The sequence below is a fragment of the Microtus oregoni genome, unplaced genomic scaffold (genome assembly GCF_018167655.1).
Source record: "Microtus oregoni isolate MIOR12 unplaced genomic scaffold, Mior012 000023F_ref0000262, whole genome shotgun sequence".
Taxonomy (NCBI): domain Eukaryota; kingdom Metazoa; phylum Chordata; class Mammalia; order Rodentia; family Cricetidae; genus Microtus; species Microtus oregoni.
Window position 1 is genome coordinate 14096499 of NW_024543082.1, and position 72089 is coordinate 14168587.

The 72089-nt window shown below is 39.3% G+C and overlaps 1 protein-coding gene across 3 annotated transcripts; it reads right to left on the reverse strand.

Annotated features, from left to right (window-relative positions):
- Window positions 1-1093: 1093 nt before the first annotated feature.
- On the reverse strand, window positions 1094-59180 carry Ift57 (intraflagellar transport 57). Of its 3 annotated transcripts, none has more exons than XM_041673045.1 (11): window positions 58832-59180; window positions 56403-56565; window positions 55519-55637; window positions 52518-52608; window positions 46609-46677; window positions 32148-32270; window positions 7230-7301; window positions 6157-6288; window positions 4425-4487; window positions 2756-2822; window positions 1094-1457 (listed from the first exon to the last, which is right to left on the reverse strand). In XM_041673045.1, the coding sequence occupies exons 1-11, from the start codon at window positions 59041-59043 to the stop codon at window positions 1279-1281; spliced, it is 1290 nt and encodes a 429-aa protein (XP_041528979.1). In that variant the 5' UTR covers window positions 59044-59180; the 3' UTR covers window positions 1094-1278. The 3 variants fall into 3 exon arrangements, with proteins under 3 accessions (XP_041528979.1, XP_041528980.1, XP_041528981.1); XM_041673047.1 differs by having other exon boundaries at window positions 1299-1457; window positions 2802-2822; XM_041673046.1 differs by lacking the exon at window positions 6157-6288.
- Between the last annotated feature and the right edge of the window lie 12909 nt (window positions 59181-72089).

Consider the following 72089-nt stretch of genomic DNA (forward strand, 5'->3'; position numbering starts at 1 on the left):
TTCAAAAAACAAAGAACAAACAAACAAACAAACAACAAAACAAAACAAAAACCCCAAAACCAAAAAAAAGATGATCTTGAACTTTTAAAGTTTTCTTTCCTTCCTTCCTTCCTTCCTTCCTTCCTCCCTCCCTCCCTCCCTCCCTCTCTTCCTTCCTTTTCCTTCTTCCTTCTTTCCCTCCTTTCTTTCTGTGCGTCCATGTGTGCAGCCACGTGGACCATGGTGTTCGTGTGGAGGTTAGAGGACAACTTTTGGAACCTGAGAATAAAACTCCAGTTAGCAGGCTTGGCAGCAATGCCTTTACTTACTGAGTCATCTTGCAGGTCTATGAGTTTGAACTTGTGCTTCCCTCTTGAGTGCTACATTGTAGGTGTGAGTCACCGACTGGTTCATATAATGCTAAGGATCAAACCCAGGGCTCTGTGCCTCATAGATGAGAACTCTTGTAAACTGAGCTACGGCCCGCCCCCAGCCCCTAAAAGCTGCTCTTCAATATTGCTTATTGGCCGATTTATAAATTCTGGCCTAGAAAATTGCTGAGAAAGTTTCCTAAAAAAATAGTGTTGGTACCAGATGCTGATCACGAAGCTCATTATGGTGGGTTCCACAGAACGCTGCTTAGCATAGCTGACTCTACACAAAACGGCAGGATGTAGACACAGGCACACTCATCTTCTCTTTAGTCCAGAAGCTCAGTCAAATATGGTGGAACAATTACTTACTCAAAGAAAAGTAATAGGTTGTACATGTCAACATGGACACTGGCTTTATTTTTTGGCTTTGTTTATTTTCAAGTTAAGAAGGTGATAATGAAACTGTAGAGCTGTGGCAAGGGAAGTTCGGCTCCCTATGAAGAATTTCACCACCTCGTCTCAGCTCCTCTAATAGATAAGTACTAGTGGGCACTGTGGAAGGAGACCAGCTCTGGAGGTCACCAGACGTGCCAGGCCTGTGCCAGCAGTCTAGGACATGAGAGCAGCAGCATACATACGACACACGGTTATACACACAAGGAATGGGAAGATAATGAGCCACACGAGCAGGAGAAGGACACGGGCCATGACAGTGAAAGCGACTCTGAACCGGAGAATTTTTAAGTACTTTATTTTAAATACTATAGTCATTGTAAAGGCTTTAGCCATCATAATCACCATGATACAATACCTGTGCAAAAATACCCACTGAACATGCTTGAGAGGTATAAATTGGAAATCCATGCAACATTAAAAAAAATCATTTCATATAAAAAACAATCAGAAGCATGAAAGCCCGCATGTTTTAATAGAAGCCTATCGCTGACTCTGGGGTAGCAGCCGCATGCATGTCTCGAGTCATATTGCTCTTCTCCTTCAGCTTGGACTGCAGCAGCGTGTGCTCCACAACACCGATCCTAATGTCCATCTGAACAGTCTCTTGCTTCAGTTTGGTGAGGCTTTGCTTAATCTTCACCAAAGGAGCTGGGGATAAAAACAGCACAGAATAAAAATGTTCACTTGGAGTATCAGTTTGTTAGAGAATTGCCTGACATTTTCCCCACTTTGTCTCAAGCCAGAAATAGGGTTAAAAACGCAGCCAGTGACTCGCTGACATTCACACAGATTTGCACTGGTATTTTAAACACCTGAGGCTTTTAGAATGGGAACTGGTTCAATATTTGATGTACTGAGGCTGAATTTTCTAACTTTTTCTAGAAAAAGAAGTGCTAAGTGGATATTTAAGGAGGTGTTCAACATGGTTTTTCTACAGGAGCAGGGAACAGAATAGTTAGGGGGGAAGAAAGATACAGTTGAGATACAAACAACGAGCCAGTTGAAAACACTGCCAGAAAATCCCCACATCTTGCCTGATTCCCAGCCTGCCTGCGGAGCATCAGGACCCTAGACAAACTTTCTGACATAAAAAGTCTGGGGCAATGGCCACTGGCCTGGGTCAAACTAAACAGTCTGTAAAGGAGGATAATTACGGAGAGATTAATTCTTCTCTATTTGAGCCCTGCTCTGTCAGGACTTCCAAGAAGGAGGGGGAAACCTCTAGGGTCATCCCATCATTATCCTGGTGTCCTTTGGGATAATCTTAAGGTTTTTTGTGCATAAAATGATGAAAACAAAGTAATATATTTTAAAACTCTGTTAGAAGAAAGCAATACTTGAATATTTCCCACTTGATCTTTGAGTCATTAGCTTGAATCAATAAAATCTAAATTAGAGTGAAAATATTTTTTCTCAGTTGATTGATAAGGAACTTAGTATTTTGAGCATCAGACATCATTTTTGTGCCACGCATCTCTCTTAAAACAAGTAAAAGCCGGGCGGTGGTGGCGCACGCCTTTAATCCCAGCACTCGGGAGGCAGAGGCAGGCGGATCTCTGTGAGTTCGAGACCAGCCTGGTCTACAAGAGCTAGTTCCAGGACAGGCTCCAAAACCACAGAGAAACCCTGTCTCAAAAAACCAAAAAAAAAAAAAAAAAAAAAAAAAAAAAAAAAAAAAAAAAACAAGTAAAAATGGACTATTTTAGATCTGCGTGTGCGTGTGTGCAGGGGTGCATGTGCACACATGTGCACGGGTGCGTGGGGGTCAGAGAACAGATTTCAGGAGTTGGCTCTCTCCTCCCATCGTGGCGCCTGAGACAGAACGGAGGCTGCAGGCTAAGTGGAGCGGCGCTGCTCACACACAGAGACGCCAGCACTGGCACTACTGTGCAAAGGCCTCCTGGAAAGCGCTTCCTGAGTCCAGCCCCGGAGGAGAGTGTACTCACTGCCATCTGTCATGCTGCTGCCCTTCTCTTCCATTTCTTGCTTTACCTTTTCTAATTCTTCTGTAACCTTTTATTGAAAGAAAAAAAAAAACAAGTCCTGTGAATGCTAAATTTTAATGAACCTTGAAATTTTTTGAACGCCGTATTGAGGAAAATCAATTTAGATCTAAGGAAATAAAACATTAAGACTATTCAATAAAGACAATGTATGCAGATACACAAAGCTTTTCCTTTTTAAAGAACGGCTTATAAAACACCCGCAAATTACTTTCACATTAGCTTCTGCATGCTGCGATATTATAGAATGAAAATCAAGTTGTTTGCAGTACGAAGCCCCCAAACTGTGCAATTATCACTAGCATTTACCATGCCGCTCTCCAAAAGGTGCTTACTAGTAAATACAATGTTACTAGAACCTTGGCTTTCTAGGGTCTTTCTTAACAGTATATCTGTTTATCTGGAGACCATGTCACCTTTACTCGTCTAGACTAGTAAGAAAACGCTTATATCCTATGATGAGATACAAAAATGCTCTATCGCTTTCTCTAAACCAGGAACTCTGAACTCTAAGAGACATGAGTGCTATCATAAAGATTTCAGATTAATCTGCTCTTGGTATCAAGATTACACCATTGCAGCCTCTGCGGGCAAAATTCTATGTCAGCAGTATAATCTCTAAAATTATATAGAAAATATAATCTCTAAATCGTGAGAGGTTGTTTTTACATAATCTAGGGCTAGGCTGTAATTACTGTAACCTAGTCGGCTTTATTTCCATTGTGCCGGTGAGTAAAGTCTTCCCAGGGAATAAAGTGCTCATCCAGGCAAAGCAAATTAATTTCTTCCAGGCACCTGAAACATCACAACTGGGGACAACTACCGACTCCAGAGGACTAAGTGGTCCCTGGACGCCCTTCAAGTGTTCATTTACCCCCCATTAGTGAGCACTTTCTTTCCGAGGAATGTTTTATTTGCTTAGAAACACAACGGGACTAGAGTCTAAATATTTCTAATGGTATATTTTGAAATAAATATTTCTGAAACACTCTTCATAAGAGAAACTTAATTTCTACACCAGAACTTTGGAAAATCGTGCTGCCTTGTTACTATAGACAGTCTCACATCTCAGTCTCACACTGGCTCCTGACAACGTTGTCTTTCCTTTTGACTCCCATCATCTCCCGTGTAAAATGAGAATATATATCAGCTCCCTCTTCTCTGCTAAGACCAAGGAAGAAATGCAGGCACGCTGCAAATATTTTAGAAGTCCCTCAGGTGTAGACAGAGCTATCCTCTGGACCACACACTGCTAACAGTAATGGCCAACAATGCGCTGTCCACTAAGAGTCAGCTTAACACTGGCTGCAGACTCCTCCCTCGTGCTTTCCCCACTCTTCTATTATTAATTACTATGTTAAATAAAGATTAGGAAGGTTATCAATGCACTAATAATAAGAGCAAGTTTAATGATTAATTTAATTCAACAACTTTAGACGCCTTAAAAGAACAAGAGAAGGATAATTGGTTCACTCGTTAGTGAACTCCTAAAGCTGATGGCTGGACGTTGGGAGAGGGGTTCACTGCAATCAGCAGCATTCAGTCAGGGGAGGGCTCGGCTGCCTGGGGCCCAGCTGACAGGTGAGCAGTGCATCAACGTGCTGGTGTGTACCTCAGACAGGAGGCGGGTCCTCTCCGTTACTCCACCATTTCCCTGCTGGTAGCGCTCTCTTGCCTGAGGAGGAGAACACTGTGTTTAGTGACAAATCCCGAGCAGGAGTAGATTACTTAAATATGACCTCTGTGTGTGTGTGTGGTTTCTGCACGGCATTTTATGGCACCCCCTTATTTGTGAACACATTTGTGAAAGTGACATTTAACTGTAGCCATTTCATGTCCTTATTAATAGGCGCCATGCATTTAAGTGAAGCACTATAAAATGACGAACTACTGCAGGCACCTTTCCATGCAACCCGCATGGCACAGTCGACAATAAAAACTGTCCTCCACCCTTCCTAAACACTCTGGGAGGGTGACTCTCGGTCAATCTAATTGGTGTGCTATGCAAGAGAAAATTAGTTCTAGAAAAAAAAATCAATCAAAGTAGAGTATGAAGTTCAGCAATTAATAAGGATTAATAAAGTGGATGACGGTGCAGCCAACTAGAATATGTTCTCAGGAACTAATCTAGCAATCAATTATTCAATATTAGTGTTAGATACCCAGTGCCTTTAACCAGAGGACATTTTTAAAGTAAAAATGCTCATGAATTCATGTGTATATGGGAATAATAGATTCAAAGAGAATATAATAAAAAGTGTAAATTATTTTTGACTTGGTCTTTGGGAACTTCTGAAGACACGAGTTATCTCAAACTTATTTTCATTATTTTTCTACAGTAATTCTTTAAAATGATCACCCACTGACAATTTCATAAGTGTATATACAATGTATTCTGATCATTTTTTTACCTTCATTGCCTTCTCCCAGTCCCCACCCTGCTGAACCCCTATTTGCATGTATTCTTACTAGACTAGCTTAGCATCAGGACATACGGGATTGTTCTTATACATTCCCAAAGAAAGCTATCGGATTTCCACAGATGTTTGCAGAAACTAGGGGTTTGGGATTTTATCTTTTGAACAAAATTCTAAAACGTTGAAAGAATGGAAAACGGGTTTCATTTGATTAATTAAATTGTTGTCTCTTGCTGGGCGGTGGTGGTGCATGCCTTTAATCCCAGCACTTGGGAGGCAGACACTGGCGGATCTCTGTGAGTTCAAGGCCAATCTAGGCTACAAAGTAAGTTCCAGGACAGTCTTCAGAGCTACATAGAGAAACCCTGTTTTGAAAAATCAAACAAACAAGTAAATAAAATTGTCTCTGACTTCATCTTGCTTTCATGTTCCTTAGTATGTAGCTGACCGCCATTGTGCAAGGGCTGTTCCTTCCCTCTGACACCTGCAATGCATACTATTCTTTCTCTTGCTTTCACAGTGAATTAGCGACAGACTTCGAAATGAAACATAGCATCTGACTCTCTCTCTCTCTCTTAGTTCTAAGTCATGATCACCAGCAGCAAACCTGTATTTATCTAAATAAAATGAAGTAGTATGTTTAGGGACTCCTCGGGGAATAATCCTTTCTATCACATATGAAATGGAGAGTTCTCCCACCCCACATCCCCTTAGCTTCAAGTGGGCAGAATGCATATATTTCTGTTGATGAAGAATTTTAAAAATTATATATTCTTTGATCCCTTCATGCTTGTTTAAAATGTATTTAGATCATATTTACCTCAAGCTCTCCCCCTTTCTCGTTTCACAATTTATAAACAAAATACGTTGTTTTAGGGATTAGGGTCATGATTTTGAATAAATCATTGAAAAGCATTTTTAAGTTACCTCACTCAGCTGGGCCTGGGCCCCACGATATTCTTGAACCAAGTGCTCAAGTTGATTGTTGAGGTACTTTTCTCGGCTACCAATCTTTTCGAGAGTCCGACTAATTTCATTATGGAGCTTATCCAAAAATCCCTAGAAATTCCATGGGATTTTTTTAGATAAAGGAACAAATACGTTTTACAAAACTCATAAAAACAATTTAACTGTTCTTTAACATACTCCACAAATGATCAATCGTGTGTGCAGAAGACGACAGTTTGAAGCTTCGGCAGCAAACAATGTTTATGATTAGAAACACTTCAATCACACCATTTTTATTTTTTTAAGAAGCCAGATGTGATGGTTCAGTTCTGTAATCCAAACACCCTGGACGTTGAAGCAAGGGAACTGCCCCGGGACCCTGTCTCCAGAAAAGAAGAGCCTGGCAGTGTCAGTTACCTCTTGCCCTCATGGACACCAAAATACCTGAAGCTTATGTCATTATAATAAGTTGCATATAAACTTCAAAATCAAAGTAGCCAAGGGATTATATGGCTTTATGAAGTCACAGTTCAAAGCTGATGTGAATATTACAGCTAGAAGTAGAGTCCCAGATCTGGACCTGGTCTAGCCTGGGATCCACAGCTTTGCACCTGAGCTTGCGTTTTTGTGGCATTCTCTGAAGATCCCACTTGTGCCAGGGCAACAAGCCTGGGAGAGCTACAAGTCCCAGCCATTGTCAGTCTAGGGTGCATGCAATATTGGGAATCAGGAGAAAGACAGATATGTGTCTAAAACATTATTAGATATATATGTGCAACATGTGCTATCTATCCATCTGTCTGTCTGTCTGTGTGTGTGTATAAAATACAAATGGATTACAGGAGCGTACAACCATGACTGACCATAAATAGTTTTTTACATAAGTAGCTTGATTTATTTGGTGTAAGCACTAGGGCCGTGAAGATGTAATGTGGTATATATAATTAATCACCCCCTGAGAGATGAGGATTGTATCTGCTCTCCTTTCAAACTCTACCACAGTAGATCTAGATGAGTAAATAATGTTGGTTTGTCTGAAGTGATTCACTTACCTTGGTTTCCTTCAGAGCTGATTCAATTCCACTTTTGTGCTGGTGCATTTGGTCAACATGGACCCTCCAGTCCTATTAGTACAAGCACACATAGAAACCAAGTGAAAGAGAGCACACGGCCTCCTTTCCCCGGTCTGTGGTGAAGTTCTGCTCTCTCCTCACTACTCGGTCGCTGTCCTATTTCGGGTGGCAGAGTCCTATACACAGTTCGCAATCAAGAATGGAAAGAAGTACGTGGGGGCACTTTCAGAGAAAATGTCCTAAGTAAATGTAAATTATTTTATGTGTTCACATAGTGATATCTGATAATTTGAATATAAATTATTCCTGCACTGCTGGTGGTTAATATTTATGACTACCTATCAAAATGAAAGAAAATCTAATTATTAGCAAAGAAATACTTGCTTAAGCACTAACGATTATGTTTGCCAGAAGCAACTTTCAACTCTTTCCTCAAATATCATGTATCAAAGATTAGTTTGTCTCCTGAAAATGAAAATAAGCTTTTTCTTCAGGAAGACTTCTGAATATCGCCCTTAATAAAGGAAGTCTATACTGATTGCTTGAGCCTAATGCTACAGGCCTTATTATAAATTGATGTCAGCCGTGTAATCCCCTAAAACACTTCAGTTTATATCATTATAAGGAAACACTTTAAATGACTTCAGACATACCAATCAGGAGAGGTAAACTGAAGTAAATGATGGCTATTCTCAATCCCATAAGTCTGTTTGCATAAACTGACAGGCTTGTTTGTGCTAGCCACAGAATTTCCTGAAGAAAAACTTGAGAATAGTTCATTGCACTGACTTTTCCACTTTGAAACACGCCCATAGCAACAGGGTGTACAAATGTTTTGGCACTTCAAGCATACCAAATATCAACTTATATTTAAGCCGCAGGGAACCTCAAAAAGCATCTAATCTCACACTCACAACCTCACAGAATAACAAGTAGAGGCCTGGCTACAGAAGAGGGCACGGTGGAGAACACTTCCATAGCAGTGCAACTTCCTGCTTGACACATACTGCCAGTTCAGGGGTAAGGGGACAAAAACTGTCACCTGACCCTAGTGAGGACTGAAAAACAGCACAAACAAGCACTGTCCTTTCCTGGATCTTTCTGCCTCATTAACAAAACATCTTAAAATACAAAGGCTGGAAAGGTCCTTCAAGGTTATCTCCTTACCCACTTATCAATTAGGTAGCTCAACATTTTCATTTTATGCCTCAAAGACCTCTTTCTCACCCAAGTCTGACTGTGCTATCTGGTAAAGGACAAGGCCCTTCCCACTCAGCAGCCAGCACTGGAGAAGTGGGTGCAGGAGCAGGAGCTGGGAGCTCAGTCAGTTCAGATGACACCTCCACGGAGAAGAATGCACCTGATGAGCAGCATTATTCATTACAACAATGGCAGCGCAAATTAGACTTGAAGGGGGTGGGTCTGGGAGGAGTTTGGGAGAAAGTAAATATAATTAAAACACATTATATGAAATTATCAAAGAACAAACAACAATTTAAAAGAGAAACTATGATCTAACATGTTCCCAAATTATTCATATATCTTGGCTCCAAAAATGCTTTTAGAAGTCTTAATGAATACACAGATTAAATATTTACATGTCTTTCTCTCCACCTATCACTCTATTTCTGTCTTTGTATACAAATAAATGTATACAGAAACACACACACACACATGCACTTTTATCTATCACACACGGTCCTGATTTATTATAATGGAAACATTTAAGATATTTTATGGTCTCATTTTTCTGTTCAGAATTATATGCACAAATATAGTACTGCAAGCATTGCCATTCAAAATGGCTTGAGAGTGGCAACAACACTTGACTCTCCATGTTAATTATGATAACTTACATTGATATAAAACTCTGGAGCTAGAGTTCTTATGGAGCCTAAGAGTATATCTCAATGGGATATACAAGAGAAGAGGAAGGTTAGGATGAATGAGAAACACAAACAAGAAAAACATATCAGTGTAGGCTGGCTCAAGTCTAAAACACAAAATTCTGGAGTGGGAGGTAGAAAGGATTGATCATCAAGAAATCAAACTGAAGAGGTTGAGTAAATTGCTCCAGAGCTTTGTTCTTAACAAGTAAGAAGTGTGGTTTTTTACCACGTGGACAGTGACCTGTTATTAAATGTCGGTTTGAATTTTCAAGTCAAGCCTGGGCTTTGAATAAGGACCCACTAGAAAAACAAGATTCTGAAGACTGGGAGGAGACCAGTAAGGAGGCTGTGCAGTGATCCAGCTAACACAGGTCTGAAAGGAAGAGCGGGATACATCCAAAAGATCTGCGGAGTCGACAGGCAGAGCATCCTTACCTGGGGAAGTGTGAGGATGGGATGGCTGGAATGGAGGTGGGGAGGAAAAAGATAACCTTGCTGGGTTCTAGATTGACAGATAAATGGAATAATGACCAGTGCAACATGTAGCAAGAACAGGACAGAGTGGGGTAGCCAAAAATGGCAAGGAATTGGGTTTGGACTTACTAAATTTCTCTAATTTTTATAGGCAATTAAAGTATAATACTAGTCATGATTTAGAATTATCTTCCAGAAAAATCCAAATAAATATCTGATTAAAATATCCAAGGACACATCTCCTGATGAACACTGCTTTTAACGAAAACAAACAAACCTTTAAAATATTCTTATCTTTTAATCCAGAAACTTTAACTCCAGAAAGTATTCCTACCACAAATTGGAAATACACATAGATTCATGTACATGTTTTCTGTTAAAGCACCAGAAAATAATATTCCTAATTTTGTATAATTCATTCTACCATTTTTAACAATTCACACGGTATAAAATGATTCTTAAAAACTTCAAAGCTAAGCAGAACTCAGCAATACACTGTTCAGAGATACACACAGGTAAAAATACCCAGAAAAACAAGGAAGGAAGCTAAGAACAGTCCACAGACTTGGGGATGGTAGTTACCATGGATGGGGAAGGAAGAGATACAGAGAAATACACAGGTAACTTCAGGGTGCTCCAAACTCAAACCAAAAAGGCTGGTTTTATTTTTGAGATTTGAAACTCTGTATTTTGCATTACATATATATTAAAATGTGTTAAATGCTAAGTTCTTTTTTATTTAATGATCAGCAAAAATGTATGCTTAGTAGCATTCAGATAATAGAAAATACAGTTCCCAAACACTAGGCATTTAAATTATTAAAAGTTAGTATTATATATGTTTAATATATATATGTATAGTATAAATGTGCTTGTATGTTTTTACATTAACACATAGGTTTGAATATAGAACAATTTTTTATAATTATTCTTTATAATTATAGTTTATATATTATATATAATTTATATATATTTTATATTTTATAATTATAGAATAAGTTTTATTTTATTCTTTAATTTTTCTAAGCTTTTTACCAAATTTTATCACATTAATTATCACAGGAAAAATAGAGAAAAATAATCTCTTAGTTGTCTAAGAAGTTCCTGAAAAGGTTTTAAGGTTTTAACATAGTTATAATGGGTAATAAATGTGACTATAACTGTGACATTTTTAAAAAGATGAATATAAAAGGAGAAAGGCATACATTTGAGGGCGGGCAACTGAGATGGTTGAAAGCTTTACAAAGGTTTGTGTGGTAAGAATGAAGGAGTGATGGGTTTTAATGATATGTAAGGACTTGAAGCCTACCTGGATCCTAGAAATAAGTAACTCTAAAAGGAACTATTCAACAGTGCTAGCAATTCAAACATTGGTGGAGGATGCATTAAGTTACAGCCACTTTAATGTAACTTTACATATTTGAAACACAAAGGTTTGGAGAGATAAGTAGATACTGTCATCCTTTCTGATCCATTTCTTCCTTCCCAATACAGTTTAGTGAAACTTGCTGGCTGCTGACTGGAGGAATGGCCTTCCCTGCTCCCCTGGTGGTCTTGGCTGTGTGATTCTTTTTCAGTGGAATGGTGGACTGTATAGAAGTTGGAAGAGCTGTCCATCTAAGAGTGCCTTTGTCCTACCTTTCACTTGAGATAGGGAGGCTGTCTTACTCTGATGCTTTTTTCCCTTTCTTTCTTTTTTATTATTACTTAAAAAAATACCAATCCAAATTCCTACTCCCTCCCCTACTCCCAGTCCCCTCCCTCTCCCTCCACAGACCCTTCCCCCACCCCTCAAACCCTAAGGAAGTACCATGCAACCCACCCTGTGGAAAGTCCAAGGCCCTCCCTACGACATCTAGGTTGAGCAAGGTTTACATCCAAAGAGAACAGGATCCCATGAAGCCGGTATCTGCAGTAGAGACACATCCCAGTGTTCACTATCAGTGGCCCCCCAGTCTTTCCCAGCTGTCAACCCCCTTCAGAGGGGCTTGGTTGTTCCCATGCTCGTTCACTCCCAGTCCAGTTGGAGTTGGTGAGCTCCCATTAGCTCAAGCAAACTGCATCAGTGGATGAGCCCCCCATGGTCTTGAATTCCTTGCTCATACTCTCACTCCTTCCATTCATTTTTAGCCTGAGCTTGGGTCTGAGAAGCATTGGGTGCCACTAGAATTAAGCTGCAGTAAAAGTTTTCTCCAGTCAGGATAATGTGCTGCGGTTATTGTAAGGCACTGTGGTTTAGAGGTTGTTCATTGCAGAGGATAAAACTACATATACACTTTATACTGAGACAAACTAGGTGTCAGTGTTATGTCTAGAAAATGTGTTTCCAAACCTGTGGACTTTTATACATCATATACATCTTTGTGATAAAGCAGACTGCTGAGGAGTTTACAAGGTTGAACTACGGCCTCTTACTGTTATGTGTCCAGTGAGCACTGTGTGCTACTGGAATCTACTGGCCAGTATCCTATGTGCTCTGAGGCATCTGGTGTAGGAGGTCCTTCTGTGTGATGCTTTCATTAATGAAAAAAGAAACTGACTTGGCCTGTTGATAGGGCAGAACATAGGTAGGTGGGGAAGATGGAATTAAATTCTGGATGGAAGAAAGCAGAGTCAGGGAGCTACTATGGAGCCATGGGAGATAGATGCTAGGAATTTTACCCTGTAAACTACTGCCACATGGTGATACACAGATTACTAGAAATGGGTTAAATTAAGATGTAAGAGTTAGCCAATAAGAAGCTAAAGTTAATGGGCCAAGCAGAGATTTAATGAATACGGTTTCTGTGTGGTTATTTTGGGACTAAGTTAGCCGGGAGGCCGGGATGAACAAGTGGGCCCTCCTCCTCCAGGCATCTAAAAGACATTTTAGTGTTCTTCAGACATTTATCCTGTCTGCTGAAGATCAGAGTCTCACCTAATTTTACAAACTTTCTCTCTCATTGGAATGGAGAGCAGTAATGACCCAGCAAATAACTTCCTTAGACTCACTTCTATTCACAGTGTTTATGATTGGGCCTTGGGCATGCTGGGGACTCAACCATTCATCTATAGTCCCAATTCCTTAGGCTTCTTATTTTTCAAAATCACCTCATACAAAATCTCATATAATTCTATCACTCGTGAGGGTAAATAACAAAGGTATTATAACCATATCCTTTCTCCCCACTCTAAATTCTTTGGCATTAAATTAATTTATTACGAATCTCTCCCTTTCAGAAAGTGGAGAGTTGTGAAGAAGTAGCTCTAGCTGGTGATTCACAGTACAGCATACAATCAAAATGGATGCGGTCTGGCTGCGGCTGTTAGGTGACTGAAGGCTACATGGTTCTCTGAGTTGCAGTTCAGCAGAACATCACCTGACTGGTCTCCTTTGTAATCAGAGGTTTAGTTTAGTGTCTTTTTCTTTTTTGGGGGATGGGTGAGTTGTGGTTCCAACTGAATGGCTAAAAGCTTCTCTCTGAAACTATCGGACAAGGGATGCAAGAATAATACCATGAGTTATGGTCATTGTACGTCCGTGCATTAAGTACCATTAACATATAACTTGTAAAATGTCAGCCTCTCCCTTCCATCTTAACTCAGGCATGAGCTTTCGTGCTCATGGACAGACACAGAGTTAAAGTCTGTGTGCTGGGATGTGTTCCAGGCTATTGGAAAACCCATGGCACCACACAGAAGAACCTACTAGTTCATAGGATCTACTGGAAGCTTTTGCTTCTCCCTCAAAGCAGGAAGAGGGCAACCATGTCACCTTTGTAATTCCCTGTATCCCCTTTCTCTTCTGTTCTCACTGTCTGTGTCTTAGATCCACTACTGACAATTACCAGTGAAATATCAATTCAATGAGACTTTGCAGTTGCATTTTAATAAATATCAAAAGAGCATATTAGCTCTTATAGGTTCTATTTTAGATAGTTATTTCATTTTCCCCATTAAGGCTTGGTTTGAGTTCAGAATTCCTCTAGAAGTTTTCATAGTTACTGCAGTGTATGAAGGAAGAAATCCTGCATTCCAGCTCACAGGCTGGGAAACAAACTGAGATTGTTTGATTTTTAGTTTATCATTAATTGAAAAGGAAACCAAATGTGCTTTTCTGTCACAGACAGATTTTCTTTTATATCAAGCAGTCACTTTCATTTTTTTATCCTGCTCCCCAATTTCAGTAAGAAAAACAGAGGTTATGAGAACTCCCTATTCAAACATGTACACTGAATGAAATCATTTTTCTGTTGTTTGGCTAAAGTATGGACACCGGGGAATCTTATTGCTTCTAGTCTGCTCTAGATGAACAAACTAGATAACCCTGCTAGGATTATCTTTAAAACAAAATAAACAAGTTTCAAAGACAGATTACAGTACTTTCCTACAAATAAATGAGCTTTAGTAGACATGTACACGTATGTATACACATGCATATACAAAAATATATAATACATGTATACACATGAATAGACACATACATATCTACATTACATATACAGTTCATACACACACACACACACACACACACACACATATATATATATACACAAACACACCCATAACATATGGGTGCACATGCATTTTGGCTAGTCAGAAGTCTTTCTGCTGCATCTTTGCTTTAGTGTAGATTAAGATCTCTATGGTCTCTCTAACTCTAATGAAGACAACTATAGTGCTAACAAGCATTGCATTTGATAGATGTAAGCATTATGCCAAGAACTGCTGGAATCTCGGTATATATATTTTGTCTAGAGATTCTCCTAAGATGCAGATAGAAAGGCTTAGCTACTTTTAAGTAGAAGCCCCGAGTCACACAGGCAAATTCATCATCTAGGGCAAACCTATGTGGATTTTCATCACATAAATATCCCAATGAAATGCACTAAATGTAAGTCCAAATGTGAAGAGGACAATGGGTAAGCATGACTTTACTCTTATTTGTAACAAAATTTGAATCTTCATAGCCTCTGAAGTCTCAAGTCGTGGGGCTTGATTGCTAGCAGGCATCAGAGGGGGTAGAAGCTTTAAGTGGGGCATGTGAGAGATCTCTGGGCCACTATGTGCAGGCTCTCGAAAAGGGCGGTGGGATCTCAACAACTTCTCTCTCCCAAACTCTACAACAAACGTAAAGCATGATCTGCTGCTGCCCCACAGCAACAAGGCCAGCAGACGCCACCGACTGTTGCCCAAAGGAGCCTTCTCTCTACAAGCTGGCTAGCATGCTTCTGTTAGTAAAGGCAAAGTTAGCACGGTTTTTAATATTTGAAAATTTACAAGAGTTAATCTATATAGTAACTGTCCAAAATGAATTTAAAATGTTCACAGAATCAACAAATATAATTAAAAACATTCTCATTAGGAAATATCTAGACCCAGATGGCTTGAACAGTGAATTTTCCCAAACATTTAATTAAAAAGGAAATAACAATCATGTATAAAGTGTATTGTAGAGTAGGAAAAAATGAAGGGGTGGAAAGTGGGAGGGAGAAAGGAAGGGGAAGGAGGAGGGGGAGAGGAGGGAGCGAGCGAGAAAGAGAGTCAATTTGTTTTATAAGGCCCATATAGCATTACATTAAAACTTGACAAGGGTATGAAAAGCCAAAAGCAACCAACCGAGCAACATCAAGTCACAGATCAATAAATACCATTTGAACCTTTTATAAAAGAGTTATAAATATACTAAACAAAATATTACCAAACCAAACATAGTAATGAAAAAAGATAAAAAGGCAATAACTTAACATGCTCAAAATGAATTTGTATTTGGATTTATTTCAAAATATAAGGTTGATTTCATACTAAAAAAAATCAGTACTTAAAAGGAAGGATGACATCAGCAAGTTAGGAGCAAATTTCTTATTTCAAATTTGAAATTTCAAAAATGTGTCCTTCAACACAAAAGGACCGAAAAAAAAAGTCTGTTATTCAACAAGAATGTGAGGAAGGTTGTTGAAGTTCCGTAGGGATGTGGTAAAGATGTGGTCTTAGAGAGAAAGGGACAGAGTACATATCAGTCACCCTGTTTCCTAGTCTAATATATCCCGAACCAAGAGGAACTTCACACGACAAAACTGGGTTCACAGGGGGTCAATATAATTTCCTACTAATATGGTGGACTCTTGAGACATTTGCTAATTGAGAAACTTGCATTTATCCCTCAAGTGCTAGCACAATTTAGGGAGCAGCTGGGGAACACAAGCTCCTCAACAACCTGGAGAAAAGTTTAGACTATGTGTCTTCTCAAGCTTTTCTACATTGAACCATTCTGGGACGTCAGCACCTTTGACGCTGAGCTAGACTCAGGTACTGGGCAGCAAGTACAACCCCACTAATCTTTGCAAAAGGTGCAGTGCTTGAGAAACAGTAGACACCCAGCCCCTTTAGGTCACTAGTGTGGTCCGGACTATGGGGCGTATAAACACTGATAAACACCTTGTTCCTGCTGCCAGGAACACTATCTACTGAGGATCACCAGAATGGCCTGATCCGCCATTCTGCATGCATACATTAATCTTATAGGTGTCCCATCTTTGCTCTTGAACCTACTGTATCATGCATACCTGAACTTGCCTATACATCCCCTTCCTCTGTGCATCCTTCACAAAGTGATGGCAACCCCAGCTCCACTGATGTGTATCATTATGAGACCACTAGCAACCTGCTCCACCCCAAACAGCTGCATCTTAGCTGGACAGGCAATAGCACAGACTTCTGCAGCTGAGGCATTGCCGACACTTATTACAGCTGAAACATATATACAGTGAGTGTACTACCATGCCTATCTGTGACACACGTCAGTGTACCATATATAACTGATACCATAGGACATGCTGCCAAGAGAAAGCCTTCAGATATAAAAGCCTTCATATGAGTTGACAGGGTCAACAGATCGGATGCACAAATAACATGTATAGTATGAAAAAGAAAGGTTAAATCATGCCTTCAAAGAAACATAGTAACTTTCTAGCTATAGACCCTAGCTAGAAGAGGGAATAGACAAATTGTTTGGAAAAAATTTTTAAAGGATGACTTTAAAGGAAGCTTAAGGAAATATAAGAAATTTGAAAAGCTTGATAAAATAAGGAAAAGAACTTAAATCTGAGCAAGAAATTTAGCAAATATAAAGAGGTCACAATAAAATAAAGTATAATAGGTTGGGGAGATGGCTCAATGGAAAAGTGCTTGCTATGCAAGCATGAGGGTCTGAGTTCGGATCCTCACCCAATGTTGTGCATGTAGGCACTGATCTCTAACTCCAGCGTTGGGGCTGCAGGGGTGGGAGTAGAGACAGGCAGATCACAGGGGCTTGCTGGCAGCCAGGTTAGCTGAAATAATGAACTCCAGGTTTAGAGAAAGTTACTGTCTCATGTATGTTTGCATGTACATATGTACACACACACACACACACATTCACCATGATCAAATGAAATCCATCAAACCAGCAAGATGGCTTAGTGGGTAGAGGTTCCTTTTTATAAGACAAATCTGGTGACCAAAGTTTGATTTCTGGAATTGACTTAAGAGTCGATAGAGAAAACCAACTTCCTAAAGTTGTCCTTTGACCTCTGAATGCACACGGTGGCATGAGTGCTCCTGGTAGTGTGGGCACACACAGCAGCAGTGGTTGCCTAAACAAGAGCTGCACAGAGTCAAGGCAGTCAGCACCCGGACATGGGGAGGGGAGGACAAGGAAGCCTCTACCCCTAGCCAAGCAAGCAGATAGTGACAGTTGATGGCATCTGAAAAAAGGAGAGTCGGTTTTCTTGCGGGGTGTGGTCCACAGCAGGTGGATCGTGCTTCAGTGATTGTCTACAACTGAGTGCATAGAACTCAGCACTGGTTGGACTCAGTGAGTTATTAAGCAAAAAAAAAAAAAAAAAAAAAAAAAAAGAGGGCGTGAAGTTGAAAGGGGCACGTGGTGGGGAGTCCAGAGGTGGAGCAATGCATAAAGAAAATGTGCATAATTACAACAGAATGCTTGGTGGCATGAACAGGAATGGGGTTGGCAGCCGCTGTAATTGTGATGAAACAGAGGACATTATGTTAAGTGGAGTGAGCCATTGCATTAGTCAGCTCCTCATCAATTTGACAAATGACTCAAGAAAAATCAACTTAAGGGAGAAAGCTTTCTTTGGCCTCATGGTTTTAATCCATGGCTGGCTGTTTTTGCTGCCTTCAGACCTGTGGCCAGTACAAGCGCCCACTGGGGACCTCTGAACACAACTCTATGGACATGGAGACAGCTGCTGTACATATATGTAGTGTGTGTTGTAGCTGCTTTGTTTCAGGGGTGTGGGAGTAATCACCATTAGTACTGCTGTTTGTGAAAATTCGTCTTTTCTGGCTATTCTCCTCAATGCAGAGAACCCTCAAGCATGTACACAGTGGCAAAGCCTGGCTTTCAGAATGAGCACAGGTATCCTTACACCCACATATAATCGAAATCAAACTGGAGATCCAGAGTTCTGAAGGTAAAATCCTGTTTGTTAAGCAATAACACCTCTAACTGGCGCAGTGGTTATCTTTACCGAATACCACCTGCCACTGAAGAGCCTTCACGCGCTAACTGAAACTTGTTATTCATGGCGATCCCAGGCTGCACTTCTTTTCTATGATTGAGTACACCTTGCTGAGGGCCTCCAGACATCAGAAAGAAATGCCCAGAGTCGAGATCTCCCAGGGCAAACACTCACAGGTCAAGTTAGCAATAAGAACTGATCTCATGAGATGCTGAGTAACTACTGTGGAGAACTGGTGATTAAGCTTGCCACTCACTCCTGTTTGGGTGCCTGCTGGGATAAATATCAACCAACAGTAACCTAGGGGAGGAAAGCGTTCATTTCATGCTACTCTTCCAGGATTCATCAGAGCCAGAAGTCAGGACAGGAGCCCACACAGGAACTGACGCTGAAACCATGGAGAAAGGCTGCTTACTGAATTATTCTCTCCGGTTTGTGTTCAGATAGCTTTCTTCCACAACCCGGGACAGCCTTCCCAAGAGTGCCACTGCCCACAGAGGGTTGGGCCCTCCCAAATCAACCAACAAGTCAAAACAATTTTCCCTCATTCTGAGATGATGTGGCATCCATAGATCTGGCAGCAGACCAAACTCATCTGGGCCATCCCTTGAGTCCCTCTTCCCAGGGGACTCCATTTGCATCAAGGCTCTAACAACAGTTCCACCCAAGTTAAAGAGTCTGCCAATCAAAACTTAGATCTCAGACCAACATTCAACATCCTTCCAGGAAACAAACAAAAAATAGTTATCTTCTATATTTTCAAAGAACCAAGAAACAGAAATAATTTCTTTGGTATAAAAAAAAAAACAGGCAAAAATAATGAAATAAAAACCATGGGGATAAAATTTTGTTCAAATATTAAGAAATTTCAAATAAAACATAGTAATAGTGAGAATGACTCTAACAGGCTGATTAGGAAAAATGAGTCAAGCCAATAAAAACTACATTTTGTAGGACGTCCATGTGACAAATGGTTTCTGCTCCAATTCATATTTTATATCAAGCAATTCAAGGGAAACATTAAATCATACTTTACAATAATGAAATATTTAGGCAGTCTAGACATTTTAATTATAATCAATATATATTAATTCACTGCTTTCAATCACAGGTGTCTATCTGAGGTCTGTGGGCAGCGAGGCATTAGTCTCTTGCCGCTGCAGTACTAACGGAGCATGCAGTTTTCACTGGTTATTTCTTTGTAATGCCATCACTGCTGATGCTCTTTAGTTACAGCTAATGGTGGTCACTAAAGCAAAACTATTCTGACTTCTATTTTAATTTGTGATACATGGGACCTTTACCTGGTCCCGTTTAAACATTTATCACATTCAAGGTAAACAGAAAGGCAGGCATCAGCAGCCATGCTTAAACAAACAATATCCAGAGCATTAAGCAAGGCAAAGACAGAACAACTTAGGATCTTGTGGTTAATCGGGGAGACTGGCTTTGTCTCCACTCCTTTGCTGTATTATGCTGTATAATTTTAAGCACAATAAACCTTTTCCACCACGTGGTATCTATCCATGATGATATGCAACAAAGCAAATACAAAACCCAAATCAAACAGCTGACCTTGCAAATACAACTTCCAGTGCACAAAATCATATCTTGCTTGAAATAATACAGCAGTCCCAAAGAATAGCTGCTTTGTGCAATCTCTTTTGAAGAATGCTTGCTATAAAAGTCCATCAGCGAGTATTTTCCCTCGTTCTGAGATGATGTGGCAGCTGAGTAATCATGCCGGCTGTTCTAAAAATGTATGTGTGTCTAGTTAATTTAGGCAGTTTATTTTGATAGCATTCACCTCTTTTTGATTATAGCAGGTGTTTCAAGGATAAATTTACTGAAAATGGTATTTTGTTTAAACAACAGCACCATGTACATTTATGGCCCTGTTATATTAAAAAGCATTTATTGTCTGGCGGCAATAGATACAATTACAAACATTTGTGACAGTAATTGGAGCTATTACTCCTGCATGGAGCCTCATGGAGATCAACTTATTGCCACCTGTATTTACATTTGTTGCTATAATTGCTAAAGCTGACTTTTAAAATTGGGTGTCTTATTTTTCTTTAAATTACATGAATATTTTTTAATAGAAGGTCTACCAGAAAAATCTCTAAGAATTATAAATGCAGTTTCTGCACTATGCAAATATCAGACAGAATCCTGTGTTAATAATGATCACGTACATGGATGAAATCCATTCCTGTATTCTAGCCCACAGAATACATTATATCTCTTGGCTTCTGGATGCAAGAATCCTATCACTATTTTCCACCCAAAACAAAAGAATAAGTCTTAAGAAATGCTCCCATTCCCAAACTATAACAATACATAAATATTTAGAAAAGTTAACCTTTGCTAACACCATCTCACGCTGTATACAAATGCTGATAGGCATAAAGCCAAGAAAGCTAGTTTCTCTATTGCTTTGGAATGAGAGACATGCTCTCAGTTCCTCCCAGGTACAGATTTGTCTGCAATAATAAAAAGAAAGAGCCTCCCCCTGTAACTTTCTGCAGGACTTAGCTTCCGATTTGAAGAGACTGAGATCTAATATAGTAATTCTGTAGTCCCTCCAGGTTCATTTAAATGGAATTCTACCTGCTGATTAATGAAGGCCCTCTTCTCCCTCTTAGGTTCTTAGCTCTCATGGTGATGGAGGAGCCCAAAGGCTCAAAACTATTGCAGTGGTTTTATCCTATTACAATGACTCTTCCCAAAAGGTCTCCCGCTGTAGTCACCTAAGGCAACACCTGGGTGCTTTATTTACTTCAAAACAAAATTCAATTGTGTGGAGTTGAAACTTAAAATTTAAGGTTCTTCTGATGACAGTTCAGCAAAGTCAGATGCCGCAGGACAGGAAGGTCTATAAAAACAGTTCAGTGAATCAGAGCTTTAAAATAATTAGAAATATATGTTGTAATACTTCCAAAGCATTCAAAAATAATCACTTCATCTAAATTCCTTGTAATGAATCTGAAGATTTACATAATTACTTGAGACATTTTGGCAAAAGGAAGGAGGTACCTACCCAACTATCTCTTAGAAAAACAAAGCAGGAAACATTTAATTATAATTTGGAAAAAAAATCTATTTAAGACATTAATCAAATTTTTAATTACTATATCCATGGGGCATTGAAGCATATTAGAACATTTGTTCATTCCATTAAATACCTAATATTAAATCATCGTAATGTACAATCTTTTAGAAATAAGAACTGCATAATTGAAGAAAAAAGCCTATGTTAAAATTTAGTTGAAAACTGATTTCACACTTCCTGTTTTTCCTCATTTTTGAGGAATAAGAATAAATATTAGTAGTATTTACTTGGTGTTAAGAAAAAATAATAAGACAGGGCAGCTCCGTTGGCGCAAAGAAATCCAATTAGGTTAGATCAAACCAAATCAAAATGCCCATCATTTTATTAAGTACAGCACTCTCGGGTGACCAAGCGCATGCAAACCCAGAACCATGTGTTTCTCCTCTGGGAGCCCACTTAAATACCCTGTGGGAGAGGTCCTGATCTCTGGCATACTGGGATTTGGAGTCGAGACCAAAGCAACTCCCAGGTCAGAGAGGCTGGGATGGATGCCAGGGGCTGGAGGCTACACTCCAGACTTATCACTTGGTTTCTACTGTAGCAAAGAAAACAAAACACCATTAGAAGTCATTTTCCCTTAGGTCAACTAGTACACAAATAGGCAACGACAATGCCAAGACACACACCAAGCCAGAATTCTAATCCACCCGGTACAGCATCTGGTCCAAGAAACTAAGTCATGGACTTTGTAGTAATTAGCCCCTCCCAGTCCTAGGTCAAGCCCTTCCAATTTGGAACTAGCCTGCAGACAAAGCCATGTCCTCCCTGCGATGGTGAGTATCACTTGTCAATTTGTAAGACTGTGGAATCATCAGGAGGCGGTCATCTGGGTAACTGTGGGTGACTATATTGATCACGTCAATTGAGGTGAGAAGACAAGCTCACAGTAGGTTGTGCCACTCCCTGGCTAGGATCCTTAACTGTGGAAGGGAAGAAAGGGAGCTGAGCAGCAGCCTTCCTTCATCCATCATTCTCTGCTTCTTGGCTGTCAATGAAGTGTGGCCAGCAACTTCAAGTTCCTGCTGCTTTGACTCTTCCCAATATGCACTGCACTCCTGAACTGTGAGTCAAAAGAAAAAAAAAAAACCCTTTTCTTCCTTAAGGAGCTTTCCTCAGGGTATTTTATCACAGCCACAGGGAACCCTTATTAAGACACTGCCCTACACAACTGATTGTGTAGGATGTCTGCTTCAGCTCTTACTGTACTACAGATTCCCAGTCCCTGAAGCGTCCATTTGTTCTGCTAACAGAATATTTTAAACCTCCCTACCAGCCTTTGAGGCTCTGTCAAATGTAATTAAGAGATGGTGGCTGAGCCCCTTGATATAGTGAGCTCAGAAAAAAAGAGCCCTGGTTGGTCCCATCTGAATAGGAGGAAAAAAAGAGGAGAGAGAGATCTCTCAAGAAAATAGAATACTCTAGAGATTCAAAGTTATCAAGTCATCAGTAACACAGACGATGAAAATCTAAACAAACATTCATTCACATCTCAGAAGTGCTGGGCATGCAGAATTCTTTGGAATATCTCAGGACCTTGTCAACTGAGTCACTTAAAATTTTTAAAAAATTGTTATACTTTTGGAAATGATTCAGTCACTTAGGAAAAAATTTCCTTTAATAATTATCATGAATAATATTCATAGAAAGATTCTGAAGTAAATTAGCTTCAAAATAGAGACTATTCTGATTGAACATGCTGCAGCTAAGAGTGTTCTGACTGCAATGCTGCAGCTAAGACTGTTCTGACTGTACATGCTGCAGCCTAAGACTGTTCTGACTGTACATGCTGCAGCTAAGACTGTTCTGATTGTACATGCTGCAGCCTAAGACTGTTCTGATTGTACATGTTGTTGTCTAAGATTGTTCTGATTGTACATGCTGTTGTCTAAGACTGTTCTGATTGGACATGCTGTTGTCTAAGGCTGTTCTGACTGTACAAGCTGTTGTCTAAGGCTGTTCTGGCTGTTCATGCTGTTGTCTAAGGCTATTCTGACTGTACATGCTATGTCTAAGGCTGTTCTGACTGTACATATTGTAGCCTAAGACTGTTGACTACACATGCTGAGGCCTAGAGACTCTTTTGACTGAAAGTATGTTGTGGCCTAGATACTGTTCTAGCTATACATGCTATGGCCTGGAGACTTGACCCCTCTCTCCTTCTAATTTCCTTCCTTCCCTCAGACAATGTCTCTGCAACTTCCATATATACATGCTATAGGAAAAAATATATAGTCATGTGTGTGTGTGTGCACATGCACATGTGTGTCTTGGAGTTTTCTATTGTTGTGATAAAACGCCATGTCCAAAGCAACTTGGGAGGAAAGGGTTTATTTGGTTTATAGCTCCACAGCACATTTGTCATCAAAGGAAATTAGAACAGGAACTCAAAGGTGGCAGGGATCTGGAGGAAGGAGTTGGTGCAGAAGCCACTACGAAGGCTGTTTACTGGCTTGCGGTACTGCTTTCTGGCTTGCTCCTCATGACTTGCTCAACCTGCCTTCTTTAGAAACCAGGGCCATCAGCCCAGGGCTGCCTCCACAACAATGGGTTGGACCCCATTCCCATGAATCATTCAGAAAATGCCCTATAGGCTTGTTTACAGCTTGATAGTATGGAAACAATTTCTCAATTGAGCTCTCTCCTCTCAGATGACTCTAGCTGTGTCAAGTTGATACAAAACTAGCCAGCATAATATAATTTTATGTATCCATATTCTACCATGCAATATTCATCTGAGTTACTATTTTCTATTTTCCATAATATAACGATCTCCTGTAGCACCCATTTTCCTGCCAATGATATAATTTACTTGTTTACTGCTGAAGAAAACTCTATTACACATTTATACATTTTCTTGACTAATTCATTTGTTGAGGCACATCTAGGCTGTTTCTAGAACCTGTATAAGTGAAAAGCGCTGCGATGCACATGGATGTGCAAGTGCCTCTGTGGTTTGCTGACCTAGTGTCCTTCGGGAATACGCCAGGAGCTGTATAGTTGGCATTACTAATCAAAGCTTGTCTTGAGGAACTTTGATGCTGAGTTCCATAATGTTTCATCTGTTTATATTTCCATCAGCAGTAAATAAGGGTCCCTACCAGGGCCCAGCCTTGCTAGTGTTTGTTATTGTTTTCCTAATGATAGCTATTCTAACTAGGATGAGATAGAATTTTAATGCTGATTTAATTTGCTTTTCTCTGATAACTGAGAATGTTGTAGTTTTTTTTTTTTTTAACTTTGCATGCTTATTGGCCATTTGTACTTCCTGTCTGAGGAACTGTCTGTCTCATTAGCACATTTGTTGACTGGATGTTTTCTTTGGCAAGGTTTTGAGTTTTTTTTTTTTAAACAGATGTTAGATAATAATTCTGTGTTAGATGTATCTTTTCCAATCCTATAGGTTGGATATTTCTTTCCTGGCCGTTTTTTTTTTTTCTTCTAATCCTTTAGGCTGTTTCTTCCTCTGACTTCTTCCTTTTCTGTCCTGAAGCTTTTTAATTTTATTCAGCTTAGCATCCAGCAAGACCTCAGTCTTCAGCCGTCTACCACATTATTTGTATTTTTGGCACATACTTCTTCTCCTAATTCTATTTTGTTTCTGCTAATATTAAAATTAGTTTCTATTCTTTGGGAACAGGCAACAGTAGCAAGTAGTGCAATATAACAGATACATGCTACTTTGGCAAAAAGAACCAATTGCATCATAATGGAAAGGATACAAAAGAAAATATTGGCATATGATGGAATCTGGTGGACACAAATGCAATATGTAAAAAGCATATTCCCAAACTAAAATAGTCCCTTCTTGTTTTCTTTTTAATTCTCTGCAAGAAAGCATAGAAGCAATAAACTTAGCTTGAGAGGAAAAGTAAAAAAAAAAAATTATCCTGTGGCAGACAAATATGAGACTTATTTACTACTAATGTAAGGTCATTTAAAATAAATTTATAATGAGTTTAAATAATGAGACCCTTTATTATATGCCTCCCAGAATCTCTAAGCTATTCAAATATTAATACATAACCAGTAAAACATTGACTCACCAAATATTTGATTTCTTTTTTCTTCCTTCAAACATGAAATGAAATAAAAATGGTTTCTAAATGCCCCCAAGTAGCCTGTGCTGAGTGAAAGGTTATTGGCCAAATAAAGGCTGTGATCTGGACAGGGTCAAGAGTGAGGGCAAAGTAGGACATGCCCTGAAGCTGCAGCAACTGTCAATGACAAGGGGTCTGAGAGGACACCTCATATATATCTAAGTTAATTTTGATTTTTTTAATTTTTGAAAAACAATAACCCATTTTCTATTCACTAGATTCTTAAGGCTTTTAAGTCATTGTATAATCTCATTTTCTTAAGGTACAAACATATTGATGTAAGTGCTATGCTCTCCCTTTGGCGCATCTGAAAGACTCAGAGAAAAGCTGCTGTGAAGCACTAGCTACAAGGATCAAATGTCCCAGAAAAGAATTCTGACAAAGGGGGCTGAGGTGAGTGCAACTTCTGCAGGAGTTTCTTTGTTCCACTGAGCCTGCACCTAGCAAACCCGCCCTTTTGTCTGCAAGGTCCCTGGCCAGCAAGTGGCCCTGATCCTGTACCAGAAGATCCATCTGGAAGGGTGAGTGTGTGCCCAACTGGCCGGCTGGACGCCGTGGGAAGGGAGCACAGGCAGCCTCCAATCCCCTAAAATTTCTGGTCATTTAGTGGGGCTTTTGTCCAGCTACTGCCTTTCTCTACTTATCCCATCCCAGCTTGCCCCCCAAGCACTTCTTTCCATCTGCGAGGTCCTTAGATCCACCACCATAGCCTACTTCAGGATGGAGAGGATCTGAGAGCCAACTCCAGAAATGAGGGGACCTAAGAGTGGGCAGACCAAGAAAATCCCCAAGTATACAGTTAGCCACAGCAAAGATTGGACCAAGCCTCCAAGACTCTCCTAACAACATTTGAAGGAAGAGATGGGCAGGCGCCAATGCAAGAATTCTTCCAGCAATCTGAAAAGAAACATGATAATACCAGAATCCAATGAACATACTACAGGAAGACTTGAACACCCTAATCCAGAAGAAATAGAAGAAAAAGACTTTAAATGTAACATTATGAAAGAAATTAAAGTCTTCCTTGAATTCAAAGAAAACAAAGACACAACATATCCAAACTTATGGGACACTATGAAAGCAGTGCTAGGAGGAAAGTTCATAGCACTAAGTGCCCACATTAAAAAAATGGAGAAAGCTCACATTAGAGACTTAACAGCACAGCTGAAAGCTCTAGAAAAAAAAAGAAGCATACTCACCCAGGAGAAGTAGAAGACTGGAAATAATCAAACTGAGGGCTGAAATCAATAAAATAGAAACACAGAAAACAATCCAAAGAATCAATGAAACAAAGAGCTGGTTCTTTGAGAAAATCAACAAGATTGACAAACCCCTATCCAAACTAATTCAAAGGCAGAGAGAGAACATGCAAATCAACAAGATCAGAAATGAAAAGGGAGACATAACAACAGACACTAAGGAAATTCAGAAAATCATTAGGTCTTACTACAAAAGCCTATATGTCACAAAGTTGGAAAATGTAAAAGAAATGGACTTGTTTTTAGATAAATACCATATGCCAAAATTGAACCAAGACCAGGTGAATAATTTAAATAGACCTATAAGTTGTGAGGAAATAGAAGCTGTCATAAAAAACCTTCCAACCAAAAAACGCCCAGGATCAGATGGTTTTAATGCAGAATTTTACCAGAACTTTCAAGAAGAGCTGATACCTATACTCCTTAATGTGTTTCACAATATAGAAACAGAAGAGGCATTGCCAAACTCTTTTTATGAAGCTACAGTTACCCTGATACCAAAACCACACAAAGACTCAACCAAGAAAGAGAATTACAGAACAATCTCACTCATGAACATCAATGCAAAAATTCTCAATAAAATACTGGTAAACCGAATTCAAGAACACATCCAAAAAATTATCCATTATGATCAAGTAGGCTTTATCCCAGAGACGCAGGGCTGATTCAACATACAAAAATCTTTCAATGTAATTCATCATATAAATAAACAAAGAAAAAACCATATGACCATTTCATTAGATGCTGAAAAGCATTTGACAAAATTCAACACCCCTTTATGATAACGATCTTAGAGAGGTTAGGGATACAAGGGTCATACCTAAATATAATAAAAGCAATATACAACAAACCAACAGCTAACATCAAATTAAATGGAGAAAAACTCAAAGCCATTCCACTAAAATCAGGAACAAGACAAGGTTGTCCACTCTCACCATATCTTTTCAACATAGTACTTGAAGTTCTAGCAGTAGCAATAAGACAACATAAGGATATCAAGGGGATTCGATTGGGAAAGGAAGAAGTCAAACTTCGTTATTTGCAGATAATATGATAGTGTACATCAATGACTGCAAAAACTCTACCAAAGAACTCCTACAGCTGATAAATACTTCAGTGATGTGGCAGGATACAAGATCAACTAAAAAAAAAAATCAGTAGCCCTCCTATACACAAAGGATAGAGAAGCAGAGAGGGAATTCAGAGAAACTTTACCTTTAATGATAGCCAAAATAGAATAAAGTATCTTGGGGTAACACTAACCAAGTAAGCAAAGATCTACTTGACAAGAACTTTAAGGCTTTGAAGAAAGAAATTGAAGAGGACACCAGAAAATGGAACGATCTCCCATGCTCTTGGATGGGTAGGATCAACATAGTAAAAATGGCAATTCTACCAAAGGCAATCTATAAATTCAATGCAATCCCCATCAAAATTCCAACAATTTTTTTCTTCATCGACCTTGAGAGAACAATAATCAACTTTATATGGAAAAAACAAAAAACCCAGGTTAGCCAAAAAACCTATACAATAAAGGAACTTCTGGAAGCATTACCATTCCTGACTTCAAACTCTATTACAGAGCTACAGTAATGAAAATAGCTTGGTATTGGAATAAAAACAGAGACGTCGACCAATGTAATCAAATCGAAGACCCAGATATTAACCGACAAACCTATGAACACCTGATTTTCGACAAAGGAGCTAAAATTATGCAATGGAAGAAAGAAAGCATCTTTAACAAATGGTGCTGGAATAACTAGATGTCAACCTGTAGAAAAATGAAAATAGATCCATATCTATCACCATGCACAAAACTCAAGTCCAAATGGATTAAAGATCTCCATATAAATGCAACACACTGAACTGATAGAAGAGAAAGCAGGAAGTAGACTGCAACACATGGGCACAGGAGACCACATCCTATGTATAACCCCAGTAGCACAGACAATAAGAGCAACAATGAAAAAAATGGGACCTCCTGAAACTGAGACGCTTCTGTAAAGCAAAGGACACTGTCATTAAGACAAAAAGGCATCCTACAGAATGGGAGAAGATCTTCACCAACCCCGCATCAGACAAAGGTCTGATCTCCAAAATGTATAAAGAACTCAAGAAACTAGACATTAAAATTCTAATTAACTCAATTTAAAAAAATGGGGTACTGAACTGAACAGAAAATTCTCAACAGAAGAAGTTCAAATGGCCAAAAGACACTTAAGGTCATGCTCAACCTCCTTAGCGATCAGGGAAATGCAAATCAAAACAACTTTGAGATACCATCTTACACCTGTCAGAATGGCTAAAATCAAAAACACTAATGACAGCCTACACTGGAGAGGATGTGGAGTAAGGGGAACACTCATCCATTGCTGGTGGGAATGCAAACTTGTGCAACCACTTTGGAAATCAGTGTGGCGGTTTCTCAGGAAGTTGGGAATCAATCTACCTCAGGATCCAGCAATACTACTCTTGGGAATAGACCCAAGAGATGCCCAATCATACTACAAAAGCATTTGTTCAACTATGTTCATAGCAGCACCATTTGTAATAGCCAGAACCTGGAAACAACCTAGATGCCCCTCAATGGAAGAATGGATAAAGTGTGGCACATCTACACATCAGAGTACTATTCAGCGGTAAAAAACAATGTCATCTTGAATTCTGCATGCAAATGGATGGAAATAGAAAACACTATCCTGAGTGAGATAACCCAGACCCAAAAATATGAATGTGGTATGTACTCACTCATTAGTGGACTCTAGCCATAAAGAAAGGACATTAAGCCTATAGTTCACAAGTCTAGAGAAGCCAAATAACAAGGTGAACCCAAAGAAAAACATATATAGATACTCCTGGAAATTGGAAGCAAACAAGATTGCCGGGCAAAAGTTGGGAGCATGGGGGTGGGGGTAGGGGTGGGGTTGCAGAAGGGGAGAGTGGGAGAAAGAAAAGATAAGGGAAAGACTGGGGAGTGTGTGGGGGAGTGGGAGGGTGGAGATGGAGGAAGGGCAGATATAGGAGCAGGGAAGAAGATATCTTACATTAAGGGAGCCATTTTAGGATTGGCAAGAGACCTGGCTCTAGAGGGATGTCCCCAGCTAGGTCCTTGGGCAGCAGAGGAGAGGGTGCCTGAACTGGCCTTGCCCCACTATCACATTGATGATTATCTTGAATATCACCATAGACTCTTCATCTGGTGACAGATGGAGACAGAGACAGAGACCCTCATCAGAGCAATGAACTGAGTTCCCAAGGTCCATTTGAAGAGCAGAAGGAGGGAGAAGATGACCAAGGAATTCAGGACCGTGAGAGGTTGGTCCACCCACTGAGACAGTGTGCCTGATCTAATGGGAGTACACCAAATCCAGCTGGACCAGGACTGAACAAGCATGTGATCAAACTGGAATCTCTGAATGTGGCTGACAATGGGGGTGAATTGAGATGCCATTGATAATGGCACAGGGACCTGTTTGTACTGCATGTACTGGCTTTTTGGGAGTCTAGTCTATTTCGATGCACAGTTTCCCAGATCTGGATGGAGGGGAGAGGGCCTTGGACTTCCCACAGGGCAGGATTCCCTGCCCTCTCTTAAGGAGGGAAGGGGAGGGAGGAGGGTAAGTGGGGAAGTGGGGTAGGGTGGAATGGGAGGAGGGGAGGAAGTCTAAATTTTTGAATGGGAAAAAGGAAAAAAAAAGAAAAAAAGAATTCTGACAAAGCAATCTATTATGGATTTATCAGTATATTTTAATCAATATACTGATAAATATAAAAATCAATATTCAAAGTAATATCCTCATATCCTAAAAAAAATCTGAGAAATCAAAACATCTGCTCTTGGGGATGTTGCTCACATACATGACTGTATAAATAATTTGCCACAGTCAGTTTTCATGAGAATAAGCTGGTGGCATGCAGTGGGAGTCAGTGTCCAATTTTAAATCAGTTAATTGTTTCCCAAGTCAGAAGGGCACTGATTCTTGGCAAATCCAGGATTCTGAGTTGGTCTACTGTAGAATCTGAACTGCACTTACTTCTGCCAAGCAAGAGTGTCTTTCTTGGTTGATTCTAGTGTGCGGAAGGCAATGACTGCAGTTAAAACACAAACCCATTAGGTTCTAAATGACAAGTCTGGCTCTAAGAGTATACTTAGAATGAAAGCAAACAAGTTAAATTTGCTTTCTTCTGGGATTAAACTGTTCTCAGCTACACAATTATTTTAACATGATATTATATCTAGAATCACAACAATAGTGACTTTTAATTTCAAAAAGAAAGTTTGTTCTTACAAAATAAAAATAAAACCTAGAAATGGCATGTTTTTATAAAAAAAAAGGAAACACATTACTTCTTTTTGAAAAGCCTTATTTCTAGCAGAGATCTAATCAGAGAAAAAAATCTTAATAGTAGATAATTTGCACATGCGATGAGAAGAAAGCATTCACCTCCAGTATGGCTGCACACTTACTGTTCTACACAATGATGGGTCGGCAGAGTGACAAGGCTGCAGGATTCTCGCACTAACCATGGTAGACTTGTGTGCATTACACTGCTGAATAACTCTTGGAGCCTCACCCTGCTGTCGGATGTTATAGCAGCCTAGGCTATTTCTTAAGTGTTGTGAGATTTGAAAGGATGAATATTCTTCTACGATTCTCAAGACATCAATCTTTGTAGAGTGTCTACTTTGAGCATAGACATAAAACCATGGTTTTCAGTAATGATCTTCCATAGAACTTTGTTCATGAATTCTGAGTTTATGTTTAGCCCCATGGATGAAAATCCCTCTTCAGGTCCCATTATCCAGCCCAGCTGTCTCTTTAGCACTTTTTGCAGAGATTATTAGTAATGTTCATGAGAATTTCTTGCTTTAAAATAATTACTTACAATGCCGTAAATAAAAAAGAAAAACAAAGCAGTACCTTGATTCAGAATCAGCTTCCTTGCTCAATTATCCAACCCATGTCTTACTATATATTTCTTGTCTTCTTAATACTGACCTAGAATTCATGATCCCCTTGCCTTAACCAGCTGAGTGCTAGGAATACAGGCTGAAACTTCACCCCGGCTTTAACTTCCAGTCTCACAAAGTGCAGTACAGATTATCAAAGACAACATCCGCGTTACACGAAACTGAGCTAGGCAGCAAGTTCTAAAACATCTTTCACTCTAATCAACTGGTATCACCACAGAATTCCAGTTCACCTCAAGAGAGTACAATTTTCAACAAATTACATTAAAGTTACTGACAAAAGTCCTTCAATCCAAGTGAAATAGCATATGTTCCAATTCCTTCCACAGATTTTTCTTGCTTCTTTGACTGTATTACAGTATTCATTCAATAATTTGTTAAACTCTTGTTAAGACAAGAGCAGACTAGGCAAGGAGGCACATGTCTATAATTTCAACATTGGAGCTGCTGAGACAGGAAAATCACAGGCCGGCCAGTTGGATACTAACCCAATGCCCCTCTTGTCCCATTCTTAAAATCGTGGGTGTTCTCAACCTAAAAGCACCTTATGAGGTGGTTTCTTGGAGCAACTGTGCTCTCTCTGGTACCTTATTGTCGGTCCTGATCGTGACTTTGAGCTGTGGTAGTACACGCTCCACTTCTAGACTCCATTCCGCAGCATCTGTCGTAGATTCCAAAATATCTTCTTGTTTGGCAGACTCGTTTATGTCCTAAGAAAGGAAAGATATCACAAGATTTGGAGTTTATAAAAAGAACTGGAAAAATCTTGAGGCATTTAAGCAGCACTGCACAATTTAAATTGAGGATAGTAGTGTTAGAATTACAGTGCAGTAGAAATTCTTTTCTCTCGTCCTACCCAGATTGCAAGAAAATTTGATAGAATAGCAAAAAAAGTATTTTAAAATGAGGAGAATATCGAACATTTCATAATGGATAATACTTTGGAAATATTGGATGGAACTCTATGATGATTTTACCAAATGGACACACCATTTAGGAATTCTAACAGCTATCAGTAGAAAAATACAAATACTCAGGTTTGGTAAGGAAATGTTAGCTGGATTTGTGATACAGAAACACAAAGCCAAAATAGGAAAGAAAAAAGAGATACAATTTCAGACCCAAAGTGTTTATTATTTACAAACTATATATTCATAACTAGACTAATGTTTTGGCTAAGTCGAAGTACAGGGCACTCTAAAATGTGACATGATGTAGACATGCTTGAACTCCAAAGGGTAGGGGCCTTTGGCTTCTGACCTTGAATAACAACGGTGACTCATGGCCATTGAGTGACAGAAAGAACCTCTCCCACTCTGCTTTCTCAGCCTTTCATATTTTAGCATTAGATATCAGGATCAAAGATTGTAGAGAATTTACACTTTAATGATTTAAAAACAAAGCCCAAAGCATTAATTTTGAAGGCAGATTTTTTTCTTTAAATTCCTTGATAAGTGATTTTAAAGAAAAATTAAATAGTTATATATGATAAAAGATACAGGAAGCATAAAAATTAAGTACATGAACCTTATATGAATTCTAATTAAAAATAATATGCAAAATATTTTATTTTAATTTAAAAATATGGTTTTTGCACCCAAGTGATTGTGAGTGTGTGTGTGTGTGTGTGTGTGTGGTGAGTGTATGCCTGCTACTTAAGTGCATAAGTAAAGGTCAGGGCTTAAAATGAGATATCTTACGCCATTGCTTTCTTCTTTCTCTTCCTTCCTTTTCCTTCCTTCCTTCCTTCCTTTTTTTTTTTTTTTTTTTGTGAGACATGACTTTCATTGAACCTGGAGCACCTGATTTTTTTTTTTTTTTCTAGGCTAGCTGGCCAGGGAGCTGTCAGAAACTATGTTTCTACCCTCTAGTACTAGGGTTCTAGGGGCTTGCCAACATACCTGATCATTACATTACACACACACACACACACACACACGTATATGTGTATGGAGAGAGAGAGAGAGAGAGAAAGAGAGAGAGAGAGAGAGAGAGAGAGAGAGAGAGAGAAAGAAAAGGTGGAGTAAGTGAGGTGCCATGTAGCCGCCAGAGGAGAAAAATGTGAGCCATCAGCAGGAACCTTGCCAGTAGGCCACAAGCCTCGTGGTAAAATATAAAATAATAAAAATGGGTTGATTTAAAATACAAGAAGCAACAATATACTTAAGTGATTGGTCAAGCAGTGATTCAAATAATATAGTTTGTGTGTGATTACTTCAAGTCAGAGTGGTCAGAAATGAATGAGCAGCCTCTGACATCATGTGTGCCTCTGCTCCTCGGTGCCGGGGTTACAGATGTGAACTGCAGCACCTTGCTTTTTTCATGTCTGCATAAAAAGCATTTTACTGATTGAGCCCCACCCCTCTCACCACTAAGTGATAGGGTTAAGACAGTCAAGGTATCAGAAATTGCTGGATGTTAGAAAATGATTAATTCTAGGGGTACAGCTTTGTGTGCTGGTAATATTAAAAACAAACCTTCCTAGTTAGAATATATGCCAAGGTTTTAGAGATGAGTTGAATGATGTTTGAAATGCACCTGAAAATATTTTGGGACAAAAAAAAAAGTAAGCATAGGTAAAACATCACTGAAAAAAAATATTAACAACTTTAAAAAAGGCAATGGTGCATAAGGGGTCATATCTAATTCTAATTTTGTTACATTTGAAATGCTCTATAATATAAAATTCAACAATAAACACTATACAAACGTAAAACTTTAGAAACGATGTAAATAACACAGTGAAGTTACAATGTGAATTGTAGGCCGTTGAAAGACATCTCTTCAATGTCTACCTACAGCAGTTTGCATTTCTGTGGAAGCCTGAGGTCTCTAGTAACTGATGTCACTCACGGGACTGCAGCACTGCTGAAACAGCTTTACATCCCCTACCTATTAGCAAGTCCTGATAGACTCAAGAGAGCACATACTGCTTCATACTCCTATCCCCACTATCTGAGGATGGATAACTAATGTGTGCATACATACTTTATTATGTATATTTTGCATTTATTCAGGTCTATTCTATTTAGAAGGCCTCAAAATGATTGTTTTTTAAACAATAAAGTACTTTTTTTTAAACTATAAGTATTTGTCACAGTAAAACGTGGACATCAAAGTGGAAATAACTCAAGATTGGACCTCAGGTACCACAGTGCCCATTTAAACACTGGACCCCTCGTTTTGAGCACTTAAAAGACTACTGTATGGTCTATAACTAAACATAGGGTGGCACAGGAACACTGAGTGCCATAGATGGGAACTGGAGAGGGCTGCAGTGTTCACAAGGCAGACACATGTGGAGTCTATGGGAGCGTGGTCATGGCAGGAAAGGTTCTCTCTCATTTGGTTTGCACTGGCACTCACAACAAGCATGCTCTGGGGAGAGCAGCTTGTACACACTCACTAGCACATCTGGCTACTTGCCCTGGCTCACACAAACCCAAATTCTGACTAGTTCACTTGCACCAAACAGGCTAGAGTAGCAGGGTTGGTGGAAGTGAGGCTGTGTGCATTGAGTAATGTAAGAATATATAAACCTTAACTATGTGAAGCTTGGGTGAGTGGGATACACAGGCAGCTCCTGCCAGGGTTAAGGGCTCCACATTGCAGTCCCACAAAGCCAGACTGAACCAAAGAGGACACATCTTCTCAGTAGCAAGTTAGCCTAGTTCTTAATAGAATGTAGATGTTGTGGTCACTGATATTAAAAAAGGTGAATTATGGAGCTATTATTTAGGACTACATGTGGTAGATTAAAGCCAGAGCTGGTGCTATCCAACTTCACCCCCCTCATTCCTGCCACTTCTCCATGTCTGCCTTTCAAGGGGTGACTTCTAGAATCACTAAAGCTGGGAAGAAAAGACCACCAGCTGAACTTTCTTTAGTTAGGGGCATATCATCTCCTTCTGTGAATATACCGTCTGTGAATATACTCACTTTTATTCTCATACAGTGCTCTTATTTGTAGGATGAAGACTAAATGCTGCTTTAGGATACCCCAGTACATGTTAAAGCATGAACTTTAACATTGGCCCTTTTAGCTCTTCCTTTTCTGTCTCCCTCTCAAAGAGGCAGCTTCTGTCTTTCCTCTCTCTGTCTCTGTTTTTCTCTCTCTGCCTCTCTGCTCTTCTCCCCTTCTCCCTTCCCCCTTCAGAGCCCAGTAAATAAATATCCAACGTCACTCTTCAAAAAGAAAATTGGTCCTTTTAAAAAGTGTGTTCACTATTCCTGGTTTAATTAGTTCTCTTCTGCACTAATTTGCTAACTCCCACTTCCAATATCTAAAGATAATTTAATACAGGAACTCAGCCTTTTTCCTCACTCCGGCCATATATACTGAGAAACAGCCCAGTTGCTGAGAAGAGAAGGTAGCTTGAGAACGAGAGCAGCTCAGGCTTGGAGAGTAGCACGAACTCACTCAGCTTCTGCTTGCACATTTGCTTGTTTACTTCATAACCTTATTCTCCATTCAACATCTCTTAACATCTGTGAACTGCACACATTAACTAACAGTAAGTCAGGTAAAATTCTATCCTATGCCTTGGTTGATTAGAACGCTTGGAGAAAAACCACTTCTTTTCATTTAACACATGGTACTTTATGTGTGGCTAGTAGTAAAAGACAAGACTGCTTCTTTGATATGATCAAAATCTTGGGTCCTTCTCTGGAGTGGTATTGACTGAGGTCATGCTTGGCTCTCAGGAAACTGCATTTTCAGTTGCTGCTGTGGAAAGGACAACTAGACGCTCGGGAGACAAGGCTATCCAGCAGCTTTCCTTCCATAATTAGCTTCACCAATAATTCATCTGTTAAATTCTTAGAAGATCTGAGGCCAGAATCCAGGTACCGTACTTGGTTTGGGAAGATAAAAGGCTTTAATTCCTGCCTGCAAGGGGTTTACAGCTTCTTAGGAAGCATTTGAGGTCAGCTAATGGGAGTGAATTTGGTCTTGGGTAAAAGGGGGATGGATGAAACAGGAGGTGATCCTCGCTGTGAAAGGAAGAAATGAAGATAATAGTCCAAACCATCCCATAAAGTAACCTTGGGATCAAATAGTGGGGACAAGATCAAAGCCAGTTCAGAGATCAAACGTGAAATGTTAATAGTCTGCTCAGAGCGTGTGCCAGAAAGTTGTCTCTCTTTCAGGTCATATTAGTAAGACAAGACAGTTAGTACATGACAGCATATACACCTAAAGAGACTGCATATGTATAGGTATGTGTGTGTTCTCCAAATAAAAATGTATATGTAACATGTATGCATACTTATAAACACATAACAACCTATGGAGAAACTTAAATTCATCTGAAGAGTTCAATTCATACACCAACCAAGATAAACTTCAAATGGCATTAACTGCCAAGATTAAATAGTCCCAGCCAGGTGGGGTACACACGACTGCAATCTTAGTACTCAGGCTGGCAACCCAAACAGCCTGTGCTACAGAGCAAGTTCCAGGCCAGCTTGGTCTATGTGACTCTTTTTCCAAAATAAAAAAGAAGTGATATAATCCCGAGACTCTGTGTAGGGAGCACCATCTTCAGAGTCACCATGGTACGTTGTACGCGACACAATGGTGATCTCAAATCTCATCTCTTACCACATGTGTTTTCATTTTCTGGCAACCCCTCCCCACTGCTCCTTATTATAAAATATGTGATTTTATGCATCCAAATTTCTTTATTTTATGCTTTGTTTTTCATATCATGTATGATCATGTCTAACTGTACCCATTTAACACTGTCATTCATGTTTCTACTTAGTGCTTTTGTTCTTTTTTCCACCTGTTGATCCACGTGAGTTTACATGGACATAATAAATGAGGGAAGAATCTAGCTTTTTCTCCACATTAACAGCTTGATATGCCACCACCACTTAACCAAAAAGTTCAACTTTTGTCACCAAACGACATCATTTCATATATTGATTTTGCCACATATTTGGATTATTTCACGGATCCTAAACTAGTCTATTGTTCTATTTCTACGCCAGCCATACCCACCCTCTATGCCAGTCATAATCAACCTAACTTACATAAAAAACACAAACAATTATATACACCCTTCAGCAGATTCTGAAATAGCAGGATCTTACATAAGCTGAGGGCAACAAGAGAATACAGGGTAGAATGTTTATGTCTAGTGCTGAGATGTGGAGAGATTTTCACATTTTCCCTACAGTACTATTTTGTGCTCTAATTTACAGGAAACATTCACTTTTTAAATAATAAAAATTGAAGCATCTTTCTGCCTACACATCCATGTACATAGATTGTGGCAACAATAAAGTTGTGGTGAGGCTTCAATTTGCAAATTTGGCAACTGATAATGTACATAACCTTGTCTCTCCCTCACCCCTGACACTTACACAGTTTCTTTTAATTCAAGGTAAGGCAATCCCCTCTTCAGCTTTGAAACGTGTGTGACTACATTAGTATCCTCCCCATGCCCCGTGTGTGTGTGTGTGTGTGTGTGTGTGTGTGTGTGTGTGTATGAAGGTGCCTGTTGGGGGCAGGAGTAAAATATAAGCAGTTACAAATATAAGTTTAACTAACTTTAGAAATAAGATGGAATATAGATAGGACAGGCTCTAACTGAGAAACTCAGGGTTTAACTGAGAAAGGAGGAAGTATGTTTTATGGCAATAGTGAGATTTAAATTTATCCTTAGGAAGATATAGACAGCAGAGGAGAGAGAAAGTCAGGTGTTTACAATGGCGGAAATAGCTTAAGCCAGAATGCTGAAATAGGAATGAACACAGCCTGTAAAAAAATCACAATGAGAAGAGTGGCAAGGGGCTTAGAGAGAAGAGCACTGAAAATCTAGGTCACAGTATATGAATTTTGTTCTTTGGGCCAGAGAAGAGGCAGAATTACAAGGAAGGTCTGATGACTTCATTCACATAGCAGATAAATATTTACATACTGAGCTAGTCTGGGAACAATGAGTAAAACGAGAACCTTCCTGCAGAATCTCCTAGTTCTGTTTCAGAAAGATCTATGTGTTGTGGGTTTGTGGGCCACAGGGCTGACTGAGATGGAGTGCTAAGGAGAAGTGTCACTCCGGAGGGAGAATCTGAGCTGAACTTATCAGGAGAGATAAGGACTTTTAAATAAACTACAAAAACAGAAGGGTGACTTGGAAGGGTGGTTCAGTCTATAAAGTGCTTGTCTGGAAAGCACAGAGCCCAAGTTTAACCCCTAGAAGCCAGATAACAAAAGTCAGGCATGGGGGCCTGGGCTGGACCTGTGTGTGCCTCCTGAGGAGGCACAGATGAATCCCTGGGCCTCACTGGCCAGCCTACCCAACTTACTCCTGAGATAACAACAATAGATGTTATCTCAAAACCCAAGATGCATAGTTTCTAAAGAATAACAGCCTAGGTTATCCTTCACAGATAAAGGCAAACACCCCCCCCACACACACACACACCACTCACCCCTCCACTCACACACATGAACACACACACTCACACATATACACACCCATACCACTCACCCACTCACTCAGACTCACACTCACAACATGCACACACAGACTCCACACACATACACATGCACAAACACACCACTCATCCCTCCCACTCACACACATGCACAAACACACAATCACATACACAGACTTAACCCATAAAGGTTTGTGAATGAAAGAACAAGGTTAGGTACATTCACAGTTAGTTACTAAACTGCAAATTGAAGCCTGGTCAAAATCTTATTGTTTCACAATCTATGTACATAAACTCACAGGCAGAAAAAGAGCCTCAAAAGTTAGTTAAGGTGGAATAATCTTATAGAAGTAATGCACTGGTGTTCAAATGTTTAAGCAGAGTGACAATATTTCGGAAAAGGGCAGCAGTGGAACGGAGTGTGGAAGACCATTAAAACCTGACTTAGGGGTCAGACAGGTGGGAGAGAACACGGCCCTGAAATACAGCTGAGAGGATGAAAATGAGACACACTTCAAAGGTAGCATCCACATGTCATGGTGGCTACATACGTGTCTGGGGTGGAAACAGATCAGTCAGCAATTCAATACACCACTGTTTTCAGGAGTGAGTCATGAAGACAGGCTGGCGGCCGTGCACAGAGGACTAAACCCGCATTCATCTAAAATACTCAATTATACAGTAAATATTTACTCCTAGTGTTGATTCAGGAAACATAATGCTTTCGTTTATATAAGAACAGTTTACAAATGATACCTGAAAAACAAACACATTATTTTTCAATCAATTCTCCTGTATCATTTCTGTAGGAAAGACTCTATGACAGAAAATGCAGTCTAGGGGCCTCCAGTAATAATCCATGTGACAGATTATGAAAGTAAAGCTATGATATTACCAGCGTTTCCTAATTTACACTGAGATGCAAGCTTATTGATAGCCTGTCCCCTATGCAGGAATCTTACTAAAAACGACAGCAATCTAGAGAGCTGTTTGTATCAAGGGAGTAATGCCTTTTTCGTTTTCTAACTGCGCACACAAATGTGGTAACCGGTTCCAGCCTTGAGGAAAGGTGAACATTTTTACAAACTAAGAAATACAGCAAACACATGTGGTCTGTGCCAGCCCCACGCCAGGTGCCGTCTGTCCACAAGTTAGGTTATATTAATCTCAAAAGCAGCCTGGGAGAAATTGTGTCCCCACATTATAGATAAGGAAACAGCATCAAGGAGAGGTTAATTAACTTGCTTAGGGTCATGTGGCTAGCAACATACCGTCAGGACTTCCATCAAAGGCTATTTTGGTCATAGCATCTACCTTTAAGGCTGGGACTTGGAGCTGAGCAAGGACCTTGAAAAGTCCTTGTTCCCTATTCTTGCTAAGTCTGCAAGGACCAAGGTGGGAATAAGGATGTCTATTCAAGTGGGGATTCAGAAGCCAACGAAAGATCAAGCGCACTGTCTTTGACACCCAGCAAGAACTGCCTTTTGAGCCTTCTTGGAGCCAAGGGAGGCTGAGCTTTCTTCTCTAGCCCACATTCCCTATTCTGCTGTGGATGTAAAACTGAGGGCTGGTACAGGTTAGCTGCTAGAGAAATAAAAACATTTACTTAGCCATCAAGTCCCATCCCAGTCAAATGTGAGGCATTTTAATCCTTTCTCTGGCAAATTACCAACCACAGACTTCTCTCAGGAACACAGATAGCCCTACCATTCACATCAATGGTTTAGGAAAGGGCGGAAATGGCTCCTTCAAGCCAGGATCTGACTCCAGGGTAGATTAGCAGGCAAGTTGTATAGTAAAGCAGCACCTCCCCCCCTCCCCCCCCACGCGCCTCCCACACACCTGTTTTACAACAGAGCTCCCCCCTGCTACTCAGAAAGGACTTTTGGCTGAGAAAGAACAGGTGAAGTAAATAAGGTGAAGTAAAATAGCATTCAAATAATTTAAGGCATTCACCAGGCAAACCTGTCCCTGTCCCTGCTTTGATTACAGCACAGCAGACCTGCCTGGATGGCAGCCTAACATTACAGTGAAGCTCGCATTCTCGGGCTTTTTTTTTTTAAACTTCCCTTTAGCTTTTCCTTTGTAAGCTAAATAGTCTCTCATCCTTTTTACAATGAGTTTTTTCTTTCTTTTTTTTTTCTTTTTCTAAGTAATTAAAAGCCAATTGTGTTTAAGGCTTTTGAAAGACTTCGTCTATGCTGCATAACTCAGGACTGGGTTTCTAAAACCTCAAATTTAGCATCTCAAGGAAGAATAGTATCTATGGCATGTTTGAAAAAATGTTTTGAAATGAAGTGATGGGCATTTAAAAATAGAATTCGGCAGAGCATGCACAGCCCCTGCAGTTCTTTTCCACAGGGGCAGGAAAGTGACACGCCTACATTCTGCAGACTGAACAGGCTGGTTGTGATTCTGTAGGCTTCAGCACGGATGTGAGCGCCAGCAAGGCCACCATGGATGTGCGGGTAGCTTTCCCAACTGACAAATGTGAGGCGGAAACAGAATGCCCGCAAAGCTCACTGACACTTGCCACCACAACCTGCCCTCCCGAAGCCCGCTCTTGTCAGTGAACACGCTACTGCACACACGACCTTCAACGGGTCCTGCCTGACCCCCAGGACTTCAGCTCAGCACTGGCGACCTCCTTCTGGGGGAGCTTAGCTAGACGCCAGTTTCAAGAACACTCTGAAATTGGAGAATGTGGAAATTTGTGGTCCAGTCTCAAAGCCAAATATCAATTCATAAGGTTTTTCTAAGAAAGGCTATCTCAAAATCCAGATGAAACTTTGGGGAATCACGCATCTCTCATTAATTGTGGCTGCTTGCCAAAGGGATGCTTGGCAAACTCATAATCAGGGATAAGGAAGTCGCATGGGAACTCAAACAATAAGAATGGTTGTAAAGACATTGTCTTAGATCTAATGAATGCTCTGAGCAGCACGCCTCCCCCTAACAAACCATCTTCATAGCCCTCAGCACTGACCACCAGAGGAAGGGCCTTGTGTTCTCCAGAGCTTGAGCTATCTGCTGTGTTCTGATTTGCTTAGGCATTTCTTTGCAAGTAAAGTCAGCTGAGAACACTAATTCCATATGCCACAGTCTTCAAGTTGGTAGGTGCAGGCTTCAATATACTAAGACATTAAAGAGACAGTCACCAGGTCCACTCTCAGGGAAGGACCTGCCTACCAAGCTGCAGGGAGTGTGAACAGCAAATGGCCTCCTACTGTCTGCTCCCCAGGCTGTCTCACCTTCTCGGGCAGCCTGCCTCCAGGGACTGAGCCAGGCAGGAGTTTTTTCCAGCGCCCCTCCCCAGGTTGTCTGCACTGTATCACAACCAGACTCCTTTCTCTGCCCTTTTCTGCCCTCTGCCCTTCATTCCATCATTCCAATGACATGAGCACCTTGCCTCTAACCTCTGTCTTCCTTGACTGCTTCTTGAGAACATGACCCGTGTGATGTGCCATTTTTTTTTCTTCTTGCTCCATCTTTACCAAAACTCAGGAAAAAAAGACATTTTTTCTAAATCCTGGAATTGTGTTACTTAGCACACTTTCAGGGTTCTGGTATATATATATTCTTCCTGTATTTCATATGTGGTACACAGAAGAAACAACTACTATTGAAGATCTTTTCTCTATGAAGTCTAAATTACACCTTGCCTAAAACATTCCATATATATTATATACTCAGCACGTGTTCATTCAGTATTACTGATTATTAAGCAGCTTCCACACAGCAGGCACATGTTTTTTAAAGGGCAGTAATGAGCTCCTACTGTAGAGGAGTGTGCATTCTCGAGATGAGACAGACAATAACAGGCCAGTAATTAGTATAATAGAATACTGGTAGAATACAGAGAGAGAGGGAGAGAGAGAGGGGGGGGGGGGAGGGAGAGAGGGAGGGAGAGAGAGAGAGAAGGCGAGAGGTCAGAGAATGATGCTGGAAGCATCCACTGTTTTAAAGCCCCAGGAAAGGACGGCTTGGTTTCGCCAACACCTTCCCAGGTTTGCAGTCACATACATGCTCAGTGCATTGGTTTCCTTGGTAGACTAGCGACCTTACTGAAAGGGTATTTCTGCTGTGCTGCGAGCCCACCTGCTATATTAAACATAAGATCTTAAATCCATATTACCAACCTACACAGCAATTCTGTCTTGGGGAAAGAACAGTCTATGCCATTAGAAGCTGGAGTTCATCACAGCTGTCCCAGGCAGATGGCTTTAGTGGGCAATATGATAAGCCTGCCAGGTTTTTCAAACTATGAAAGGGTTTTTCTGTCTCATTAGCACTTCATGGTTGACCATCCACAAACACCTGGTGTTCAGACTTTTTCCCCCCATGAAAATGTCACAGTTTTAATTCCAAATGATATATATTATGTAATCTTTGCCAAATGAGCTGATATTTAAATAATTTATAAGCACACATATAGGAAGAAAACACTTCTTCATATAGCCCGACTTCAGTGACAAATTAAATTAGTGGTAGAAGCAAATGAGGCTACTTTTGTACTTCTCAACACTCACATTGTTTGCTCAAAGGGAACTCCACCTTCACAGACTATTCACCCCAACAGACATCAATAACCAAGCTTCTAAGAATAACTGTGGATCCATCTCTACTTTATTTTCCTTATTTTAGAAGACAGTGTCCTCATCATCTCCAGCACATACATCAAATGAATACGAGCATCATATTGTACTTTCTCCAAGAAGGAATCATATCATATTCAAACTCTGTCAAACCTATGTGGTGGAAGGGGGAAAAGACTTGGACTTTGAAGAAATATTTTAAACTTCGTAGTATAATTTATTAACTTTTAAAAATTTGAATACCTTGAAGTTATAAATGTTAATGTTTATACTACACAAATACATCAAAAGAGTAGACAGTATTAAAATAATTTGAATACTAAAAAGGGATCTGAAAATGTAAGATATAAATAAGTTTATTTGAACATAAATGTTAATATTACTTTATATAATCTTAAAAAATCAATAAAAATACATTCATTCACAGGGAAATTGGAAAATGGGGGCTTTAATTAGGGAGAGGGAGGGATGTCAAAACAGACAGAAAGGGAGGAGGGACTAACTATAACATTAAGAATGTTTGCTATACTGCCAAGGAGGGAAGAAACCAGATATGAAGCCTATGAACCACAACAGTGACCAACACGGCAAAGTTTCCCTAAAACTGCAATAGTGGTACTCATACCTTGGCAGTAACCAACAGCTCTCTAATAGGATTCCTGGTCCTGGAAACCTAGCAAATTACCTGAGGCCAGAAAGTCATCAAAATTAGAGGAGAAGCTACTACTGCTATGTCACTAAACCAGCATAAATCCTAACTGCTTTTTAAGCTTTTATCCTTATACCCACATGTAAATATAGTTCCCAACCCTCACTAAAGAAGTTCTTTACAACAGAAACCATTGTAGATGAAGACTGCTCGTTCGTCTACTGGCTGCCCAGACCCAAATAACCACACAGTAACAATATTAATTACAACACTGTTTGGCCAATAGCTTAGGTGTATTTCCAGCTAACTCTTACATATTAAATTAACCCATTCTATTAATCTATGTATCACCACAAGGCTGTGACCTACTGGTAAGGTTCCGGCATCTGTCTCCTTTGGCATTTATATGGCATCTCCTTAACTAAACCTACTCTCTCTCTAGACCATTACAAAAAACCAAAACCAATCAAAATGTAGAGAACAGCTGGCCACAGAACATCAGCCCCTGTGGATACATCTACAGCATAACTCCTACATCTAGGACTGAGGGAGCACTGCCGAAGAGGAGGCACCTCTTCTGGAAGTGCCAGAGGACCAAGAAATCTGTAGTGAGATTTGTAGTGAGTATGTTTCCTAGAAGTGACAGAGAAACTTCATCCATGACACTTCAATGATAAAGCTACTTAAACAAGACCCAAACAAGGTCAACACCAACAGATCTGCTAAGGCAGAAAGGGAATCTCACAGCCTCCACCCCAGACAAAGAGCTACAGGAACTAATCTCAGGGATGCTGAGAGCAGGAGAAGCTTTTCCCCATGAAGGAGACCCCTAATTGGTTATTCAGAACTAAGTGGTCATCCCTGTAATAATTTACATACAAGTAACAATGACTCAGAAGGTTGTATTTATGCTCATGCATAAGTGTGTGTGTGTGTGTGTGTGTGTGTGTGTGTAACAATAGCAACCAACAAAAGAGGAGACCAGGGATTTTTAGGTAGCTAAGGAGGAGAGACATGGGAGGAGTTTGAGGAAGGGAAGTTAAGCGAAGATAAATAACATAATTATATTTTACTTAAAAAATAAAAATAAGTTTAAAATGTTTTCCTTTATTGAACATGTATTTATTTATTCAGCACTTTGTGCTTTATGGCTTGAGAAAAATAAAAGGGACAATTATCCCTGTCATGAAGGAACTTATAAATCAGACATATGAGGACATGGGAAAGGTTGGCTCTTAGCTAGCATGTGATAAACATTTACTATATGATAGATGCCATTCTTATGCTCTGTTTATAACCATTTTCTTCACAGAAGTCTTATGAATGGGCTAACTAACATTTTCCAACAAGTTTGGAAATTTGTCCAAGGTTAAAATCCTAGTTAAGTACTGAGCTCTTGTCAAGAGAGCCACAACATTCCATTCCATTTCAAGCTGGGACACAAACATATGTGCACACACACAGGCATGCACACACACACATGGTTATACACACTCATGCTCACACACACTAATACACACACACACACACACACACACACACACACACACACACACACTGGTGATAACTACTAAAAATCAGCAATACTAATGCAGGAAATAGTGAGTAATAACAAAACATCTTGTGGTAGCTTGAGGAAGTTTTCATATAAAACTAGAACTAGATCCAAACTTGCTTTGAGGACTCAGACATGAAAATAGAGGGCAAGTAAGAATATATTGTACACATACATTTTTGAGGGTACATAGGTACATACTTTATTGAAATATAATATATGTATAAAATGCAAAAATGCCACATGTACATTTAAAATAGCTCATTGGCAGTATGTATACTCTCATCAACTGTATTAATTTTGTAATCAAAACAGAGGGAAAATCTGTCTTAAAGCAATGTTTGACCACATAATAGAATTTATTTTACTTCATGGAAATACAATTTAAGTGTTTTTCTACAAACAAAAACCATCCACTCCTGGTCTATCTCAAAGGATAATATCTTGAGAGAGAAAAATTTACAGTTTTTCATAATAAAAATGCCATCCAGCAAATACATTTTCAGTTTGCCCTACAAGCACTGTGTTGGTTTCCAAAGCAGGAAGCAGCCTTACTCACCTTTCTGGATTTTTTATGCTTGCTATAATTGTATACATATAATTGTGTACATGTATATATACATATATGCATATATTATATAATTTTCCTATGCATAGCATTATATATATAGGAAAACAATTTTCATAACTACTTTGCAAGAATTACACAAAATAATGTCTGGCAAATGACTTCTTCTCACATTTTCAGCAGAATACATATTGTTTATTGCTTGCCGATTCCTTGTTTAGCCAATGACACTTACCAAGTGATAGGTCTGGGCCTTTAAAACGTTGAGATCAATAAAGTTTTCTTCATTATCTGTCTCCTCTTCCTTTGAAAAATAAAAATTTTAAATTCATAAAAAGTTAAATATGTATTTGTAAATACATAATATTCTAAGCTAGCTAAGCTTAATATGACTGACTCAGTAAAGCATATTTAAAAGCCTAATAAATATTCATAAAGTAGGGCACAAAATTATTAACAGCCCATAATTTCTTTGAAGTTTTGATGGTGCCATTTAAAAGAACCTGTTTCTGCAGACAGTGAAGAAAGAAGGGAAGAAAAAGGGAGGGGAGGAGTAATTGCTACAATTCATGAATAAACATAAAAACAAGAGAAAAATAGGTTGAAGTGAGATGTATGAAACAGTGGAAAATTTTACTGGAGCAACAAGACTTAAATGAAAAAAAACGAAGGCTGAAAGACACAGGTAGTTTCATTTGTCTCAAGGACTAACTACATATAGATGGGCTTGAAAAAATATTTTATTTACCTGTTTGTGTCTCTGTCTGTACCTGTGTGTGCTACATGTGTGCTGGGGCTCACGGGAGAGAGGGGAAGGCTGAATGTTGGGTCTTTGGGAAGAACAGCAAGTTTTAAGCACGGAGCCATCTCTCCAGCATTGATGATACACTTTTCACCGTGTGAAGAGCATCCTGGCTGCTCAGGCTTGTGAAGGCAATGGATAATAGTGATGCTTGGTGTATGGTCCTCACATCCAGAGGGATCCCAACCTGGCCTCATCTGAAAGCAGCTGGTTGTGAGGGTGTGGTTAGGAAATGACCCTTTGAGATACAATATGCTCTATATAAGAAAATAAGCAGGGGGGTTCTATTAGCATAGAAAACATAAGCATCTCCTTCTCTTCAAATGTCATTCATTGTGGTGACAAGTGGCATAGTAGGGAAAAGTAAGCTAACAAGAATATTTCAATCTTATGGACACTGGCATCACAGTAATGCCAAAAAAAAAAAAAACAAAAAACAAAAAACAAAAAAAAAAAAAAGATCTTTGAGTCATCTGATCTTGTAAACAAAAATACAAGCAAACTAGGCCCAAAGTGAGTGTGGGCTGGCAAACATTTCTACAGGTAGGAGTGTTCAGAGCTGCAGTGGGAGGGTTCAAAGAGCCCTTGTCTTCAGACTTGAGAAAGGAGAGCCAGTGGTTCTCAAAATGTGATTCTGAGAACAGGAACTTTGGTATTGCCAGGGAACTTGCTGGAATGAAAGTCCTAAGGTTCTTTCCTAGATCTGTCCCACTAAAGTAAGACTTGAGAACTATGCCCTAAGCCTTGGAGAACTGAAAAGAATCCAGTAACTCACAAGACAGTATGGGCACACTTGATACACTGGCTTGACATTTGTTTTTCTTGAGGTGGGGAATAATGGGGGCAAAGATGTGCAGACAAAACTGAATTGTTTATATATCAAGACAAGTAAATACTTATACTTCTGAAAAGTGACTTAGGTGTATTTTGTGCTTCTACTACTTAACAAGAGTAATTCATTGAAATGCCAATGACTCAGTGCTCTTAGGAGAAACAAGGTCACCGTACTTTACCATGACCTCATCAGTACTGTTCACATAGGACATGAGCAGACATGTATACTCCATTGAACACTAAGGAAAAAGCTTTAATACTAGATACTAGCATGCGCCATCACCCACAGACAGCTCGAGAATTAAGGAGTGCAAATGTTGGCAGCACCATCACTTCTAATTAGCCACTAGGAAAATCTTTGCTCTGGTTCCTGTGACTTAATGATTCCGCTAGCCTACAGGTCTTAACTCCACTAGGAGATACAATGATGACGCTACTGAACTGCGTGCTAAGAACACTATTTGGCTGCTTAGGGCTCCCCACACTTCTGAATCAATAGCCATGGGAAGAACTACTGTGCTGGCTGCCAAAGGGAAATTATGCTGCAGTTACAACAGAGGTAAGACAGAGGGGTGGGTGTCTGGACCACAGGCAAGCCTTCAGTTTATCATTTAGCACTGCCATGTCCAGTAATTATGGCCACTGGGAAACTATAATGACCTAATCCAGAGAAGACTTCTGATGTCCCAGACCCTGTAGGAATGAAGGTTTGGATCACTACTGGGTAAACAACCACAGTCAGCTGCAGCGCTGAAGGTAGAGGGGTAGAGAACTGGCGGTGAATGAAGGCGGTTTAAGAAGAAGTTGCTAACTATGGAACTACGTGTAGGAATAAGGACCGCACTGTCATGCATATTTCTTCCACATTTATTTGCAAATATATTTCTGTCTTATCCTTTCTCATAAACTATAAGATACTTTAAGTGTGCGGTATAGTTAAGCAGAATTATGCTCCTGCTACTGCCTTTATTTGGAGATAAAATGAGATTTAAAGGGCTGCAAGTTGACAAGGGATGGAAATGTAGTAGCTAATTCTATGTGTCAATTTGATTAGGCATTGATGCTGAAATAATTCATTAAATATTATTCAGAAAGAGTCTTTGAGGATACTTCTAGGTGAAATAAATGTTTGAAACAATGGAGTTGAGCAAAGGGGCTGTCTTTTCCAAGGTGGGTGTGTCTCCAGCCTGAAAAGTCTGAAGAGGAAAAGCCACCAACAGGCTTTATGCTCCCCTTGCTTTAAATCAGGGCATCGACCTTCTGTCTGGGGTGTAAGATCCAGACGTAAACCTGAGGCATCACTCTCCCTGGGGTCTTCACATTCACACTGGAACTAGGCCATCAGTTATCCTGGATCTAACTTGTCAAGAGCAGGCCTTGGGACTACTCAGACCCCATAGCCGAGTTACTCAGTTCCACATAAACACTTTCTCCCAGCCAAGCTTGCAGTGCATAACTGCACTTCTAGTTAATCAGGAAGCTGAGGTGGGAATATCCAAAGTTTAAGGCCCTTCTAGACTTTATAGTGTGAGCAAGGTCCACTTAACCCTAAGTAAAATACAAAGAACAGATCTCAAAAAGGTGCTCCAGCTCAGCTCAGGGGAGAATACTCATATGGTATGAGGGAGTGAGGCTTTGGTTCCAATCCAATTACCAGCTCTCCAGGGGAACTTTGTTCTTTCTCTAAAGGTGTGTATGTGTGTGCGTGTGCGTGTGCGTGTGTGTGTGTGTGTGTGTGTGTGTGTGCATGAATCCTACTGTTCCGGTTTCTTAGAGAATCTAGACTAATCGGAAAATAAACGAATTTACTAAATATTATGAAGAGAACATTCCAAAGGAATTCAAACATAAATGGGCTCAGAAGAAAATAATTTTTAAAATAAGTTAGGATTCTCCATGATTTATCTCAGGAATTCAGAAAGCAAATTTCCTACCATTTCTTTGCTTAACTTTGCACCTTAATTCCCTTCCTGCTTGTTCTGAAAGGTATGCTCATACAAAGTGAGACTCCACGTCATCATTACTTTGAAGGACTAATTAGCAGGGTGGCTGATTTTGATTTGGCGCTTTCCAGCTGCAGGTCTCTACTTTCCGGATGACAAGAGCAGACGTGTCAGAAGTTATCTGTGCTATCCTTGAGCCATCCAAAACTCTGCCAACAGCATCAGTGGGTCCCTTACAGGGCTCTGCAGGTACAAGGCCAGTTTTCCTTAGCAACAGTGACAGGAGATGACAGGAGAAGGAAGAGAGGGAATAGCAGAGTGATGGGAGGAGGAGGAGGAAAAGAAAGGAACACATCCAGAGACTGGACAGAAAGCAAACGAGAAGCTCCAGAGGAAGTTCCTCCGAGGAAGGCCTGTGGTTTGGTCTTATACTGGGAGGTCTTTACCGCCTGGCTTGGGAGAATAGTATAAAGAGGATCTTGTCTAGTTTATTTCCCTAATTTCATAAACACAATAATTCCACTTTGACCTTTAAAAAAATTCATAGAAAAAATTAGCTAAGATTTTGAAAAGTTACACAACAGTATCCCTGAGAGAGTCTGTAGTCAAATACTGAAACCTTGACACACACCAAATCCCTAATGGCAATCTGGGGCCATGAGGGCGAGCAAAAGTGAGACTAGTACTTTTGAATGACAGCCTTGAAGTTAAATGTTGGCATATTAGAAGCAGGTATAGATTGATACTCTATTAGTTATTAAAAAGACCATGGACATACCCAAGTAAATGGGGAAAAATTGAGAATATATAAGGACTTTAATTCTGATCCTGAGTGGAAAGCCTACTGAACAATAGTTTAAACTTCTTTAAATGCCTAAATTCTCTTTCCAGTTCACCTGAAGCATCCCCACCTGATCCTAGAAGATCTGCTTTTCTGACAGTTGCTGGGTCACACCTGGTTCCTTCCTGCCTTCAAGCTTCAGAACACACTTTAACACAGCTACTGACTGTTAAACACACACCAGGAGTTCCATAGCTACAGGCAGAATTGATGGCTGTGCTTTCTTTTGCCTTGATTTTCAAATTTTATCATATTAAAAAATATTTGTTTTAAACTGACTAGTTTTATAGTGGTCTAGCCTGAGAAGCAGAGGCCAGCCTGGACTACATGGTGAGTGTTCTAGGCCAGCCTGGACTACATGGTGAGTGTTCTAGGCCAGCCTGACTACAGTGAGATTCAACCTTGGGAGCTAAAAAAGCAGCACAGTCATGTAGTGTTATGTATCTTAATACGGTTAAAAGTAGCCTTAATACTTCTAATAAAATATACATTAAAAAGCTTGAAAGTACAAAGAAATATTAAACAGAATCATCCATAATTATTCTATCCATTTATAACAAACATTAATATACTGGTATTTTTACATATCTTACATAATTACAGTCATGATGCCAGCAAATTTTGTAAAATGAAGTACAAATTGTCATTCTCATATCAGTAATGTCTGTAATTAAGACATGCCATCTACATAATATTCTATTTGCGTATAACGCTATTTAACTCTATGACTACTTGTTAACTTTTACTATTTAGATAATCTAACAACTAGCAACTTTATAGTTTATACTAGTTTATTTAAGTTAAAATATAGAGTGGATTATCTTCTGATTAAAAAAATGAAATCTTGAATTGGTTTGTGACAGCAAAATACTACATAAACTCTTTCCCCCACCATGTGTCCAGTTCAGATTACATGGATATCTTCTAAAACATTCAGCTCAACCCACGTCCAGTTCTATGAAAGGATCACTTTGAGAAATGCTTTTCGGTTTCTATTGTCTTACTACACCAACTACTGTAGAGAACTGATTATTTAGCTTCATACCATGAATAGGAAATTAAACATGAAAAATATGTAGATGGAGCCAAACAACTTAAATAATACTGGTCACTTAAAAGCATTTTAACAAAATTTCAGCGGCAGTATTCACCCTAATTGATAAAAATAAAGGAATTCCTTAAAAACAAATAGTAACTGTAGGAAGCAGAATACACTAATTATAAATCCTTAGGGCATTCTGAAGATGATGTGTTTTGTTATGATATCATCTTGCTATGTGGCCTAAGTCCCAAAACATGCTGTGCAGTAGATACAGGCTTTTAACTGAGGACTCTCTAATCTCTGCGTCCTAAAATGTGGTGTACACCACCACATTCAGCACAAGATGAACTGTTAGCTTTCTGCTCTAGATTCTTTGTTAGTTATGGTTTCTCAAGGTCAAGCTCAGTTGTTAATAAAACACTGTTCATATAATTAGTGATTTATATACACGTATATGCATACATGTGTATATATCTATATATATATATACATATATAAACAGATTTAGAAACTCTTCTAGAACTGACTCAAGACCATGAACATGAACTTAAGCAAAGGCCTAAAGGATTGATAATGGCACTGGACGTAGAAAAACTAAATGCATTCCAGAAAAATGGAGTAGGGAATGAGGAGAGGGAAGGGGCGCCATGGGCAAGGCTAGGCAGCTCAGCTCCACACTTACCACAAATTCTTCATCCACTTTACTTAATGTTAATTCTGCATCATCTTCTGGGACAGTTTCTTCTTCTAATTCTTCCACTGGGTATGATGGCCTGAAATACCAAGATATAGTGAATGTTTAAAAATAATTCAGTAAAAATACAAGTCTAATGAGGAATGGGAAAGATGCTTCCATATGAGGCTCTGTTCCCTTCACTAATGGCCAGTCAATGTTTTGTTTCTTTCTGAAATTTTCAGTGTTAAAAAAAGCAAAGATACCTATCTCTAAACATAAAAGGCACACTGACAAAAATAAGTTGATTCTGATTATACTGCTATCATATACAAAACATATATATATATATATGTGCTATTAGCTATCATATATATACACACATAAAATGCACACTATATAATATGTATATATAGATTATATATAATATGTAATATAATATGCATTATGTTCCAATGAACAGCAGTACTACAATTTAACTATCAGTCTATGACTAAAACATTGGGATTGTTTCTATTGTTATTAAATGATATTGCAAAAATCATATTTGTAGATTTATTACTAGACAGATCTTTAAAATAGATTTGTCCATGTGGAATGGCTACATCAACAACTTTGTACATGTTATTGTTTTGATGAGTACTGACAAAATTGGCTTCGAAAATGCTACCTTAATTTATACTCCCAAGAACAGTGAGGGATGGCATCTCTGTTTCAATATGTTCACCAATATGTGTAAAATAATCTGTGCCAATAAAACAAATGAAAAAAATCATTGTGTTTTATAACTGAATTACTTTAGCATGAGACTGATGGAACAACAACTTTATAATTCTAATTGATTATTCATTTTTTTCTGAGACACACATTTATACTCTTTGTCTTCCTTAAATTAAGAAAATCAATGTTCACCCAATCTATGATGTTGCCTAGTTTCATTACTTAGAATCCTGAATAGTCAAGACTGTTATAATTACTACTGGATAGATTTGACAGCATTGTCCTGTCCAGACCCTAGACTTTACATTATACATTTACAGCGCTCTCTCGATCCACACCTTCTGCCAGCCCTCTGATCTCTCAGTGTGCCTACGGCTCTGTTTTTCAATTCACATCTCTGAAATCTGCAGTTTGTTTTTATATAGGTAATAAGATTGATTCTTATTTCTAAAATCCAGTTAGTGTTCCCAACATTAAGTATTGGACAACCATTTCTCCCTTAAGGTTCACTTATTTTCACAGTAAAAACACTCAGATGCATTCACATTTATTTTGTCAACTAATTTTAAGAATCTGTATTTCAAACCTATTAAGACAATATAAAAATTAACATGGAACAGGAAGCAAGGAAGGTATTATTAAACAAATCAATCTTGTACAATAAACTTCCCAATTTTTCATTAGTTAGAATTAGATAATTATCTCAAAAAATGTTCTTCTAAAAATAGTTCCACATTTGTATAAAATAATCATTCATAAGAATGTTCTGTGTAGTTTATGTATTACAGAGGTGATGTAGTTTCCAATTTTTACTACTTTTTAACTTTCTCCTTTCTTCTTCCATGCATATATAATTCTTACAAATTATCCAAGTGATAACTCTTAGGCAGAGACAAAGATTTTACTAGAGACAAAGGAAGTACAAATTGAATAGTGGCTGAGACAGTAATAGCTTGGAATGCAATAATGATATACTGGGCTATGGAGTTAGTAACTGAGAATCTAGGGCAGCACATATGTAATTTATCTTGTTTTGACACCTAACCAACAGTATTAGCTGTTGCAGAGTCATTCTTTACAATGTACTGAATGGACATGTTTGGGTTGATGTAAAGGAAACTATACCATTTTAGATTTAAAGTAAATGGATATCAGTTATTTAATATACTTCAATCCAATGGTATCATAAATCAAGGAATTTTTTTAAATTTTTGAAATTAATTACATCATTTCCCCCTCCCATTCTTCCCCCTAAAATCTCCCATATACCTACTCCCTTGTTCTTTTTCAAATACATGGTTTCTTTTTCTTTTATTGTTGTTGTGTATGTGTGTATAAATATTCCTAAATACATAAATACAAGTTGTTCAGTCTGCATAATCTTCCCTGCACACACACACACCTTTGTAAGTTTTTAAAAATACTTCCTAAAAGGAAGTAGATTTTCATCTAAATGCAATTGCATATGTATTAATATATTAACATGGAGTAATATATACCTCTCTATATACAGAATTTTGTTCAAATATAAATCCAATACTATGTCATATTTTATTTGCACCATGTCTTTCACGTTCTAACCTATCAACAATCCAAACTTTCAAAATATGAACTGAATATGTTTTAATCATACCCTATATAAACCAATAGTTTCTGATTTTATTCATTCATCAATACTTACTGAATATATATGACAAACTAAGTATATTTTGTATATTGTGCTAATTACCACAGAATACGTATGATGAATGATTGGCAAGATCTGTAACAACAAACTCTACACTGGTAAATAAATTATATTAATAGCACAAAATATAAACAATGTACTTTCAGGTCAGAGAAAAGCTATGGACACTGTCCAAGAGGATGTCAAGTGGCTTCTTTAATGTTATTCTAGTCACTAAGCAAAGAGAAAAGAAAATCGCACACTTGGTACTATATAAACTTCCTTTTCCATTTAAATACGAGGCTTTTAGTTAAATCAACACACACGATGGTCGTGGGTATAAACAAACACAGGTACAAAGAGAATTTGAGAAAGTTTTTCCAAATCGGCAAGGATGTACGCAGTTATAGTTAAACCTTCAATAATTACAAACAGGGAAGTGGCCCTGGGATGGTCAACATTACTTCAGAATAGATTTGGAAGACATCCTGATGTTCGTCTAGACTTAACAATCGGAACCACTGTCAGTTCAGAACAGTCAGCTCTTGTCGGCTCAATTAAACAGCTCTGCACTTCAGAAAAATGGTAATTACATAGCATATCTTCCTGTCAGGTAATAGTTACCTTTTCCAAGTGAAACCAATATATTTTAATGCTTCCTCAGCTAAACAGTCAAGAACATAGCATACATGTTCTCCACAACCAGCCTTTAATTTTGAAGGAGGAAAATCTGCAGTCCTCCCCTGAAAAGATAAAGATATTATTTGTTAGATGTCAAGGTTGTGTCAGCAAAGAATCACTGAGCACATGTATAATTTTCCACTTTTCCAATGATTTCAGAAAAAGGTAGTTGCTTTTCTTCTTTGACATTCATTTCTTAAGACTCTTCAATCCATTGATACAGTTACACAAAGGAAAAATCAGGTATTTTATTGTTCAAAGTACCAAATTAAAATGCAGTTACATATAGCAGAAATACAAATTAATAATAAAAAAGCAGTAAAACTACTCATATGTCAAAATATATTTTTTAAACAACAACTCAGTGACTCATTTATTAAAAATTAGCAACCTGTACCAAAATGTCTCATTGCCTTTTCCCAGAAAAAGTCAAAAATGAAAATACAACTAAGGACACCTAATAAATTCAAGATCCTTTCAAAGTGCAGGGTTTGGCTTAGCAATTCTTAATTTCCCTTTGAGGGGAAGAACTAACCAATCAAATAACTGTTCACTTTTGAGAGCCAAAAATAAATAAATAAATAAATAAATAAATAAGACAAATATTATTACTCTCGGCTAAAGAGAGTCTAGAGTAACATTTTTAGAAGTGAAATTCATGTTATATGTAATATCAACCATACTGAGAAGGTCTTACTTTAAATTAAAAAAAGCACCATATATCAGTCAACTATTATCTGTCTGTCTGCTAGTCCAGAAGAGTCATCTAAAAGGCTAACATCTGTCACTGATGCTAATATCGAAATCCACAGCTTCAGAATACTTACAAATGCGCGAAGCTCAGACAGTATGTTAGAGATAGTTGCATTGGGATCGTCGTATTCTTGAGGCTGCTCAAAGGGACGCCCTGTTTTGTTGATCAGCCATGCAGCAAGAGTGCAAAACATGTAGAACTGCTCACCTGGGTTGGTGGGCAGAGCAAAGTAGTGTCTGTTTCAAAGCAACGGAGGGGGAAGGGTGAGAAAAAGCAAACCAACTAGGAATAAGTAACACAGTCCAGTCCAGAGCTGCAAAATTTGCATCTCAAGCAGCCTTCATCAACACTCTTGAACTCCCCAAGTTTCAAATCAGTATCAGGGGCAATCACTAAATTATACAAAATATTTCCAACCAGGGCATGGAAGGTAATATATTTTGGAGAATAAATACATCAAGCTTTTGTCAAACTCAACTTAGGTGATTGATTATAAGTGAGTTCCCCTAAAAAATGACAATTTTGGATTGCGAGGATATTGGAATTTAAGAGCCACTAATAACGTACTGTGTTTATGCTGTTTGTGACCTATCAGCTATGTCAGACAGTTGTTTTCATCTTTGTTGCAGACTCAAACTGGATTCTAAGCACTGCTATGGTGAGAGTCAGGTCTTGCCCCATTCATGGATAATCAAAACTTCGGGTACAGAACGTAACAGGTACATTTCAAAAGTTCCCAACTTAGATGGTCCAGGGGTGCAACAAGGATGAAGCACCTTTGCCACGTCCCCCAGCATCACAGCTGCTGAACTTTGTTATACCCCTTATTGTACTGAACCTGCTCCAGTGAGGATATGATGTATACAGACCCATAGAGGATAGAAGAGGATATAAAAGGTATAAACAACATCACTCAAGAAAGTTGAATCAGAGATCTGCTTTGCTTTCTTTGTGCAGCTATCACTATTAAACTGATACATATATACAGCCATTATAACCAATGGAAAAAAATCAGTGGTCTATACTTCTATTTTTCTAAACTTTTTCCATCAAGAAATTATTTATGTTCTAAAAGAAAATAGAAAGCTAGGAAATTTTAAAGGGCCACGAAGTCTTTTCAGGAATAGGCTTACAAAAAATTCTGTCCACTAACAACTGTGTTTTCCTTATCAATGGGCATGCCTCACAGACAGAGGGATGGACACACTGACAGGTATTGTGGGTCTGTGATGCTGGCTCCCAAGCATGAGGGCACATCAGAACCACCCAGAGGGATGTTGTTCTCCAGACCTTGTGAAAAGGGACACCTGGACAAGTGCTGGGGAATGTCTTTCTCCAGTCCCATGTGATACTGACCTGCCGGTTGTGACACTGTCAACCACTGGATAGAATACGCACACACAAATCCATGGTACAAAGTACCTCACTCACAACTTGAGGTTCAGTACAGCAAAGTATTAATAGTAACATAAGGCCAAAATCCTTTTGTTTGACAAATGCATTTGGAAAACATTAACACAGTTTTATCAACACCAAAAATGTTAGCCATCTATATTACTATGATCAATTCGTTTTAAATAACAATCCAATCCTAAAACTTCTTTCAGGGATCAGGATCAAGATGCACTTTCTTCTCTAACTTTTCTCCTTTTACAGACTAACTTAGCACCATGGAGAGTCTGTGTATCTTTCAACACAAGAGTCTGGAAAGAGAGCAAGATCTGAAAACTGAGTGAGCAATTTATTTGAGCCTACCTGTAGACAGTAAAAGAAAGTACTCTAGATAATTCTTTGTATTTGCTTCTTAAAGGATAAAGCAAATACAAACGTTATAGAAACAGCAATGAATCACAGTTATCACTAAGCTATCATGATTACATGAGAGGGTGCTGCCTCTCACTCTGGGCACTGCCTTCCGGATATTCCCAACTTTTTCTACCACAGCAAGCACGGGACTTTAGGTTCTATAATGCGGACCATTCCAACACTTTATATTTCAATTGCCTTCTCCACTTTCCAGTTTCTAAGAGTATTGCTGCTGCAAAAGCATTAAGTCTTTTGAACCGCAGTAATTAGTCCTCAAGTTTACTACATAAAAAGTGCTCCTCAGCAAAATCCTAAGTACCCACAGTTGTTAGTTTACAAAGTCTAGCAAAAGAAAACAAAGATCTCAATGATAAGGGCATTCGTCTCTAGAGATTAGTTTTTCTATCCTTTCTACTGTGGGTATTTTATTACCTTTAAAACGAGATTTGTGTTTGGTTTATGGTGTGTATATGTTTTAAAGAATGGGCAGGCTGTCTTCCCCAGGCCATTACAAAACTTGTTTACTTTCTCCACAAAATGACCAAGTCTGGAAACTTCACCTCGCTCCGTGCAGAAGTTCCTTTCCTGAGCAAGGAAGGTAGAGAAAGTGCGGATCCGAGCCCAGGGTCTTCACCTCACGGAGGAGCGTCCCCTGGGCCCGGGCAGCGCCGGACACCGCGGGGTCAAGGCACGCACCTGGACGGGGGCTTCAGATTGCTCTTTCGGAGGAGCTCCTCCTCGTAGTGGAGTAGCTTCAGCTTCTCCACCAGGTCCTCCATCACCACGAACATGTGGTAGGCCGCACCGGGCCCGCGCTCCACCACCGCCTCCCCTGCGCCTTCCCCGCGAGCCCGAGACACCCCATCCTCCAAGCCCGACGGCGGGATCACCGCTGCCGCGGCAGCCATCGCAGCTCAGATCCACAGCGCCCGGCGTGGGCTCGGGCCAGGATCTTCGCGGCCTCTGCCGCCAGGACCTCGTACCCCACACAGCCGCCACCGTTACCTGGCGACCGCAGGGCCGACGGTCACCAGGGCAACGAGACCCCGCCTCCTTCACGCCCAGCCTCCCTTTCTAAATTCTCGCCAACCAAGACTGAATTCCTACATGACGTCGCTCTATGCCCGCCCCCATCCTGAGAGGGGCCCCGCCCAGAGGGCGGGGCTACAGTTCTTCCGCCTCTTTGGCGACTCTCCCTCGCTCTTTAAAGGCACAGGATCAGCGGCTGTTCAGCTCTGCAAGCTCAGTGCAGCCTAGAGGAAGCACAAGATCTGGTGCTTTGCTCAGAGCTGATTAATGAGAGTGGATATCTGGTCACCTGGGTTCAAGGACTGACACGAAGCGGAACACAATAGTGAAGGGTACTCGCCCACTGATCCTCAGTTTTTGTAGTTGTGAAACTCGCTGTCCTTAGTTTCAAGGCATCTCAGAAATTCCTACCACAAGACTTCTTTTGTCTATTTCCTAACTTAATAGTTTATTAGGTAGTGCTAGATTTAATAGCTAAATAAAACTTGAGGTCATACTATGACTCTATGTTCAATGTTACGAAAGTGGTTAATTGGAAGGGGGTAGCGGGGGAGGGCACGTGGAGGTTGAAGTGGGAAGAGTGGGTTTTGGGGAAGGATTTGTACCACCCTCACACCCTGCTTATTCATCTGCTTCAAGCTCATACTGACCTAAGTTTTTGAGTAAAAGTGAAGTCCAACAAAATAGACTATCTGGAAAGGAACGTCTGCACTGCAGCCCTTGGGATTGATTGATGAGGGCATTTTTGATACTCTGTCTACAGGTATTGACTTAGAAAATACAAAAGAGACATAATTGAGCACGGGTGTGACTTATCCTTCAAATTCTAAGAAAACAGTGCATCAGACAGCTTTCCTAATAGTTAAAGTCAGAAGTGAAGCAAAGTAGATGCTCACTCGCTTCTTAAAAGGTAACTCGGAAGCAAGAGACAAACATTTGTGAGTTTAATCCTGTGACTGTTAAGGGATCATTACATCTTGTATCGTACTCGTAAGAACGTAGAAGAATCACATTATTTGCATAACTAAAACCTGAAATAAATTTGTAAAACCTTTGCTTTATGATAAAATGAAGAATATACATTTCATTCTAATCAGCCTTGTCTAATACTAATAAAGGTATCCAAATGAAAAATGATTCTACTGATTTATGTAGAAAACAAACTAAAGGGGAGGATTCCACAGAGAATTGGATAATTGTATTTCTTTACATCTTCTATCTGTCTGTATGTCTATCTACCTGCTATCTATCTATCTATCTATCTATCTATCTATCTATCGATGCATGTAATAAATATGTGTGCAATGAATATGTGTGTGTGTTCATGTGTGAGAGAGAGTACAACCTATACTTTCAGTCTTCAACCCCCACTTTGAGACAGGGCCTCTTGTCACTTGTTAAGCAAATTTCGGCATAGGGCCTATAAGTTTCTAGGGAATTTTACTGTTTCTGCCTCTCATATTGTTGGACTACAGACCACTATAATGTCCGTTTTTATACAGGTTCTGGGAATCTGAACTTAGGTCTACACACCTGCAGCACAGCATTTACCCACTGAACCAAATCCACAGTCTAAGAATTGCTTTTTAAATAACATTGTTTATAAGTCATGAACCCGTTGCTATTAGTAAAGATGAATGGGAAAATTGAGTCTGCCTCTAGCCCCCTGTCAAATTAGTCTCTCATTTTCTCTGCTGTTCTACAGCAGTGATTACCCCCAGACACATCCACATCCAATGACCACAGTTGGAAGTTGAGAGGATTACAAGGTGAATGAGAAACTTTTTAGGAATAAAATAATAGCCATAATTATCTAGACATATATATGTTTTGGGGTATTTCATTAACTAACAAGCAGCCCATAGCTTTTAAATGATTCTTGAAAGGCTCTCTAATAGTGGAAATGTGCGGTTCACACCCAGGGGGTGGGGGTCCACCTGGAGCATGCTGCCTGCATAAGATGTTCTGACACGCTTGGATGCTTGGAAGGTTATGCAGCACAGTGAGAAGTTGTCAAACACTGCTTCCCTGCTGAGTTTCAATAATGTGTATATCCTGACTTGGGGAAAAATAATAACTCTTCCAAAATCCAGCCATTTCCTTCCCCGACTTTACCTGTTGGCAAGCAGGTAAAGAATCAGTTTTCCACTGTAAATGCGGAGAAAGAAAGGAAGGAAGAAAGAAAGAAAAAAAGAAAGGAAGAAAGACAGGGAGGGAGGGAGAGGGGTAAGAAGGAAGGAAGAAGGAAAGAAAGACCAAAGTATAAACTATCCCCAATAATTCTGGCACACAGAGAATAAAAAGAGAGAAAATCCAATTCTTCAACACATTGTGGTTTTCCATGGGAGAAAAAGAGTAAAGAACACAGTAATATGATTCATCTTTAAAAGGCCCAGATGTTTTCACATTTCCTTATTTATCTACAATAGTTGCCAACAACCAACAGCCTTTTCCTTGATGGAGCAATTCCCTTCAAATCCTCTCCTACTTATCTCAGTCACTTGGAAGCTCCACAATGTATTTTTAATAGCTTTTTTCTGCAAGATTAACTTTTTGACTTAGGAGCTAGATAGAGCTTAAAGAGATGGAAATATGGCCGGATGTGTGTACTTCCTACAAAGACTTACCCTGACGCCCCTTTAGACCACTATTTGTGGCAGCCTTCAGATGATTTTATTTCTCACAAACCATCTCTGAAACAATTGGAAGTAGTTCATAAGACTTTTAAAAGCCATTCCATGTCTGCATGCAAGCTAATCTCGGAAAACTAAGCAGAATCCCAGCCAAAGCTGGTCTTAGCTAAATGGATTTCCCCGAAAGGTGCTTAGCAAACCTGACAGTAAAAAGGCGGGAGGCTTGCTTGATGAGCCTCCAAATACAGGGAATAAGACTTGCAAGACTGGGAAGGTTTAAAAACCTATTTGTTTGTTAAATTGGCCAGTTTGGGAGGGGTTTGGGTCCTGAAGAAAGAGCTCTCCTGACTGTAATAATGGTCTTATCATGGGTATAGATTAGCTGTAGTGGGGATTTGATCTGTTTTCTCTCCTTGCACATGCTCTATTTGACTTCTGTCTTCTGCCATGAGTCGGCAACACATGAGACTATCACAAGAAGCTATTAAATCTTTACGCCGTCTTTCTGGATGTTCCAGACTCCACAATCATGACCCAAATGGATCTTATATCTTTATAAATTTCTTAATCTTAGCTATTCTCTTACAGCAACAGAGACCAACTAAAATACCTCCTTTGGGTTTTAATACATTCATTTCCACCCATTGTAGATATTAAAATGTCAGTTTCTTTGAAACTGAAACTATAAGGCCGAAAATCTTTCCTTCCTTCCTTTTCTGCTCCTCCTCCTCTTTTTTTTTCTCCTTTTGGGTTCTGTGATTAGGCCTGAAAATTAAATTACATACTAATGGCTTAACAGAAGAGAAGCACACACATTTTATTTAATAGCATCAAATGCTCATGGAATCCTGCTTAGAAAAAATTAGGTAAGATCAAAAGCATATACACTCCCTGATTTTTTTTATTAACACAAAGAATAATACATTTGTAGCAAAGAAGAAAGACAAAGGAAAGTGAATTTAAAGTATGATAAACTGTAGGAAAAATGACTAGAAAATGTCTGTTTAAAATGGAGGGAAAAGGTTGTTTTCATAGGTTTCTCTATACACACTGATTTCAGCCGCATCTTTTAATGTACAATAATAAAATCATCATTCTCCTCTTAGTACAGAAAGGAATCTTTCTCATGGGCAACCTCAGATCTGCTTTTAAGTCGTAATTGAGGTCAGAGAGAGAGTGTGTGTCTGATATTTTATGAGTGCCACCCACTCAAACCAATCAATATGCAACACCAGTATCTGGGTAGAAATTTTTAAATTCCTTCCGTCTGGTAAGTGCTGTGAAAATTCTAGAAAGAAAAAAGGTCATATTCAAATGTGAATGTTGGAATGATCTCCCTAAACATGATGAAAACATACAACCAGGGCACTGTGTACTACAGCTGGACTCTCTGGTGACGTCAGCAAAGGGATCCAGAGTCTAGGAAGAAACTATTGGGAGGGCTCAGAGTTTTCTACCTATCCTCGCCAAACTAAAGAAAAGCTCCTGGAGACAGAAAAACACACAATAAAGTCAATTCCAAAACCACATAAGTCTAGGAATGAGTCTACCATTTATTGGAGAAAAAAGTTGTTAAACCTTACCGAAATCAAAGTATATAATAAAGTTTTCATGAATGAAAAAATTAGTATAATTGCAAAGTTTATAAATTCCGGGTCATTCAAAAACTTCTGATCCGGTGCTTTATACAGGAAAGTATACTTTAGAGAAATATAAGGATGGAATTATAATAGAATATAGCAAATTGCCTAATAAAGGTGAAACTTATTACAGGAGTATTGGGAAATAGACTGGGAATAAACACAACTTTCCAAGGGAATTCAGTGCACAAAAGAGGCGGGGAAGGTGAACTAGTCACAAGCTGGTAAGAGGCTATGGGCTACCCACATGGAAACAATCCCATTTCTGATTCCCATCATTTAAATTCCACTTGTGCTGAAGACAGCACTGCAAAATTTTTCTGATGTGTTTAGAGCACTGGATCTCAGTCTGTGGGTCTTGACCCCTTTGGCAAACCTCTGTCTCCAAAAATACTGACTTTACATTTCATAATGGTAGCAAAATTACCCTTATGAAATAGCAATAAAAATATTCTTTGGTTGGTGATCACCACAACAAAAGGAATTGCATTAAAGATTGTAGTGTTAGGAAAGAACCACTGGTTTAGAGGATTGCTTACTTCAGTGAAGGAGTTTGCAAAATAAATAAATATGAAAATTGAAAAGACAAACCCATGATAATTTAGTTTCAAAGGTATAAAATAAGACTAGGTAATAACCAAAGAAAAAAGATGTTTGTGACCCATATAATGTCTGTGACTTCGGCTCTATAAAGCACATACATTGATCATTACAAATACATGTTAGGGAACTGTAGGTGTGATTTACATTCGGTCTCCTGGACTTGGCACAATTAGCATTTTAGACGGGATGATTTCTTGGTTTGCATATGTGGGTGGGAACTGTTCTGTTCCGTGGACTTGAAAACTTACCTGACTGCCACCCCCATTATACTGCAGCAACACGTACACCAGTTTTGATGACCAAACATGTCTTTAGACATTGTCAAATGTCCTTTAATGGTGTGTGTTTAGTGGGGGCGGGGGATCTCTTCTGGGAGAGAACCACTGTTCAAAAATGCAGGTTTGATATTGCAAATGACTTTTAAAGTGGTGGAGGCCAAAGGTTAATGAATGCCCTGTGTGAGTGGACTATTGAGAATAGAAAAACTCACCTTCGCAAAGTCAGGGCATTTTTGCAATACAAGAATTGATTTTGCTACATTGATTTTGTAAAGATCTGAATGTTATACATCAGTGTGAGATTCAAACGCTTGAGAATGGCCTCTGTGCTCAGAAGATATGTCTGGGGCTACTTCTACTATTAAAGGGTCTTGATTTAGTAATGTATTAAAGCTCAAATTTGAACAGCATTATTCTCAAGTTTTTAGTTTGTTATTCAAATCTTATTCAGTTTGCAAATGTAGATTTGTTGCAGGCAAGCATGAGGGAGTAATTACAGCTTATATTTCTATGCAGATTTTTAAACTGCTCACAAATCTGTTGAATTTGTTTTAATGGTGTCTGGCAAAAAAAAAAAAAAATCCAGGCAGGGATTACTCTTCCCAGTCTGAAAGTAAAGGAAGGGAGGAGGATAAATTCTATTGAGTATTCTAACACACAGCTATAGACGCCATTGTAAAGGCAAGATTTTTAATAAATTGCTCTGTTTCTGCTATGGTTTGAATATGCATGCTCAATGTCATGTTGCAGACTTGATTATTAGTGTAACACTGTTGCAAACTTGACATTTGGGAAAAACCATTGGGTGGTAGAGCCACTAGGGAGGTGGTGTTTAGATGGGGAGGCAGCCCTCCATTCTGATGAGCAAGCAGGGTTCCCTCTGCACTTCATCTACAGTGGATTTTCAATGTACTTGCTCTTCCCTTTTGCACTAAGGGCTTGTTCACCCAAATGATTTTTTCAGGCATGGGTCCTGCAGTCTTGGGCTTTCTAGTCTATAGAACTGTAAGGCTTATTTTAATTGCCTAATTTCAGGATTCTGTTACAGAAGCACAGAATGGATTAAGACAATGTATTCGTTAAACTTTAATCACAAGTCTGTTTTTCTAATAGACCCAAATCCCATATGGTAGATATTAAACACATACAGGTAATTATTTTAGCATAACCATTACTACTATGAGCTTGAATTTTGTCATTTTTCCACTTAATGTCACAACTTTTAATAAGTTAAGTATGCTTAATCTGGGAAATAAATGTCATTTTGACCTGTGACCAAAGAGTTTCCCATTCAGTGTGCCAAGAGTCTGGGTCGGGCGTAGAAGAGATAAGACCCTGAGCATCAAGCCCTAATGTGCACTTTTCCCCTGAGTTAGGAAGGAAAGTGATTTTATAAACTGTTCCCTTGGGCTTATTTTATTTTGCGCTTGTTTTCTGCTAATGGAATTTTTCTAACCCCATTAAGATTACACTTAACTGTGTCAACTAATTTTGACTCTCAAGGTGGATAAATATCACCCAGCTGCTTTATATACTTTAACGCTTTGATGGGTTCAGTGATTTAATTTTCTTGTGGAAAAATGAACCACACATGTGAAGTGTCGAGCATGTAACAGTTGTGTAGGTTATAGGAATGACTATTTAAGGAAGTTAAGAAGTGTGTGTGTGTGTGTGTGTGTGTGTGTGCGTGTGTGTGTATGTGTGTTTGTATATGTTTGTGTGTGTGTTGAGTAGAGTTTTGGATGAGTTTTTATTTTTAGATTTTTTTCCTTTCATTGAAAATAGTTTTTTTCTCACATAATATGTGGTGGTTTTAATAAGAATGGTCCCCATAAGGCCATAGATTCAAGTAGCCCCATAGCCCTATTAGGAAATGGTGGCTACTTGACAGGGACTAGGAGGTGGGACCTTGGTGAAGGAAGTATTTCACTGGGGTAGGATTCACAATTTGAAATGCTCAGGCCAGGCCCAGAATCTCTCTCTCTCTCTCTCTCTCTGTCTCTCTCTCTGTCTCTCTCTCTCTCTCTCTCTCTCTCTCTCTCTCTCTCTCTCTCTGTGGATCCACATGGAGAACGCTCAGCTATTCTCCAGCGCCATGTCTGCCTGCATGTTGCCACACTTTCCACCATGTTGACAAAGGACTAAACCTCTGTCTGAGCTGTAAACAAGGCCCAGTTAGCTATTTCCCTCTATAAGAGTTGCCATGGTTATGGTGTCTCTTCACAGCTATAGAACATTTGATAATATATTCTGATTACAGTTTCCCCTCCCTCTACTCCTCCCAGTTCCTCTCCATCTCCCCTCCCATCCACATCCACCCTCTTCCTATCTCTCATTAGAAAACAAATAGGCTTCTAAGGAATAATAATGAAATAAAATATAATAATGTAAAACAAAAGCGTTGACAGGGCAAAACAAACCGAAGAAGAAGAGTCGAAGAAAAGGCCCAAGAATCAGAGACCCACTCGTTCACACTCTCAGGGAGATGGATGACTTTGAAATATGCATTTTAGTGCTTGGCAACAAAGTATAAAAGGAAATACCGGAAGGTGAAAATTGATTCCAAAGATAGCTTTCCTAGCTAGGGTAAACATGTTCTTCAACTGGGGCAGTTGGCAACTAGAGTTGTGGGAAGGATGATAGTTATCAAATCGTAGGAAAAGGACTTTTTATCTGGTGTAAGATGTTCCAGAACATAGGTAATACTACAAAGTTTCCTCATGTAGGAGAAAAAATGTTAGCTCTTATGGCTCTGTCCCACTGAATGTGTTGAGCTTCTCCAAGCACCTATGAATGGCTTGTTGATGAAAAAAAAAAAAAACAGCTGAAAACACTTACATAATGTTTACTAGCTGGGCAATGGCAACATGGGCCCGGTGAATGAAGGTCATTCTTTTGAGACAGCAGTTGACATTAAAGATTTATGTTAGTTTTTAATTATGGAAAGATATGTATATCTGCATGTGGAAATGTGCACGTCTGAGTGCAGATGCCCACAGTGTCCAGAAGAAGGCATCTGAATCCATGGGTACTAGGAACCAAACTCAGTTCCTCTGTAAGAGCACTACATATTCTTAACTACTGAGACATCGCTCCAGTTCCAACAGCTGACAATTTATTCCTATTTATTCAAAATACAGATGCAGAAAGAGCTCTGAGAATTAAAAATCAGCCTGGTCCCCATATTGTATTTCAGGACAACCAGAGCACCACAATGAGAAACTGTCTCAAATAAGAAAAAAAGGAAGGAGGAAGGAAGGGAGGGAGGAAGGAAGGGCAGAAGGAGGGAGGAATGAAGGAAGGAAGGAAGGTAGGAAGGAAGGAAGGAAGGAGGGAGGAAGGAGGAAGGATATATGCTCACCAAAGTAGGTATTCTTAGGTGTATAACAAAAAGGATGAAGTATAAACTGGCAGACAGGAGGAAGAGCAATCAAGTCACTCTCCAAATATTCCAACAATCACCTTGTTTCCTGATGAGTCTTCTATTCTTCCACATATGATAGTAACACTTTGATTTGATAAATGTTGGATGCTAACTAGAGTGATTGATCTGATTTGTCAGAGTAGTGAAGGTTAAATAGAAACCCATTTATTTTTCAAGAGCCAGATTTAAAAGATCCAATTACTTTACAGCCTGGGACACTGACTTGTCTTTGGGAAGAATTAATTTAAGCTGGAGAGTAAATAAAAAATGCCATAGTAGAAACATCTTTTAATGGGGCTCCCTGGAGCATAATAAAAATGTCTGCTAGATGCTATCCCAGGTGGAATTACACACCTTCATGGTCTAACCCTGCATCTCAGTACTTAGTGTGCTAGTCTTTCTGATTGCCTGTTTTACCAAGAATTGGCCTCTTGTCTTGGGTTTTAGAATCTGTTGCCTAAACTGTAACATTGCAATAATATGTTGAATTTAAGTTCTTTATTTCTGTTCCTAGATCTTTAGTGGATATTACTTTATTCAATATCTATATGGCTAACTTCAAGAATGGAAGAATGGTCTCTCATTTTGAAAATGTGGGTGTGAAAGCCCAAATTCATACATACAGCATTCTGCTACTTTTTGACATGGACAGACAGTGCTTTTCTAATGTTGCTTTCTTTCATTTGAATACTGATAACCTATTATGATGTGGGATTTCCCTCTGTATCTGTGATTACCATTAATGAATAAAGAAACTGCTTTGGACCTATAGCAGGGCAGAACTTAGGTTGGCAAGGAAGACTGAATGCTGGGAGAAAGAAGGGCAGGGTCAGAGAGAAGCCATGAAGCCTGTTGGAGACAGACACTGGGAACTTTAGCCAGTAAGCCACAGCCACGTGGCTATACACAGATTAAGATAAATGGGTTAAATTAATATGTAAGAGTTAGCCAATAAGAAGCTAGAGCTAATGGGCCAAGCAGTGATTTAATTAGTACAGTTTCTGTGTGATTATTTCGGGGCTAGGCAGCTGGGAATAAACTAGCGGCCTCCTTACTACACTATTAGGCACTGGGTATGAAACACAAAAACATTCATAAACCTGGTCTCTATGCCCAGCAGTCATTCTTTATTTTGGAGATCTATGTAGTTGAATATTGCAAGCATAGAAGAACATGGATGAGTAAGCCAAATTTTGGGGGAAAGGCTCTCCTGCCAGGTTCCTTTTCAGCTCTTCCCAAAAGACTTGGCTGCTCTTCCGTTTTTCTTCTATGTCTTGTGATATGGTCTCCATTAAGAGTCTCAATGTCCCTTCTTGTTTTCAAAAGGTGAGAACAATGAGAGGAAATCCTTAGAAGTCCAACTTCAGAGCTAAGTGCCTGGATCTGCCCTGTGTGCCCAGTATGGGGTCTGCTGCCCTCCAGCCCCTGGCTTAGGTGAGCAGGGCTGTGAGTTGGTGTGTGTGTGTGTGTGTGTGTGTGTGTGTGTGTGTGTGTGTGTGTTTGAAAACTTCAGTAAAGGCTCTGCCATATTCAATCAGGTATTTCTGTAATCTAGAGTCAACAAGAATCTCTCATCTAGCCACCGAGAATTCAAATCGAAGTATATTCAAGTATATTCTAAAGCACTCTCTCCAAAATAGCCCCACATCAGGAAGCAAAATAAACTCCCATCTCTCCTTGCAACTTCATAACAACTTGTCATTTTCATGCAGTTTTTCTTTGGCATGCTCTGTATGTCAAGCACAGACTTAAAAATTATAATGCAGGCTTCAGAGGCATACTCATATCTCTGCATGAGACTTCTCTTGACATCCGAGGCAGAGAAACTTTTGCAAGAATACGAGTTGTATATAGACTGTGCAGCTGTCTAAGCCCCTGGAAGACAGGAAAACTCTCCCACCCATGGAACAAAAAGGCTTTTCCTTCACCCCATACTTGTGAAAACTAGCTGAACACCTACCAGTTCATTTCTTTTTTTCAAATTAATGAGCAATGCTTACATTTATTTGGTTCATTTGAAGAAGTCAAGCTTCTTGTTAACTTCGGTGAATTTCTTGGCTGAGGTCTGTAAAACTGTTTTTTGTTTGGTTGTTTTGCTTCGTGACTTTAAAACAAGGTTAAACAGATTAAGCCTGGTGGTGGTGGTGCGCACCTCTAATTTCAGCACTCAGAAGGCAGAGACAGGCGGATCTCTGTGAGTTCAAGGCCAGCTGGGTTTACAGAGCTAGTTCCAGAACAGCCAAGGCTGTTCCACAGTAAAATCCTGTCTCGAAAATAATAAATAAAAATAAATAATTAAGTAAAATAAGATTAAATGTCTGGTAGAAATCCTTCTTTGAGCCTCTGTCTTCTTGATGTTAAATGAAGTCACATTTATGAATATTAAAACATGCTGTAAATATACAGCATGGATTAAATATAAGTATACTGGATCTACCACCCAGAGACATAGCTTATACTACCTGTCTCTCATTTGAGATCACTGAAAATTTCCCCGTTTTCTATTATTTCTATTTTTAAGCTGACAGTTCATCTTAAGATAGACACTGCTTCCTTTAAGGTGTGCAGTGTTGAGCACGGAAACCTCACACTTCACTTTTGGAAGGCAGAGACTGACTGTAAGACTCTCTACTCTGCTCAGGTTCTTTCAGGAAGAAAAACACTTCCTAAATGAGGTAGAGGGAGGAGTGCTTTCTCAAGTCATATCAGAAACCCCTCAGAGGCATTGCCTTTGTCGAATAAAAAGCAAAAAGGTCTTTATTCTTACTTGAAGTACAATGATGACTTCCTTATGCTTTCCCCTCCAGATCTGGTCCTCTTTCAGTCTTTTGTCTACACTGTTCCCAAAGTAATCTTCCTACAAATGAATGCAAATGGGGACTTGCTACTATCGCTTTATGGTCCCTCTATTCAGGACAGCAAAATTCTTAGCTTGCTATATATGCCTCCAGGGACAAATTCAGGCTTTGTGAGGCTCAGAGCTCATACAGCTGAGGGTAGAAGTCATAAGATGAAATAAAAACTGTGAATTCTAATTCAGGTTCTGGACTTTAGAAAGGGCCTTTGGGATGAGCCTCCCTAAGGCATACATTCAACCAGTCTCCTGGTATACCTTCTCTATTAAGGGAATTGCTTAATTATCTCAAATGAGCTGAGGTTACGGGATCAATAAATAATGAAGAGGATTAAGGAACAAGTAACTGACAAGCTGAACTTGCTGGTAGCTCTATTATTGCTGACTAAAATCAAGACTTGAGGTTGCTGAGTTTCACCAGGGAATTTCTTTCTAACATGAAAGCAATGCACTGAATGTTTCTTATAGTTACCTTGATAGAGGAGATATTGGGCCCATCATTTTTAGACAACATTGACTTCAAATGGGTTTGATCTTCAGGTTGCTTAAATAAAATTAAGTTAAATATATCTCTATAACATAAGGTTGCAACATGTAACTCTGGAAGCTACTAACTTCCTTCACTCACTCTCCAGTTTCTGGATGAAATATTTATTTAACAGTATTTTTGCTGCGATGAGCCATATTCTTGGTAATAGTTCAATGGTGGATGATAAGATTTGGCGTCTTTCACAGCATTGTCTGGCTATGTAGTTGACACAACTAAAATCATGCTGGCAGGGCTCATGGTTCACTCCCTCACGTCAAAGGCTCTAGTTTCCATCCACTTGAGATTAGAGATGATTTAATGGTAGGAATCATTTGTATTTGAAAAATAAAAATAAAAATCAGAGAGTAAAACATCCCCACTGGTCAGCATTGCAGACAAGGCAGTGATAACACACACCTTTAATCCCAGTACCGCACCAGTTACCATAGAAACCGAGTGGTCTATGTCTCTCATCCCAGTGGTACACACTTTTAATCCCAGCCCTAGAGAGGATTATAAATCAGGAGGAGACAGCTCTCAGACACAGTCTTATTCTGAAATTCCTGGATGCAGGATCTCCATATCGGACTAAGGTCGAGGTAAGAGCTGGTGTCTGGCCGTTTTGCTTTTCTGACCTTCAGGTTGAGTCTACTTTTTCTCTCAGAGTTTATTAATCATGCTTCAAGGATTTGGCATATTCTGTCATCATCTTTCTTCATCCATGCAAACATCCTTACTTCCTTCTGTGACTCCCTGTTCCTGCTTTTGTTTTCTCTGCAGCCTGTTTTGAAAAATGAGCAATGAATTCCTTATTTCTTTGGTGATTTTTTTTTTCTCTAAAGTATTTCTGCTAGCTTGGGTCCTCCAAGAAACAGAGGCCAAAAATGGGATTAGGACACATAAGAATTTTATTAGGCTGTATGCCTGAGATAGAAAATGGGAATGAAATTGGCAAAGACTAGGA

What these genes read in the sequence shown, in the direction of transcription:
- Ift57 (XM_041673045.1), bottom strand. Translation starts at nt 59,043, where the DNA reads ATGGCTGCCGCGGCAGCGGTGATCCCGCCGTCGGGCTTGGAGGATGGG. An exon ending in ATTGGTTTCACTTGGAAAAG is followed by an intron (nt 52,609 to 55,518) that starts GTAACTATTACC and finishes TTGGTATTTCAG; the next exon opens with GCCATCATACCCAGTGGAAG. An exon ending in CCCAGGCCCAGCTGAGTGAG is followed by an intron (nt 4,488 to 6,156) that starts GTAACTTAAAAA and finishes TCTCCTCCTCAG; the next exon opens with GCAAGAGAGCGCTACCAGCA.